Source organism: Muscardinus avellanarius, assembly GCF_963383645.1.
Source record: "Muscardinus avellanarius genome assembly, chromosome: 8".
NCBI lineage: Eukaryota > Metazoa > Chordata > Mammalia > Rodentia > Gliridae > Muscardinus > Muscardinus avellanarius.
The window spans coordinates 11,323,158-11,395,246 of record NC_137794.1 but is presented as its reverse complement, the minus strand read 5'-3'; the positions used below and the strand labels follow the sequence as shown (position 1 = coordinate 11,395,246).

Here is a 72,089-nt window from a genome sequence, read left to right as displayed (position 1 = left end):
TGTTAAGAGCCGGGTATGGTGGCACAGGCCAAGAGGTCCAAGAAGACTACATGTTCATAGCCAGTCTCAGAAAATAAGAAATTAGCCAGGTGTGGTGGTGCAGGCTCATAATCCTAGTATTTTGGAGGCTGAAACAGGAGGATTGCAGGTTCATGGCCACCCTCAGCTACTTAGTGAGGCCTCTGCAATATAGTGAGACCCTGTTTCAAGATAAAGGACAAAAAAATAAGGCTGGGAGCATTGCTCAGAGGTAGGATGCCCCTGGGTTCAATCTTCAATACTACTATATAAATTAATTAATTAATTAGGCTGGGTGTATAAGCTGAAAGGCAGAATGCCCCTGGATTCAATCCCCAGCCCTGAAAAAAAAAAAGTTAATACTGGCTAAGTTACAAAAAAATTATCTGAAAAAGACGTGAAAATACAGATCCCAGTGTGTGTGTGTGTGTGTGTGTGTGTGTGTGTGTGTGTGTTGTGCTGGGGATTGAACCCAGGGGCATTCTATCTCCGAGCTACACTCCCAGCCCAATTTTTTTATTATTTAGGGCCCAAGTAGCTGAGGTTGGCCAAGAATATGTGATCCTTGTATCCTTGTGTCTCAGCCTCCCAAGTACTAGATTACAAGTGTGTGCCACTAACACTCGGCTGACAGACCAGGGAGGATCGCAGGTGTGTGTGTGTGTGTGTGTGTGTGTGTGTGTGTGTGTGTGTGTGGTGTTGAGGAGTGAACCCAGGAGCATTTTACCTCCAAACTACACCCCAGAGCATTTTGTTTTTAAAATACATCTCCCTAAGATGCTGAGAGTCTGGCCTTGAACTGCCGTCCTTCTGTCTCAGCCTCCCAAGTACTGGAATTATAGGCAGGCACCACCACGTTGGGTTAACCCTATTTTTTTTTTATTAAAAAAAAATACAGACGAAGAAGAGAGAAAGCTGAAAATTAAAAGTATATTTATGTTAACCTAGAGTAACATCAGCACAGTGGGGGAGAGGAGTGTACGAGTAGGAATCCAGTCAAAAGGCAGAGACACATGGTTGTTGTTAACAGAGAATTTAACATAATTAAGGAATTGTTAACTAGGTTCTAAAGATCTAAAAAATAAAAAAATAAAAACATACTGTGCCTCAGTACGCCCTTCAGCAGCCAGGGCAGCTCCTCAGAGGTCTCAGCCCCAGCTCTGCAGGGCAGTGCCTCCACATATACAGACTAGTCATTTCAATCTCCTCAAATTTTTTGTAGAAATATTAGAAAAAGTGACCACTACACATTTAAGAAATAATTAAGGAATTTTAACTAACTTTTAAGTGAGATAACAGCACTGAAATTATATTTCTGCAAAAAGTCCTTGTGTTATAAAGATTTATATTGAAATATTTACAACAAAGTATAATATGATGTTTGTAATTTGCTTTAAAATAACATGAGGGCCAGGCGTGGTGGCACACACTTGTAATCCCAGCATTTAGGAGGCTGAGACAGGAGGATCGCGGTTTGCAGACAGCCTCAGCTACTTAGTGAGGCCCTTCGCAACTCAGTGAGACCCTGTTTCAAAAATAAAGAATAAAAAATTGGGCAGGGGGTGTAGCTCGGAGGTCGAATGCCTCTGGGTTCCATCCCCAGACCCGCAAAAATAAAATAAAATAAAATAAAATAAAATAAAATAAAATAAAATAAAATAACATGAGGGACCAGGCATGGTGATGCACGTTTGTAATCCCCATGCTTGGCAGGCTGAGACAGGAAGATCGCACAGGTTCGAAGCCAGCCTCAACCGGTTTAAGAGACCCTGTTTCCAAATAAAATATAAATAGGTCTAGGCGTGTAGCCCAGAGATAGAAGTCCCCTGGGTTCCATCCCCAGTACCACCCAAAAAAAAAAAAAAAAAAAAAGAAAAAGAAAGAAAGAAAAGAAAGGGAAAAAAAAGAAAAATAATTTATACTCAAAATGCAAAGGGGAAAAATTGTTAGAAATGTTTTATTTGGTCATTGTTAAAGGTTGTCAAAATTTCATCAATTTCTTTCTTCATGAAAAACTGTTTTGTAATCTGTGTGTGTGTGGTTTACTGGGGGTTGAACCCAGGAGCACTCTACCTCTGAGTTATACCTTTATTCCTTATATATCTATTTATTTACTTCTATTTTTTATTTTTTGGATGTACTAGGGATTGAAACCAGGGGCATCCTACCTCCAAGCTACACTCCCAGCTCTATTTTTTATTCCTTATTTTGAAACAGGATCTCACTAAGTTGCAGAGGGCCAAAGTAGCTGAAGCTGGCCACGAACCTATGATCCTCCTGTCTAAGTCTTCAAAGTATTGAGATTACAAGCATCCGCCATTACACCTGGCTTATTTTTTGTTTTGAAACAATGTCTTAGTAGGTTGCTGAGAGTCCTACTACATTTTTGAGGCTGTCCTTGAACCTGCAATCTTCTGGATCACAGGTTTGGGCCACCACCCCAGTTTGTAGATTATTTAATAATATTTGGCTAAGCTGGGTATGGCGGCACATACTTGTAATCCCAGCATTTGGGAGGCTGAGACAAGAGGACTGCGGATCATAGATAGCCTCAGCTACTTAGTAAAGCTGTTTGCAACTCAGTGAGACCCTGTTTCAAAATAAAGAAAAAAAAAAAAAAGGTCTAAGGGTGTAGCTCAGAGGTAAAATGCACCTGGGTTCAATCCTCAGTACTGCAAAATATATATATGTATATAATATTTGGCTGGACATAAACGATTATTTGGTTGCATCAGTAAGTTTTAGAGATGAGATGCAGCTGCAATTTACTTTTTTTTTTTTTTTGGTGGTGGTACTGGGGGTGGAACCCAGAGGCTTTCTACCTCCGGGCTATACTCCCAGACCTTTTTTTCATATATTTTATTTGGAAACAGGGTCTCACTAAGTTGCTGTAAGCCTCACTAAGTCGCTGAGGCTGGCTTCGAACCCGTGTGATCCTCCTGTTTCAGCCTCCCAAGGGCGGGGATTACAAGCCTGCACCACCACGCCCGGCTTCCTACAGTTTTTAAAAGTAAATTGCAATCCCCGCGCTTGGGAGGCTGAGACAGGAGGATCGCACGGGTTCGAAGCCAGCCTCAGCTACTTAGTGAGGTTTCAGCAACTTAGTGAGACCCTGTTTTCAAATAAAATATATGAAAAAAAGGTCTGGGAGTATAGCCCGGAGGTAGAAAGCCTCTGGGTTCCACCCCCAGTACCACCAAAAAAATAAATAAATAAAAATAAAAAAAATACAAACTGTAGGAAGCTGAGAATGGTGGCACATGCTTATAAACCCAGCATTTTGGAGGCTGAGACAGAAGGATCACAGTTCGCAGCCAGCCTCAGCTACTCAGCGAGATCCTGTTTCAAAAGAAAGAATAAAAAATAGGTCTGGGGGTGTAGCTCAGAAGTAGAATGCCCCTGGACTAGTAACAAGCATTTTCTATTTTTAAGTATAATTTCCGTCAAAAGTTAATTCATAGTTGTGTTATTCTAGAATCAATGTACAAGTATTTGAATATTCAAACATAACATTGTGAACATGTTATTACTTTAAACATCGTTTTCTCAGAGATCTTTCCTGAAGCAACACTTTCCCCCATTGAAATCAGATTTCCTCCCCCTATTCTTGGTTACAGCACTCTTCTACTCTCCTAAGAATGTCATAATTTAAAGCTGCGCATTAATTCATGTGGCTCTGTACTTACGCTGGTCTCTTGCCACCCATCAAGACTGGAAATTGTGACGACTATCCTGCATTTCTTTCATTCACTATTTTGTCCCAGCACCTGACACTTGTGAGCACTTAATAAATATTCATTACTTCGATTCCTATTTCCCAGTCCCTTTGTTATATCTTTTCCCTTAATTGCACCCTCCTGCTGACTCTGCAGAGGCGCCCTGTGCTCCCTGCCCCCGTTCCGGCTTGGTTGGGGCAGAGGAATGTCTCGAGAGCTGGATGTGGAGTAGGAGCAGAGCAAGGAACACTGGACTGGAATTCAGATCCCACCACTTATTAGATGGGTAAGCCTTTGAATATATGCTTAAGTCTTCAAATGTTACTTTTTCAACTGCAAAATGAAGAAGTTATTGCACATTTCACAATTCATGTGAGAATGCACTGAACCCAGGGAGGGGCACACTGGGTCTTAGTGAATGGAACAGTGACCATACTTACTTGATTCAGGTCTATAAACATTCAAAAGAGGCTTTGCATAAATAAGCATTGAACTGGATGAATTAGCCTCCTTGATCTTTTCCTGTTTGGTAGAATGAATCATCTACCCAACTTTTTCCCAGTGAGATATTATGTCTTAAGTATGCAAAGCAGTACTTTTTGTTATTTTACCATAGGCATTCATCAAAGAGACATTGTTCTGTTGCTCCTATACCTTCATGCACTCAATTTGGGCGGTGAGATAGTCTAACACGCTTTCTCAGAAGATTAGAATGTTGCTCATCTTCTTTCTTGCTGCTAGGCCTGAGCTGCAGATGGGGGCTGCTTGAAATACCTCAAATAGGCCTTCAGAAATAAGATAGGAAGTGGATCTGTGCCTTTGATAGTTATCTGTAGAGATCTTTCTTCTGTAGAGAATTTTGCCAAAGCATGTCCCTATATGTTAAGTTGTTTAAGCCTCACAGTAATTGAGACAAAGCTGGAATGGTTATTCTTTCTGGTTTAATTTCTTCTGACTATTTTAAAGATATTTTTCTCCAGAAATTGGGCTAAGAGGTTAACTTGTTTGCCCAAAGACCCATCACTAGCATGCTAGTATTTTGAAACAATGAATGAGCTAAGAAAGGAATCCACACCAATGACCCAAGCTGGCTTCCCTTCTCTTCGCTCTCTCCTTCCCTTTCTCTTCCACTCTCTCTTATCTTTTTTCTTTTCTGGTAAATTTTCATAATCTCTACACCAGTTTTTGTTATTCCTTTGAAGCTCTGGAATGTAGTACTAAGGCGATTACTAAAACTATAAGCCTCTGAGAAAACAAAGCACAATGGCCATTGTTTCTGTATTATTTCAACATTATTCCTCCTAAGAACAGTTAAAGAAACCCAGCTTTCATTAATCATGCAACAACATGTTATGTTACCTGAATTGAACTGTTAACACACTTTAAATGTTGAGGTAAATATTTGCAGACTTACGTTCGGCATTTCTTCTTACCTTTTAAGTAAATGACCTTATAATCATCTCAGTATAAAACAGCCCTGAACTACAGAAACTGGCCGTAACTTGAAAACAAAAATTTGGAAACCTTTGAACATATTACTATACTTAAAATGTAATAACCCTGAATCTCCCTTTTCCAAATGGAAAATATAAGGATAGAGAGGAAACCTTTAATTAAGGATTCCATTATTTTTTAGCAGAATGTATATATATATGTGTGTGTGTGTGTGTGTGTGTATGTATATATATATATATATATATATATATATATATATAATTTTTTTTTTTTGGTGGTACCAGGGATGGAACCCATCTACCTCCGGGCTACACTCCCAAGACCCCAAGATCTATTTTATATTTTATTTGGTGTTGGGTCTCTTAAGCTAGTGCGGCTGGTTTCAAACCTGTGCAATCCTTGTGTTTCCACCTCCCAAGCGCAGGGATTACAAGTGTGTGCCACCACGCCGGGCAAGCAGAATTTATATTATTTTTATGAGAAAAAAACCATGATTTATAAGCAACTTGGAACATAATATAATTAATATAGATTAAATTTATCTTTTTGGTACTAGGGATTGAACCCAGGGGCATTCTGCCTCTGAGCTACACCCCCAGCCCTTCTTTTTTTTTTTTTTGTTTTAAACTGGCTTTGATACTTCCATCCTCCTTTTTCAGCCTCATAAGTACCAGGGTTACAGGTATGTGCCACCATACATGACTTAAATTACTTATTCTAATAGATTTGGTATAATCAAATGTTCCAAATTTCTGAAAAACAGGAGTATTTTTTTTCTCTTGTTTTACATTCTATATGTCTTCCACCATCCTGTGCTAGGAATTATTATTATGGTCTTCTTGCAAAATATTATGGTGTAATATTATCAAAGCCATGCTATTAACTACTGTTTTTATCCCAAGTAAATTTTGAAAAAAAAAGTAAAAACCATGTAACAAGTCAATTTAAAATATCCATCAAGCAGGGTATGGTGGCACAACTTGTGATCCCAGCATTTGGGAGGCTGAGACAGGAGGATCACAGTTCGCAGCCAGCCTCAGCTACTTAGTGAGGCCCTTTGCAACTCAGTAGGACCTGTTTCAAAATAAAAAATAAAAGCCGGGCGTGGTGGCGCACACTTGTCATCCCAGCATTCGGGAGGCTGAGATCTGGAGGATCGCGGTTCATGGGCAGCCTCAGAATACTTAGTGAGGCCCTCTGCAACTCAGTGAGACTCAGTTTCAAAACAAAGTATAAAAAATAGGGCAGGGGGTGTAGCTCAAAGGTCAAATGCCCCTGGGTTCCATCCCCAAACCCGCAAAATAAATAAATAAATAAATAAATAATAAAAAATAGGGCTGGGGGTATAGCTCAGAGGTAGAATGCCCCTGGGTTACATCCCCAGTACCACAATAAATAAATAAATAAATAAATAAATAAATAAATAAATAATAAGTCAAGTATTCTTTGATATATCGACACTATTTTGGCTTACTGAATAAATCCCATTATAAATCCCTCACAGCCAGGCATGGTGCCGCACTCTTCTAATCCCAGTACTTGGAAGACTGAGACAGGAGGATCACAGGTTCAAAGCCAGCCTTGGCAACTTAGCAAGGCTTTCAGCCACTTAGTGAGACCCTGTTTCCAAATAAGAAATAAAATCAGGCTGGGGATGTAGCTTGAGGGTAGAATGCCTCTGGGTTACATCTCCAGTACTCCCGCCCAATATATATACATACCTCACAACCCATTCACATTTTAGAAATTAGTTAAATATTATGTTCTGAAGACTCTGTAGACTCATAACAGAAACTAGGAACTATCAAAGAGGCCTAGGGCAGCGAGCGGTCTTTCAATGACAGTTCACACTTGGTTGATCTCACTCCGCATTCAAAAAGGAAGTTATATGCCTTAAAGAAATGGTGGCGGGTGGTGGTGGTTTCTATTTCAGCTGTCCTACTCCATCTGCAGCTAAAGCAAGGGGAAATTCTCTATGAGCTGGCAGCTCTGTTTGGCCTGCAAAATCACAATCCCGGTACTTAAAGAACCAGGAGACTGTCTGCCGCGGGCTAACAATAGCTGCTCTCGAGGACTTGCTTCAACATGGCATCTGGAACGATCAGGGTTTGTTTGTTTGTTTGTTGTTGTCTTCTAGAAGGAAAGCTCCATGAAAGCAGAAGTGTTGCCTTTTCACTCACCTACTATGCTGAACACCGAGAACAGGACCCACAGAGTGGTACCTAGAAAGTACCTGCCAAATAAGCACGCACAAGAAGGATCTGATTGGCAGAAAATCACCCCAGTTATACTGATGCTATATTTTTTTTAGTACTGGAGGTTAAACCCAGGGGCATTCTACCTCTGAGCTACACCCCCAGCCCTATTTTTATTCTTTATTTTGAAACAGGGTCTCACTAAGTTGCAGAGGGCCTAAGTAGTGAGGCTGGCCGCCAACCTGCCATCCTTCTGTCTCGCCCTCCCAAGTACTGGGATTACAAGTGGGTACCACCACGCCCAGTTATGCTGTTTTAAATACTGCCAAACATCCAAACTGAGGTCTCTATTGCCCAGATCAACATTGGTACTAATTCCACAGCTAATTTATGAACATATTTAGTCCAAGTTATTAAATATTTTAAAACATCTTTAAAATTTCCTTTTATTTTTCTCTTTTTTCCACTGCTGGAGATTGGACCCAGGGCCTTGAGCATGCTCAGTAAATACCAATGAGCTATATTCCCAGCCCTATAAGAGATTTACTTGGCCAGGCGTAGTGGCGCGCTCTTGTCATCCCAGCGCTTGGGAGGCTGAGACAGGAGGATCGCACAGGTTCAAAGCCAGCCTCAGCTACTGAGTGAGGTTCTCAGCAACTTAATGAGACCCTGTTTCCAGATAAAGTATAAAATACATCTGGGAGTATAGCCCGGAGGTAGAACGTCCCTGGGTTTATCCCCAGTACTACAAAAACAACAATAGCAGCAGCAGCAGCAGCAACAACAACAACAACACACACACACACACACACACAAAGATTTAATTGTTTTGCACAATCAAAACAGAAAGATAGTGCCAAGTATGGCCTCAATCATAATCTATTTTTGAAAACAAATTCTCACATTCAAGGTTTTAGCAATTGCTGTCACCATTGCAATCAAATTATGACTCAGAAAAACCAAATTTCCCCATCACACATGACTGCAACTACAGGTTTGTACCTCTGACCTTACTAAGGACAATGTAAACAAAGATTAGTTTCCTGTATGTGGAAATAGTTCATCATTTCTCACAAAAGTTAGTTTTTTTTCCTGGATAGAAAAAAAATTGCTGTAGTGTGTGCTTAAAAGATTATCTCTGGACAGAGTTTTCAAATTTTTTACAGGGTGATATGGTACTAAAAAGAAATGGCCTTTATTACTTTGATGGATTTACTGTAAGGATCATACTTAAAGAAAATATTCTTTAAAAAACAATAACTTGTGGGTCTTCTAGCTATACTGGCTCCTACATTACTTTCATCTCCCAAGCCTGCTACTTCAATTACCGGTGATTCAACTTCTGATCTACCTTTAGGTCCTTCTCCATACCGCTATCCATCAGCAGATGTAATATTATTCTCAAATCCAAAAATTATGGGCTAAGAAATCAAGTTGTGTATATAGAGAAATTAAAAGATAAAAAATAAAAATATCAAGTTTAAAAGTTTTCTTTTGCAGAGGGTTGACCCTAGTAAACCCGACAATCTTTTTTTTTAAGTTTTTTTATTTTTTATTTTTATTGGTGCACTGTATTCATACATCATAGTGGGATACAAACTTTTATAGACATACATGCACACATTGCCCAGTCAGCCCCACCCGATCCCCACCTCATTCTCTCCCCATCCCTCCCTCCCATGCTTGGCTTAGTGGTTGACATCTAGTATTATAGCAATTTATCCAAAATTAAAAATGATAATCTCACATAACAGTTTCATTTGTCTGATACCAAGCTTTTGATGACTTAAAGATAACATTTCAATATTTCTTTTTACTTTCTTTCTTACCAGAGAATATTTTTTTTAGGTGAAACTATCATATATTTATATATTTATTTTTCAGGAAAAAAAATCTATCCTAATATGGAATATGGACTCTAGATACCCACATCGATCTTGAAAAAGAACAAAGCTAGAAGATATATATTTTCTGATTTCAAACCATATAAAGCTACAATAATTGAAACAGTGTAGTACTATTCTAAAGGCAGATATATAAACCATTGGAGTCAAATAAAAGCCTAGAGCTAAATTCTTCCCTATATTGTCAAGTTATTTTTGACAAGGTTTCCACGAACATTTGGTGGAGGAAATAATAATCTTTTAACTAAATATTGTTGAAAAATAATAATTACATGGAAAAGAATAAAATTGGACCCTTACCTAATCCCAAATACAAATATTAACTAAAAATAGATAAAAGACCTAAATATAAATCTTAAGACTATAAACTTTTAGGAGAAAATCTGGGTCATAAAACCTCACAACATTGAAATTGGCAGTGATTTCTTGGATATGATTTCAATGGCACAGGCAACAGAAGAGTATACAAACTCCCTAAAAAATAAAAAAAAAATTGTATATCCAAAAACAATGTAAACAGAGTTAAAAGTTACTAATAGAATGGGATAAAATATTTCCAATTGCTATATCTGAAGGTATATTAATATTCCAACTAGAAATCCTAAAAATTAACAACAGTAAAGGCAAACAATACCATTTAGAGATAGGTAAAAGACTAACATAAATAATGAATCTCCACAGATAACCAATCTTAGTTGTCTGTTGGATGGAAACTCTTGTTTCTCTGGTTCTGGTGTGTGTTACCTATTTCTCTTTGTAGTTAATCTCTTTGAGTATTTTCTCTAGTGCTGGTTTTGAAGACATAAATTCCTTCAGTTTCTGTTTGTCGTGGAAGCTTCTTATTTCTCCATCTAATTTGATAGAAAGTTTTGCTGGGTAGGAAATTTTTGGCTGGAAGTTGTTTTCTTTCAGAATTGGGAATATGTTACTCCAAGCCCTTCTGGCTCTCATGACTTGGTTTGGGAAGTCTGGAGTGATTCTAATCGGTTTGCCTCTGAATGTCACTTGGCCCTTTGTTTTTGTTGCCTTTAAGATTCTCTGCTTGGCTTCCACATTGGTCATTTTGACAATTATGTGGCGTGGGGATCCTCTTCTCCGATCCTGTCTAAAGGGAGTTCTATAAGTTTCCTGGACCTGTGTATCAACCTCTTGCTCTATGTTTGGAAAATTTTCTGCTATTACTTCCTTGAAGAGATTGTTGATCCCTTTGGTTTCACTTTCTTTTCCCTCCTCTATTTCAATTATTCTTAGGTTAGCTCTCTTAAAATGGACCCATATTTCTTCAATGTCAGATTCCTGTTGTCGGATATTTTTTTCTAGATTAGAAACTATGCGTTCATTTTTGGAATGATCATCTTCTAAGAGCGAGATTCTGTTCTCCATGTGGTCTAATCGGTTGTTTGTGCTTTGAATTGAGGCCTTTACTTCATTAATTGCATCCTTTATCTCTTTTTGGCTCTCTCTGAGTTCTTTTCGAAGCACCTCTATTATTTCTACAGTTATTTTCCTGATTTGATCTTCTAGAAATCTCTGATTTTCTGTTTTATCGGGTTCTGATATTGTGGGGTTGTGGGCATTCATTGCTCCATTGTTATTCCTCTTTCCCATGATTTCGGGAGTTTGTGCCTTCTCTGGGTTCTTCCCTTGGGTCACTATGACTTCACTTAAGGTGCTCTGGATCTTGAGTCAGTAGTATCTCAGACCCCACTACTCCTTTACTGGGTTGTATCATAGAGTCTCCGACCCAGAGAGTCGATAAAGGCTGCTTTAGACTATGGGGGGTGCCAGGTTGCACGTTCTCCTATGGTGTGATATCTCTGCCACCGCCACTCCCCCACTGGGTCAAGTCCCAGGGAGTACAGTACTGGAATTTCTCCTCTGTGGCCCGCAATTTGACTCACTGTTCTTGAGTACGCAGATGTAGCTGTACTGGTCTCGGTGAATTCGCTGCTGCTGCCGCTCGTGGCAATATGGCGCCGCTGCTACGCCCTCGGCCATGAGGCTGGCGTATTTCTTCTTGGTTTTGATTTCCACTCTGAATCCTTGCAGCGTGTGCTGAGCTCAGCCACTGGGAGCTTTAGATGCTCTCTGCGCCAAGAAATCCTGCCTGGCTGTTCCGCAGCGGCTCATGTCGGCTTGCTGTAGCTGTCCGGTGACCTTGCCGATGCCGCCGGCAGTATGGCGCTGCTGCCGCGTCCTTGGGCGTGAGGCCGGTGTATCTCCTCGTGGCTCTGAGCTCTGTTCTCAGTCCGCTTTCTCTCTAGAGCCTGGTGATTTTTTTTGTTTCTCTGGTGATGGTGTTTTCTGGCTATGAAAGGCACTGATTTTGTGGTAATGGAGATTTGTTGTTAGCGGGGCTCTTAAGCCCTGCTTTTCTCGGTCGCCATCTTCCCGGAAGTACCCCGACAATCTTATTTTGAGAATCTGTATTGTATTAATTCTACCATCACTCAATCAAAAGACCTGGGATTAAGTGGGGTTTTAGCATCAATATTTCTCTAAGAACTGAGTTCTTTAAGTTTTCTAAGAACAGATTTAGATCTTAGAAGTATGGGGGGTATACCAAGAAAATTATGAAAGAGAAAATAAAATTCATTTTATAAACCAAGGCTGTCTAAGTCTGCATTAGAAGATTAAATATAGCTGGGCACAGTGGCACACACCTGTAATCCCAGTAGTTGGGAGACTGAGGCAGGATGATTGCAGGTTTCAGGCCAGTTTCAGGAGAAGCCCGTTGTAAAATAAAAAAAATAAAAAGGGCTGGAGGTGTACCCATGTACCCCAGAGGTAGAATGCCCACAGGTTCAATCTCCAGTACCATAAAAAACAGGTAAGATTCACGCACATGTGTGTGTGTGTGTGTGTGTGTGTGTGTATGTGTAGGGGAGTACTTTGATTGAACCCAGAGGCATTCTGCCTTGCAGCTATACTCCTAACCCTATTATGTTTTTATTTTGAAACAAAGTCTCCCTAGGTTGGTAAGAATCTCACTAATTGCTGAGGCTGTCCTCAAACCTGCAGTCCTCCTGCCTCAGTTTCCCGTGTACTGGGATTTCAGATGTGTGCCACCACACCCAGCTAATGGTTAGATTCTCAATTTTGTAAAGCACTGGGCATATTCCCTCACCTCTCATTTCCCCCTTTACTCTGTGAAAGCATTCTACAAGACATGACACCTATTGCAATTTCAGTTTTGCTTTTACGAATGTGAAGAGAGTGGAATAAACTTGGACTTTGAAGGCAAACAGACCTGGGTCAAATCGCGGTTCTGCTGTTTACAAATGTGGCCTGTTCATGTGCTCCCTAACCTGGGAGCTTCAGCTTCCTCCTTTCTAAGATGTGGTAATACGTCAATTGTAGCCTTTCCCAACCATTTACATAACATAGTACACCTTAAAAATGAGTCTTTTCACTTCATCCAAACTAGGGCATTTTCATGCCACCCACAGTGCTTCCTGTGTCAAGATCAGGGGGCTCAGACCACCACATCAGCTCTGTGCTGTCATCCCAGCACAGGTGGAGGGTGGAGGGAACCCACATTTTGGTACCCTATAACTATTCAGGGTACATTACTATTCTGGGGCATGCTCTTTGGGAAGCTCTGCCTTATTTGGTTTGTGTGGGGAATAAATATAAACCTTCCTGATGTAATACATACAGAATAATTTCTTAATTCCTCCTCCTTGTCCAGATGAAAGATGAACAGAACAATCTGCTAACCTGGTGCCTACCTCCTTCGCTCAACAGTCTTTGTGAAGGGCAATGTATGTGTGAGAGAGGGAGGGATAAGGAGGGTGGGGGAGATGGAGAGAGAAGCAAACAAATAAAATGGTGCCAACCATTGTCTATGTTCATTGCGTCTCAATCATTTTGATGACCATGGAAACCTGCCAATATTTAATGAAGTCACCAGCAGAATACTTAAAAGTACATTTTAATACATCTAAACCAAGATTTTTTAAATTGATACTTGGTAGCATTGACATTGTGAGCTGGAAAATCCTTTGTTGTGGAGCTGTCCTGTGCACTGTAGGATAAATTGCTTTCAGATGAGTTGAATTGTTTTTCCCACCTAGGTGTGACAAAATAGCAGTGAGGGTAAAGTGTGGAAAATAACTTAGGGAAGTACCATTATGTAATTTTCTATTTCCTTTTAGGAATTGGTCTTAAGAAAGCAACATTTCTCAGTATTTAGTGCAGTTGCTTTCTACAGATGTAACTGTGATCAGTACTTTTTTACATCTCATCATCCGTGCACAATAGGTTGCTGCAAGACAAAGGTCAGTTGTTCGCTGTTAACTATCTACAGTCATGTTTCCATACATCTATGTGAATTTAGGTGGGTGAAGTGAGGGGGACGGGATGAAGACTAAGATGAGAAGTCCTTTAAGGGAGAAATACATACCTTTAAGACCTTACTTGTGACAGTTGGTTTAACAAATAATTCACCCATTGTGAAACAATTTATAGCATATGTGACAAGCATAAATTTTTTGTTGGTTTTTAAAGTTTATTTTAGAATTCAAAGTCCTATAATTTAGACTAGATAAATAAATTGGAGTAAGAAAACAACAGGCTAACTAACATCTACAGTCTCCATTTTCAGGATTGTGATAGTTGGTTTTCTGTTGCTGTGACAAAATACCTGAAAAAAAAAAAACTTAAAAAGAAGAAAACTTAAGTTTGGCTCATGGTTTCAGTGGCTTCAGTCCATGCTCACCTGGCTTCATTGCTTCTAGGTTCATCACAGCTGTGAGCATGCAGTGGAAAATGTCTTATCGAAGCAATGTTTTATTGAAGCAAAGTGGCTCACATTATGTCAGATGGGAAGTAGAGAGAGAAAGGGAGGAAGGGCCTGGGGACAAGATAATAGTCACCAAGGGCATTCCCCCAAGGACCCACTGCCTTCAAGCAGGCCCCAGCTCCTACAGTTTCCACCACCACCCATGGTCCATTCAGCAAGGACTCCATCAATGGGTCTGTCCTCTAATGAAGGTAAAACCCTCCTGAACGAGTCACTCCCCCAAAGCCTCACCTCTGAATACTGCTGCATTGGTGACCAACCTCCAGCACATGAGCTTTTGGGGGTCATTCCAGACCCAAACCATAACAAAGATGAAGGAAATTGACTTCTGCTAAAGGATTACTCTATTGCTCATTCCTTTCCATCTTCTGGGTCCCCATCTCCATTGCTGAAACCATCCTTTACAGTCGCTTTCTTCAATCCTCAAAGCTAATAACTAAGATCCTTCTTCAGTGAGATGTGCTTTAAACTAATGACAGGAGGGAAAATAACTGAAACAAGATTAGCCATTCAGTGATCCCCAAAATGGATAATGGGTACATGAGGGCTTGCTTCATTGTGTTCTTTACTTTTGAGTTATCGGAAAGACCCTGTTTCAAAACAAAAAATAGGGATGGAGATGTAGCCTAGAGGTAAATGCCCCTAGTTCAAACCCCAGTAACACACACACACACACACACACACACACACACACACACACACACAAATATTGTTAACCATATTCCAGTGGAAAGAGCAAGTCTGTTGGACTCAGCTTCCACCCTTCTCCCTTCTCATTCCAACACATCTTCTTGGCCCCGTAGTGTCTTTAGCATCTCCTAAGCAGATGATGATGCTTTTCTGGCCAGGAAGCTCACCATTGCCCATGTGATCTGGATCCTATTAAGTCCTATTTCCTGAGATATCTTTCTTCCAAAAACATCCTTTCTTGCTCACATATCTTTAAACTCTGTTAGTTTCTATCTTGGGGTGTATTTTTTTTTTTTAGTACTGGGGGTGGAACCTAGGGGCTTTCTACATCTGGGCTATACTCCCAGACCTATTTTATATTTTATTTGTAAGCAGGGTCTCACTAAGTTGCTGAGAGCCTAAGTAGCTGAGGCTGGCTTTGAATCTGTGTGATCCTCCTGTCTCAGCCTAAGTGCTGGGATTACAAGCGTGCGCCACCACGCCCTGCTGACTTCTATCTTTAATACACCCAACTTTCTCCATGTTAGAAAACGGGGGGTTTACTTGACAGCACAGGTCTTTTGTAAGTACATAAAAATGAGCATGTTTATAGTTTTTATAAATCCATATAAACTGAAAATTGTTTAACAAGTTAAAAGAGCTTCTTTGCATTTCTTACTTAAAATGACCATAGCACATCTTGGCAGTGTATGTGAGAAATACTGCCTATTGAGTTGGGTGTGGTGGCGCATGCCCGTAACCTCAGTACTTGGGAGGCTGAGAAAGGAGGATTGCAGATTCAAAGCCAACTTCAGTAACTTAATGAAGTTCTCAGCAACTTAGTGGGTGTAGGTCAGAGGTAGAATGCCTCTGGGTTCAATGCCCAGCATACACGCACGCACGCGTATGGGCGCGCACACACACACACACCCCACAAGAAAATTTGTTAACATCCTCAACTCTTAGTAGTATTGACATCAGTGAATATTCAGGCTGAAAGGGAAAACTCTTTTTCTCCAGAATCTCATTTGAACAGGTGAAGAGGGAGGGATGGCCTGATGATATGCACAGCTTTGCTTAGATTAACACAACAAGTTATTCTATGAGTTGAAGGAAAAAAACACATCTTTCAGGGACTACTCTTCTATCAGAAGGCACGGGGAGACCTTGGTTATGATCGAATTCCAAGTATAAATTTAACTGTAGAGAGACAATTCCTTGAATATCATCTGCATTTTACTACCTTATACACTGACCTTAGGAAATAACTTTCTCTAGGTGAGATGGCACACACCTATAATCCTAGTACTTGGGATGCTGAGACAAGAGGATCTTCCCTGTCAGCCTCACCAATTTAGGGACACCCTCAGCAACTTAAGGCCCTGTTTCAAAATAAACATCAACAACAAAAAATAGGGCTAGGGTGTAGCTTGGAGGTGGAATGCTCCTGGGTTCAATCCCTAGCACTACAAACAAAAACTGTGTTTCTATCAACTAAGAAAAGTGTGCAGCATTTGGCAGGCTGAAGTCACAGACTTTGAGGGAAAAGGCATGTCAAAGGAGGAAGGATTTGGGGGAAAAGGCCCGTCAAAGGAGGAGGGATTTTAAGACCTGGAAGAATTCCACGGCCTGCGGCCATCAGCTTCACCCAAAGAAAGCCCAAGGGCTTTGAAACCACAGGAGGAATTCAGTCCCTGGGTAGCCACTGGCTGTGCTTGGTATTTACTGAGTCTCAGTGGCCTCTACTAGAAAATGCAGCAACAAGGTGGGCGTGGTGGCGCGCACGTGTAATCCCAGCATTAGGGAGGCTGGAGACCTTAAGGATGGCGGTTCGCGGCCAGCCTCAGCTACTTAGCGAGGCCCTCCGCAACTTAGTGAGACCCGGTTTCAAAATAAAGAATAAAAAATAGGGCAGGGGTTGTAGCTTGGAGGTCGAATGCTCCTGGGTTCCATCCCCAAACCCGCGAAAGAAAGAAAGAAAGAAAGAAAGAAAGAAAGAAAGAAAGAAAATGGAGCAACAACCACGACTGTTCCCAGGGTTTCCGGAGAAAGAGCTGGCCAAGCAGGTGCGCCATAGACTCCATCCTGAAGGTCGACTGGGGGGCCTCCGCGGAGGCCCTAGGTATTGCCTTCCTCCTTTGGTCTCCGTGAAGACGCGAAGACACGACCGATGGCGGAGGAAGGACCCTTTCCGCCTGGCCGGGAGGCTGGGCTTGCAGTGACAACCTAGACTTCGCCCGGATGGACCAGCCTCCCGGACTGACCTCCGCGCCGAGCGCGCACAAAGTGCTGAGTCACGGTGAGGCGGCACCGCGGCCGCGCGGTCACGTGGCGGGGGCGGAACCACAACAACGGCGCGGCGTGCGGCCCCGCCCCCGCGGCAGGCTCCGCGCGTGCGCAGTGCGGCCGCCCGCGGCTCCGCGCCCGGGTTTTCCCGGCGGCCCCGGGGGCGGGGCTTGCCTCGCTTGGGCGCTGGGAGCTGGGGCGCGATGCTGCGAACCCCGCCGGGCAGGAAGGGTCCCGGTGCGCCGAGTCCTGTTTATTTATTTATTTTTTCTTTTTCATGGAAGAAATGAGCAGGAATCCGCCTGTGATCGTGGCCCAGAGTAGGTTGATTCTGTAAGAGCTGAACTGCTGCTTCTCCCAGGAGTGATGGTTAAAGCCCCAGGGGGCTGTCAGCTGCACTCTGGCCTCCAAACCCAGCCCCGGGTGCAAGCTACAGAATGAAATCCAGGAGAAGTACAAATGCAAAGCGTGCCAGAGAGGAAGAACTTGAACATAATCACACCCACCGTTGATCATGGTGGGTGTTTTTTTTGTTTTTTTTCTTTTTTCCTCTTAGGAAATAGCTAAAGGCACCCCGGAGATCATGACTTAAATTTGGCCTAGCTGAGAGTGGGGCGTGGTGGTGCAGGCATGCAATCCCAGCATTTGGGAAGCTGAGACAGGAGGATTGCGGTTCGAGGACAGCCTCAGCTACTAGTGAGGCCGTTTGCAACTCAGTGAGACCCTGTTTCAAAGTAAAGAATAATAACTAGGGCTGGGGGTGTAGCTTGGAGGTAGAATGCCCCTGGGATCCATCCCCAGTACCGCAAAAACAACAAAAACAACAACAAATTTGGCCTGTCTGTGCTGCCACAAAGCCTGTATCTAGTTTGGTGGGTCTTTTGTGGTACTGGGGGTGGAACCCAGGGGCTTCTCTACCTCCGGAATATATTTCCAGACCTATTTTATACTTTATTTGGAAACAGAGTCTCACTAGCTGAGGCTGGCTTCTAACCTGTGCGATCCTCCTGTCTCAGCCTTCTAAGCGCGGGGATTACAAACGTGTGCCACCATGCCCGGCTTTAGTTTGGGGTTTTGCAAGGGCTCTGAGACCCTAGCTTAGGGTGCAAGTTTGGAATTCAGGGATAGGGTGGGTGAGGCTCCTTCCTGTGAATGTGAACCAGAATCTGGGGTGGAGTAATTAAAAATTATGTTAACTCTTAGGATTGTGCTGGACTTTGGCTATACTCCCAAAAAATAGTGTTTTATTGAACCACAAAAGTGACTGCTTCCTCATTAATGCTAAGTCTCCCAAGAGATCAGCAGCTTCTTGGTATCACAGGGAGGAAACAGCAGGTATATGGGAAACTTTGCAAAGTGTAAATAAAGGTCTACATCACCGCTGTTTCCACAGCATGGAACCACATATGTAACCTTGGATTTTTTTGGTGGCCAACTTTAAGATTTAAAAAGAAACCAGTAAATTAGTTTAAATAATATGCTATATCTTAATGAAATTCAACATGTGATCAAGTAACCAATATAACATTAGTGTAATACTTTTTTTTGCACTGTCTTCAAATCTGTGGATTACCCTCAGCACATCAGAAACACTAAATTTTCATTGGAAATACTTGATTTGCATCTTAGGTACAGTTGAAAATCCAGTGTATTCAGAACATTCCCAACTTGTTACAGAATTACTTACATGTGTTCCAATGACCAAGTGGGCTATTCGTTTTCAAATTTATATTTTGATCACTTAAAGGTAAAATGTTATTTTTAAGTCATGGTAACCACATTTCAAATGCTCAGTAGCCGCTTGTGGCTCGTGGATATCATGTTGAACGATGTAGATCTAGGAAAATGTGAGGTAAAATTATAAGAATAATCAGATGCTCTTTTGGAGGCCTTAATCAACACATGAACCACTGTTTCCCTCCCTCTACCACAACCATAGGGTAGCTAACATGTATTAAGCACTTGCTCTAGACCAAGTACTTTTTTAGAATTAAAAGCATGAAAAGCATAAGTTATCTTTATCCCTAAAAAAGTCACTATCTAGAGGTGTGTATGTGTGTGTGTGTGTGTGTGTGTGTGTGTGTGTGTGTTTGCGACTGGGGTCTGAACCCAGGGAACTCTACCACTGAGCTATATCCCCAGCCCTCTTATATTTTTTATTTTGAGACAGTCTCACTAAGTTGCCCAGGCTAGCCTCGAACTTGTTGATCCTCCTGCCTCAGCCTCCTGAATGGCTGGGATTACACGTATGCTCCACCATTCCTTGCTTAGTGCACAGATATTTTTTTTAAATGATTCTATCATGCCGGGCACGGTGGTGAATGCTTGTAATCCCAGTACTTGGGAGTTTGGGACAGGAGCATAGCAGGTTTGTGAACAGCCTTAGCAAGTACTGAGACTCTTAGCAAGCTACTGAGACCCTGTTTCAAAAATAAAATAGGGCTGGAGGTGTAGCTCAGAAGTGGAATGCTCCTGGGTTCAATCCCCGGCACCACACACACACACACACACACACACACACACACACACACCCCACACACATAAAATAAAATAAAAAGTAAAAAAAGAGTCTGTCATAATGTAAAAATAGAGTCACATACAAATTCACCCAAAATACAGAGAGGGCTAATGGACTCAAAGGATGAGCAGAAATGCGCTGATTGGAAGATTCCAAGCAGAGAGAGAGAGAGAGAGAGAGAGAGACAGACAGACAGACAGACAGAGAGAGAGACAGAGAGTGACAGAGAGAGAGAGAGACAGAGACAGAGACAGAGACAGACAGAGAGAGAGAGAGACAGAGAGTGACAGAGAGAGAGAGAGAGAGAGAGAGAGAGAGAGAGACAGAGACAGAGACAGAGAGGGAGGGAGGGAGGGAGGGAGGGAGGGAGGGAGGGAGAGGCACCACTATACAGGCCTAAGCAGGTCTGGTGGGGAGGTCACAAGGATGGGTGAGTGCAGTAGCTGAAGTTGTTGAGTAGGCTGGGGAAAAATTAGAATGAGGCATAGTTTTTTATCCCACTTGAGCACTAGGGATTGAAACATCATCTCCTGAGCTTCAAACATCACCTCCCATACATCCATGCTCACCCATGCTTATACACACATCTGAATCAGGAATCACAGCCAGGCCTTCAGTATCCACGTCCCCAGGCTCTGTGATGGCATATCCAATGTGAAGGCCGTGGGAGAGAGCCCCTATTATCAAATACTCCTTCAACAATTAATAAGCGTTTACTCAGTGTAAACTGTCCAGTCAAGAGAATGAAGTCATATTAAATACATACTTTGTAGCCTAGTACATGTATTATCAGGTTGTTTTTACTTTCCCCAACCTGTCATGCTACTGCTCTGTCAACACATATTAATTATTGAACAATCACTTAGGGACAAGTAGCTCTTTCCTTCCCTTTCCTATCAGGATAGGGCAATTCCGGTTGTTTGTAGGAGCTCCAACACCCATGGTAAGCTCACCCGAACATCACTGTGATTGCTTGTTAGATGAGTTTTGGGTTGGAATGGCAGATACACTTTTGGCAATGGTTCCTTCACATAGTCTAGCTGGAGATTTTCACAAAACTCTTTTGCTACGGTGATGGTGTCTGTGCCCTCCAGAGTTCAGAGAGCATGTCATCAAATAGTTATTTTATTATTATTTTTTTTAGCAGTACTGGGAATGGAACCCATGGGCATTCTATCTCTGAGCGACATCCCCAGCCCTATTTTTTAATTCTTTTTTTTGGTGGTACTGGGGGTGGAACCCAGAGGCTTTTTACCTCTGGGCTATACTCCCAGACCTATTTTATATTTTATTTGGAAACAGGGTCTCACTAAGTTGCTGAAAGCCTCACTAAGTAGCTGAAAGCCTCACTAAGTAGCTGAGGCTGGCTTCGAATCCATGAGATCCTCCTGTCTCAGCCTCCCAAGCGCAGGGATTACAAGCATGCGCCACCACGCCCGGCTTTATTCTTTATTTTGAAACAGGGTCTCACTGAGTTGCAAAAGGCCTCACTAAGTATTAGCTGAGGCTGTCCACAAACCGCAATCCTCCCGTCTCAGCCTTCCAAATGCTGGGATTACAACATGCGTCACCATGCCTGGCTCAAATAGCTAATTTAGAGAATGCACAGATAATGCCTATATACATATACACACACACACACACACACACACACACACACACATATATATATATATATATATATATCCTTGTAGACAAATTGATTCCTTGTAATAAACCAGATCTACTTATTGACCATCAATTCTGCACATGTACACTATGCACATCCTTTCAAACACCTTTAAAGGTAGGCTTGAGCTAATTACATACAGGATAAAGGTCTCACGGTCCGCACGGGGTGGGGCCTGGAGTTGAACACCTGTTTCATCTCACTTCCCAAGTTAATATTTTTCAAACAACTTTCTTATCCAACCGGAATTTTTATCTCCGGGTCAGAAAAAACGTATTTCTCCATATCTTCTCTGCTTAATAGGAGGCCTGAGTCCACTCACCACTCCCGCCGCGTCCCGCCTCCCGAGTGCACCGCCCTTTGGCTCCGCCTCTGGCCACGCCCCTCGCGGCCCGGCCCCTCAGCTCTCGGCCCGCCCCCGCCCTGTAGCCACGCCCCACCATTTAGCCACGCCCCCCCGCAGTCTATAAAATCCGGAGCGCCGGATCACACCCGGGAGCGGCGAGCCGGCGGACGCGACACTGGGCATGCTCGGCGGCGGCGCAGGTTTTGGTCACAAGTAGGAAGAAGCCCGTGCACGACACCGGTGCGGAGCAGCGGGAGCCGCGGCGGAGCAGGGGCCGGCGGGCGCCGGAGCGGGCGCGGCCGCTGGGCCGGGAGCCGCCGAGAGAGACCGCCCTGCCGCCCGCCGCCTGCGTCCGCGCGGCGCTCCGGCCCCGCGGCTGTCACCTGGGCGGCGGGACCGCGCCGGACCGGACCGGACCGGACTCCCGCTCCGCCGCCTGCGGCCCGAGGGCGCCTCCGGGTGGAGCAGCGGCCGCCGGCTGCGGGCGGCTGAAGGTCCGGCTCGGGGGCGTGGGCTCGAGGCGGAGGAGGGGGCGGCCATGGGGCTGCTGTCTCAGGGGTCGCCGCTGAGCTGGGAGGAGACCAGGCGCCACGCTGACCACGTGCGGCGGCACGGGATCCTCCAGTTCCTGCACATCTACCACGCCGTCAAGGACCGGCACAAGGACGTGCTCAAGTGGGGCGACGAGGTGAGCGCCCGGCCGGCCGCCCTGCCAGCCACCGCGCGCCTTTGTTCGGCCAGGCCGGACCCGCGCCCCCGGCCGCGGCCCATCGCGGGGGGCGCCTTGCCCTGCGCTCGGGGTCCGGGACGCTGCCCCTGGCCTCCCCGGAAGGGCCGTCGGGACGTGGAGGTCCTGCTTGATCCCCCCGGCCAGGTTCCCATCCCAGCCTTTCTCTCTGCCCCGCGTTCATTCATTCGTTTGGGGTTTCCCCTTCATTCAACAAATGATTGGATGCCGGGAGGGTGTGTGCACGAAAAAGTGTGTGTGCTAAAGTCCAGTGTATCTGCAACTTACGGCTCCCGCCGTCCACCATCCCATCTCAAAATTCTCCTTTGCTACTAACTGTAAGCAGGACTAAGTTGTCCTAGTAGGCCTCTCGCTGTCAGAAATCAGATCTTCAGACGTTCGCTGAGACCCTCCCTCATCCAGGTGTTTTTCTTAAAAACTTATCACTCGCCTCTCCTCTTCTGTAAATTGAAACAGAAATAAATTACAGCTTGGTTTTCCTAAAGAACACTTCCCTGCTCTTGCTTAAGTGTAAGTAGAAACGCTTACAGCGTCAAAGTCAGGATTCCTTGGTGCTTTTCCAGCCTGGATCCCTGCACCTAAAGCTTTATCAGTCGGTGCTTAGGCTTCTGTTCTACCTAGAAATGTAATCTGTGAAGTCTCACAGTGTTAAAACTGTTAGTCTTTTCGACCAAAACTTTTTGTGCCTTCATTTCTTTAAAAAAAAACACACATTAATATACAGTGCATGTAATTAAATGACTTCTTGAGAAGTCTGTCTGTTTTTCATGTTTGGGGCATTTGTATTAGATGGGTGGCCACTCCTGTAGTTTATCTTCTGGGCAGTGTTATCACTCGCTGCCTAACTTTCAAAGTGCCGCTCTATCAGGGCAGAATACCTCCTTGTAAAAAGTTAAGTTTTTCTAAGGTTGGTAGATAATTCTGCCTCTTACATCCGAAGGAGCTGTGCTGTTTTAACTTGGAGAAGTAATGAGTAGTAATTCACACTCAACAAAATTGGTCTTTCACACTTGGGATTGAAAGGCAGTGAACAAAACGTGATGACAGTTCTTCAGTGTTGACATAAAGTTCATTATTTCTTTACTGCATGAGCATTTTTATATTCACTGTATTCTGTATCACAGGAAAATGTCAACCCCAGGAAGACAAGGGTACTATGCTGCTTGTTCTCTTAGGGCATAGCTTTGTGCCTGGTATGGTTGGTATCAGGTACTTGTGGCATCAGTTAAAAGCCCGTGGTAAGATTACTAATCATTCTTGTGTGTGTGGTGGGGGGGGGGTACTGGGGATGGAACCCAGGGGCATTCTACCTCCAAGCTACACCCCCAGCCCTGTTTCTTAATTTTTTTTTATTGTTATTATTTTTTTGGTATGTCTGGGGGTGGAACCCAGAGGCATTTGACTTCTGAGCTACACCCCCAGCCCTGTTTTTTAATCTTTATTTTGAAACAGGGTCTCACTGAGTTGTGAAGGGCCTCACTAAGTAGCAGAGGCTGTCCTCTAACCACAATCCACAGGTCTCAGCCTCCCAAATGCTGGGATTACAAGCGTGCACCACCACACCTGGCTTTAATCTCTATTTTGAAATAGGGTCTCACTGAGTTGCAAAGGGCATCACTAAGTAGTAGCTGAGGCTGTCCATGAACCTTGATCCTCCTGTTTCAGCCTCCCAAAATGCTGGGATTGCAAGTGTGCTCCACCACGCCCGACTACTAATCATTCTTGAGCAACTAAAAGTTCAATTTTTTTGAGTGTGCCTGTTTTGCCATTTAAGTAGGACTACCTTAAAAAGGGAGAGGCTCAGTAAACGCCTTTGATAGTCTCTGTCCCAGATAGAGCTGCATTAACAGGAGACTTAGTGCAGTTGGAGCACAGCAGGGCACTCTAGAGAACTCACCTCTCCTGTCTCCATTCATGCAGGAATTTTGAAACATATTTCTCCTGTTGGAAGGAAGAGCCTTTAGAACGACCTGTTTTAAGTGTCTTAAGTGTCATGTAGTTGTTGAGTAAACTAAAGAGAGGAGAGTAGAGCCTTCAATATGGCATTTCTATCTCCACTTGGACAGGTGTTCATGGAGAGGGCTAGTAATAGGTTTGCCTCCCTTCATCACCCCAGAGGATGAAAGGGGATGAAAAAGAATGACTATGCTATGTACTTGTATTTGCTTTTATAGAGGAGAAAATTGGGCCCAACATTTCAGGGTTAATAGCACTTCTTGAAAAGGTGATACTGGTCAGATCTGTTAAGAAGTTTGACTTCAAGTTGACTGGATAGTACTGCTCTTACGCTAAATTGTGCCAAAGATATGCTCAGAAAACTCATTATTGACTGTTGAAATTGCATCTCTAAGTTCTTTTTCCAAATATTATGCTTCATAAATGAAATACAAAGCTACAAATAAATTTCTAAAAACTAGAGATGCTATCTCCTTAACCAGCATTTAGCTATTATTTTATGACCTATCTTCTCCATCCTGTTAGATTTTTTTTTTTCTTTCCTATACCTTCCTTTGTCCTCCGACCACCTCACTAACAAATTAGCATTCTTTGGAATGGAGACAACAGAAACTTGAGGTAGAAAAATTACCTTAAATGAAATCACTGTGTTTGTGTTACTGAGGATTGAGCCCAGGGGCATACTACCTCTGAGCTACACCCCTAGCCCTATTTTTTTATTTTTTATTTTTGAAACAGGGTCTCACTAAGTTGCAGAGGGCTGCACTAAGTAACTGAAGCTGGTCGCGAACCTGTGATCCTCCAGTCTCAGCCTCCCAAGTACTGGGATTACAAGTGTGCGCCACCACGCCCAGCTTCTGCTCACTTACTGTATTCAGTTCTTCCTCAATTATGTCTCTGTTTGGAGTATAAAATTTTCAAGAATAGCATTTCTGCCTTTGAGTCCAGCTGGAAATAGGCAGCCTGACATACAAGAAGAATTAAGATTGTGAAGACTGCTCGGGAGGTTAGGGGGGAAAAGTGCCACCCTACCTTACACTCCCTAAATGGTACTTTAGTGATACCCATTGGATCCCTCTGGGCCTATGGGAAGCAGATACTGATTCTCCATTGTGCTGCTTCTACATTATTTTGGATAAGGGGGGGATATGAATGAGAGAGAATGAATGAGAGAGAATGACATTCCCTGGGGGATCTCATGCCTAAGTATTTATTGATGCCTCTGTCCCTCCATCATCATACCAAAGTAATCACCCTTTTATGTGGAAGAGCATTATTTTTCAAACTACAAGTCACAATCTGTAGTGGATTGAGAAATAAATTTAAAAAATTGCAACCAGAACTCTTTTTTGTTTTTTGCATTACTGGGGAGGGAACCCAGGGGCATCCGACCTCCAAGCTACACCCCCATCCTATTTTTTATTCTTTATTTTGAAACAGGGTCTCACTAAGTTGCAGAAGGCCTCACTAAGTAGCTGAGGCTGTCCGCAAACCATGATCCTCCTGTCTCAGCCTCCCACGTATAGGATTACAAGTGTGCGCCACCATGCCTGGCTCAGAACTCTCTCTTTTTTTAATGGTAAGAATGCCTAACGTGAGATTCACTGTCTTGACAAAATTTTAGATGTGTAGTTCAGTACTGTTAACTATGGAACAATGCTGTATAGATCTCTAGAATGTGTTTATCTTGCGTAGTCAAGACTTTATGCTTGTTGGTTAGCAACTCTTTGTTTTTCTTTATCCTAGCCCCTGACAACCACTGTTCTGCTTTTGGTTATCAATCAAACATTTTAGATATTTTGTGTAAGGGAATAATAAATTATTTGTCCTTCAAAAAAACCTTTGTGACAGGTTTATTTTATCCTCAGGGTTCATGGGTTCATCCATTGTTATCTCTTGTAGGATTTCCTTTTTTAAGGCTACTAAGGCCAAGTCATATTCTATCATTTGCACACCACATTTTCTTTATCCATTCTTCTGTGGATGAATACTTAGGTTCTTTGTAGATCTCCGCTGTTGTGAACAGTGTTACAGCAGACACTGAAGTGGGAATATCTTTCTGTCAACCAGGACATTTTTTAAAAATGAAGACTTATAGAATGTGGTGGTACACGCTTGTAATCCCAGCTACTCAGGAGGCTGTGGCAGGAAAATCACAAGCATGTCAAACTTTGGAGTTACCTGTTTGAAAATGTGTGTGAATGGAGGAGTGCTGCATGTGAATCAGTTCTTACTATGGTTCACAGTTAACAGAGTTTGAAAGCCAGAACCTCAGAATTGTGATAGAAGTCTTCTTGATGAAGTGAGCCTTGTAAGGGCCAGAGGTTGGCTTGAATCTTTGCACAGGGCAGGAACTCACTGCTGCATATGCTGAACAGAAGCCTAGTGGGTCAGATAGCGGGCAGCCTTGTCTGTCAAGCAGAAGGGCAATAACTGAGAAACAGGCTGAGCAGATAAAGTAGAGAAAGGTGTGGTGAGCGGTGTGGCCCCTGGAGATGAAGATGGCCCTGCCAGATAGGAAGTGGTGTTTTGTACGTGATATGTTGGGCTGTATGGGCACGGGGCCAGATACTGCTTTGCATGGTTCAGTGTTGTACTCAAAGGGGAATGCAAAAAGAAAGGGGAAAGCCGCTGAAAACTGGTTGTAGGCATTTTTGGAAGAGAGCCTACCACTTACTAAGACAGTATTTATATCTTTACAAGAGAAAAAACTAGATTTGGGGTTTCATGTGTGTTCTAGCCTAAGGTCCACAGACTGTGATATTGAGGCACAGTTTCCTGTTTTGGAAAATGAGAGGTTTGGAATCTAATTCCTTCCAGCATCAGCCAGGCGCAGTGGTGGGAGCCTGTAATCCCAGTACTTGGGAGGCTAAGACAGGAGGATCACATGTTCAAGGCCAGCCTCAACAATTTAGTGAGACTTTGTTTCTAAAAAATAAAGGGTCTGGGAGTGTAGCTCAGAGGTAGAATGGCCCTGGGTTCAAGTAACAACAAAAAACAGTGTTTACAGTTTAATTAAGTACATTTGTGTGTGTGTATGGTACTGAGACTTAAAACCAGGGTCATTCTACCTCCCATCCCTATTTTTTAGTTTTTTATTTGGAAACAGAGTCTTGCTAGTTTGATGAGAGTTCTACTACTTGCTGAGGCTGCCCTGGAATTTGATCCTCCTGTCTCAGCCTTCCAAGGTCTGGGATTACAGGCGTGCACCACCATGCCTGTCTAATAAATACAATTCGGGTTTTTTTTTGTTGTTGTTGTTTTCAGTACTGGGGATGGACTCAAGGGTATTGTACCTCTGGGCTACACCCCCAGCCCTATTTTTTATTCTTTATTTTGAAACAGGGTCTCACTGAGTTGTAAAGGGCCTCACTAAGTAGCTGAAGCTGTCCACAAAACGCCATCCTCCTGTCTCAGTCTCCTGAATGCTGGGATTACAAGTGTGTGCCAACATGCCCAGGTTAATAAATACAATTTGAATAAGATCTTTAATGTACATATTTCAAGCCAGAATATCTTTTTTGGATCCACTTGGAGGTTCCAACCAGTCACTGGTGATAGGGTTTGTTAATTATGAAGACCTATTGTCTTTTAGGAACTCAAAAGTATTTTCCTGTGAAAACCTTATAAATAGATAATTCCCAGATCAGCCTGAAGATGCCTGTTTCACTTTTAATATGACCAGTCCAGATCCTAGCCACTATTTATTAGGATGTTTCTGTGGGAAATTAAAGTTAACTCCTGGGTGCCAGGAAAATACCTCATTTTGCCCTGGGAAACGGAATGATGGACAGAGGTGAGGAAGATATTCCTGAGTTCTCTGATCCTGCTAGAAATGCTGAAAAGTAAGCGTAAGCTTTCTGTTTGCAGAGCCCACATGTAATTTTCATTTAAAGATTTTGTTTATAACTTGGTGTATGCACATTAAAAGGACTGATCTAGGAAATCTGGTGCAAATGTGGTGACAAATATCCCTCTTGATTTTGCCTGATTACACTGGGTTTAGCTGCTTGTCAGGCCTTTTCAGGTATACAGTGGCAGAGACCTTATCAGAACCTGAAATCTGTCTGACTCCAAGTCCATTTCTTAAACACATTATACTAGGTTTTGGATTATTTTCAATGCCTAAGATTTCATCATCTCTTTTTACAGAGTTCAAAGTGTACAGGTGTCAGGAAACAACACTTACAAAAAAGCACATTGTTGCTGGGTGTGTTGTCCCATCCCTGGAATCCTAGTACTTGAGAGGATGAGATAAGAGGATCCGCAAGTTTGAAGCCAGCCTCAGCAATTTAGCAATCCCTGGTGCACAACAAAAAATTAAAAACAGGTATGGGGGTGTAGTTTGGAGGTAGAATGCCAGTGGCTTTCTCTCCTAGTAAAAAAGACAAAACAAAATTTAAAGAGCATACATTATTTTTCTAGTTCTTTTTTTTAACCCAGTGCAGTGTGATTCTTAAAGGTGAGAATATAAATTACCCTCTAGTAGCCGGGCGTGGCGGCGCACGCTTGTAATACCCACGCTTGGGAGGCTAAGACAGGAGGATATCGCAGGTTCGAAGCCAGCCTCAGCTACTTAGTGAGGCTCTCAGCAACTTAGTGAGACCCTGTTTCCAAATAAAATATAAAATGGGTCTGGGAGCATAGCCTGGAAGTAGCCTCTGGGTTCCACCCCCAGTACCACCAAAAAAAATTAAATAAATAAATAAATTACCCTCTAGTTAGCAGAAAAGTCCATGTGAACTTGGAGAGGAAAATGCAGTGTCTTTAATACTTTTGAGTGATAAATTAAACTTGAGATGGGATTTATTAAGGGATAGTTTATCATCAGTTGAGTTTGAATTTCAAATTTGCCTGTTTTTGAATTCTTAATTAACTATAAAATGCATATAACTTTTTAATAAAGAAGGGTGTGATTCTAAAACAAAAACAATGGAGTCTTGAATTAAACCTGCAATTGAGCGGGGCGTGGTGGCGCACGCTTGTAATCCCCGCACTTGGGAGGCGGAGACAGGAGGATGGCGCAGGAAGCCAGCCGTGCTGGCATAAGAGACCCTGTTTCCAAATAAAAATATAAAATAGGTCTGGGAGTGTAGCCCGGAGTTCTTCCAGGAACCCCAGTACCACCAAAAAAAAAAAAAACCTGGAATTGACAAAAGCATAGTCATCTACACCTAATTGAAGATTTTGTGTAGTTTTGGACAGATTCCGCTTTGTCATCTGTGAACTGGGGACAGTAGTGCCCCCCTTATAAGATTATATTGAGATTAAATGAGGCTATGTTAGTGGAGTGGTAAGTGATATCTTAAAATCTACTTGGAAATTTAAATAGCTCCAGTATATCTCATTTGTGTAGCCATGGTCATTGGGAAATGAGGTATTTGTTATATGTAGGTTTTTCAGAGTAACTGAATTTGTACAGATACAGTTTTATTCCATTAGCTTAGTAATTTTTGATGGAATTTCTGAATTGCATTTCACAATCTAGATTTCATTTCAAAGTGGATTATTTGACTTCTTAGAATAAGATACTGAGCATAGACTATTTCTTAATAGCACAGTGATTCCGATTTCTTTTGTAGATCATTGTGTGTCCCGTTGTACAAAGAGCAAAGTTGTTGCATCTTTCTATCTCCTTTGGCTGTTACCGGACCTTGATTTGGCTGTTACCGGACCTTGATTGTTACCCGCATTTATTGGCCTGCATCTAATGATTGGTAAAATCGAGGAAATCAATAAAACAGAGCCACTTAGGGCAGCGTGTGTTTGTTGAGAGGCTGAGACAGGAGGACTGCACATTCAAGGCCAGCCTGAGTGAGACTCTCAACAACTCAGACCCAGTTTCTAAATTATTTTAAAAAGGGATAGGGGTGTAGCTGGGGTCGAATGCCCCTGGATTCAATCCCCAAAACTAAAGAGAAAAGAAAAGAAAGAAAAATGAGCCAAACATTGATGGGAGCCTCCTGGTGTTTTTTCCAAACTCATCTTTTCTTACCAAGAAGTTCCTCTTTTGAAGGTTAGGAAACCAGGTAACTGACTCTGTAAATCTCAGGAATTGATGTAGAGACCTCCAATATCCCCATTCTGTCTCCCTGCTGGGAACAAACCCAGGGTGAGTTTGAATATTACTCTGGTGTTAACTTCATTCTTACTTTTTTGTTTGTTTCGTGTGTGTGTGTGTGTGTGTGTGTCTGATATAGTTTTATGTGAATTTTCTTTTTAAACCAATTCTTTTTAACTATTGTTTGTATACAAAATTAGTGTGTATCTGTTTAAAATATACAGCTCAATGACTTTTTAACCAGTATATACAACTAGGTGTCTGCCACCATAGTCAAATGTAAATAATGTAAATATAAATCCAGACCATATATAGCATTTCTACAAGACTCCAAAAGTTTTCCTGTGCCCATGGCAGCTGTGTGCATGTGGGTGCAGGGGAGGGAGAGAAAGAGAGAGACAGACAGACAGACAGACAGACAGACACATTTCAGGTATTTGTGATTCTTCTCTAGGTACTACCTTTGAGAAATTGCCTTGCAGAGTATGTGGTTATTAATTCCATGAAAAGGAGGTGAGAAGGCATTCCAGGCCAAAGAAGAGGGTAACACAAGAGAAAAGATGAGATGCTGTTGGACGATGTGTGAAGATTTACGTGCAATTTGGTAGGGCTAGTGCAGTGAATAGCTATAGAGAGTTTAGTTTTGCATAAGTAGAAGTTTTGAGGATGATACAATGGAAGAAAATGTACACTTGGCTCCTCTGGTAGAAGGATCCAGATTTACAAATCAGTATCTAGAACTCCACCGTGTCCATGCAGAAGGCGGCTTTAGCAGGATTTGGGAGTGTAGCTACTGAGTAGCTGCCTGCCAGGCCTGTGCAGCACACTAAAAAGGAAAGAAGAAAAACAGGGCAAACAGAAGGAAGAAGTGTTCAGCAGTGTGTGCATTTGTTGGTACTCCTGTGTGTTGTTCCATTTTGAAGCATACAGTTTGGTAAGACCCCATAGCTTGAGAAAAGTTATCACAAAAAGAATATTGAGCTAACATCAGAAGTTGTGTTTCTGAACAGACTTCAAGCATCTGGATATATCATTAAAGTAAGGAAACTGAATGGGGGCATTATTGACATTAATAAGCTTGCTTTGTATTTGTATTCTGTATGTTCAGGATATAACCAAGTAGTTTTTAACAATTTTTTTGTGTGTGTGCTACTGGAGATGGAACCTAGGGGCTCTCTACCTCCAAGCTATACCCTCAGCCCTATTTTTTATTCTTTATTTTGAAATAGGGTCTCACTGAGTTGCAAAGAGCCTCACTAAGTAGCTGAGGCTGTCCGCCAACCACAATCCTCCTGTCTCAGCCTCCCAAATGTTGGGATCATAAGTGTGTGTCGCCACGCCTGGCTGGTTTTTAACAATTTGATTGAGATGTAATTAATAGGCAATAAACTACCTTTATTTAAATGTTTGATACATATTTTTTTTTTGGTGCTGGGAATTGAACCCAGATATTTGCACATGCTAAACCTATGATCTACCACTGAGCTACATCGCCAGCTCTTATTAAGTTTTGACATATGTATATAGCGGTAAAACCATCACCAGTCAAGATAATGAAGATATCCATCATCTGCAAAAATGTTCTGGTGCTCCTTTATAATTCCTCCTTCTCCCTGCCCTCTCCTCAGCAACTACAAGTCTTCTTTGTCATTGTAGCTTAGTCTGCATTTTCTAGATTTTTATATCTTGGGAATCTTACGTCATATATTTCCAGTTTGACTTCTTTCTGTAAAGAAGCACAGCCTCACTGTGTTGCCCAGCTGACTCCAAACTCCTCAGCTCAAGCAGTCTTCCTGCTTCAGCCTCCAAGGTGGCTAGGACTGTGTGTATGTCACCATGCCCAGCTTAGTCTGACTTTAACTCCATGTGATCACCCATATTGTTGTATCAGTAGTTTAGTCTTTAGTGGCTCAGTAATATTATATTACTTGGATATACCACAATTTATTCACCATTCATGTTACATGTTTTTTAGCTATTATAAACAAATCATCTTTGAACATTAGTGTACAAGTCTTCATATGGACTTAGATTTTGCCTTATTACCTACAAGCAGTGTATTTTAACTCTGTGTGTGTGTGTGTGTGTGTGTGTGTGTGTGTGTGTGTGTGTGTGTGTGTGTGTGTTGAATCTAGAGGCATTCTAGCTCTGAGCTATAGCTCCAGACCTACTTTATTTTTTTATTTGGAAACAGGTTCTCACTGAGTTGCTGAGGATGTCCTCAAATGTCTGCTCTCCTGTCTCAGCCTTCCAAGTACCAGGATTACAGGCATGTGCCACCATGCCCGACTTATTTTAACTTTTTAAGAAACTACCAACCTTTTCCAAAGTGCTTTTACCATTGCGTTCTTATAAGCAGAGTGTGTCACTTCTAGTCCATTGACACCTCTGCTAACATTCAGTATGGGCTGTCTCTTTAGTTTTAGCCATTCTCTTAGGTGTGTGGTGGTATTTCATTGTATTTTTCATTTGCATTTTCCTAAAGACCAATGATGTTGGTTACCTTTTCATGTATATATTTGCCATTTGTGTATCTTTTTTGTAAACTGTGTTAAAATCATTTGTTTTCAAACTACTCAGTTTTGAGTACTGTGTGTATATTCTGGCTCTAAGTCATATCAAACAAGATTTGCAAATATTTTTCCTACTGTTTTTATTCTTTTAACAGTATTTTTTGAAGAACAGGAAATAATTTTGTTGTCCATGTGTTCTTTTATGGCTTTTGGTATGTAATCTAAGAAATCTTTGCCTAATCCACGGTTACAATGTTTTCTCCTATGTTTTTTTTTCTAGACGTATTCTAATTTTCGATTTTACATTAGGCCTGTGATCCATTGTGAGTTATATTTATTTTTGTATAATATGCAAAATATGTGTTAAGGGTTTTGTTTGCTTTTTTGCATGGTGCTCTGGTACTTTCTGTTTAAAAGACTATCTCTTCTTCACTTTCAAAGTTTTACTGCCTTTATGCCTTTGTCTGGTATCAGTTGTCTATATATGATTCTGTTTTTGGACTCTGCACTATTCATGACCTATTTGTATATTTTATGCCAGTAGTACACTCTTTTGATTGCTGTAGCTTTCTAAGAAGTTAAGAGATCAAGGAGTGTTAACGTTTTAACTTTGTTCTCTTTTAAACTGGTTTGGCTCTTCTAGATACTTTTAACATTTCCACATGAATTTTAGAACCAGGTTATCAATTTCTACAAATAAAGACAGACAGGAAGGCAGGCAGGCAGGCAGGCCTCTAATGAAATTGCGTTGAATCTATAGACTAATTTGAAAAGAATTGATATCTTAACAATATTGAGTCTTCTTACTCACGAACAAGTAAATCTCTCCTTATTTGCATCTTCTTTAATTCTCTCAGCAGTATTTTGTAGCTTTCAGTGTACAGGTCCTTCATATCTTTTTTTTTAGTCAGAGCCTTGCACATGCTAGGCAAGTATTGTTAGTAATTTTTAACTGCTTCAGAATGCTCTAAACTCCATACAATTCACAAAAATCGGGAAATATATATATATATATATATATATATATATATATATATATATCCTAAAGAATTAAAGTTTTTTAGTACAAGCGTATGCCACCACACCTGGCTACCAAAAAACTTTAATTCTTTAGGCTACAATTTCCTCATCTGTAAGACTAATCAAAAAGCCCTATTATTTGATTTTGAATGTATGCTTACAGATATATTTCTTTCAACAATTTTTTAGTTCTCTTATTTATGTATTAATTTATGCACATATTTTTATGATGCTATACATTGACCTCAGAGCCTTGCACATGCTAGGCAAGTGTTGTTAATAATTTTTAACTGCTTCAGAATGCTGTAAACTCCATACAATTCACAAAAATCAGGAGATTTTATATATATATATATATATATATATATATATATATGAGAATTGGTATAATCTATTTCCTAGCTTGTCACTTATTGGGTTTCAGCATTTTCCCTGAAATGACATGCTTAAATGGGTACTGAAAAAGTAATCTAAGTATAATGCCATAGATACTGGGTTTCTAAAACAGTTTGTCTTTAACTACTTGAATTTGTTTGAGCCTTACGACTTTCCTATAATAAGCAAGGTGGCATACTTCAGAAAAGCTGATACTTTAGTTTTATTTGCATTTGTTAAAACACTAAACACTTTATTTCCATGATGGGTGACTTTTAAATTAAGAAGTATATATTAAGCATCTTCTATATATTGAGCAATTCCTATGCTAAGTCATGAAATGAAAGAACTAGGAGAAGCTCTCTGCTCTTGAAGAATTCAGTGGCTGGGTATGGGGAACAGAAGCAGTGGCGAAAGGAAGGGAGAGAGGAGGAGTTTGCTCCATTCCTGAAGATCCGCACTTCTGGTAGGATCTTGAAGAAAGGTTGAAAGGACAAGGAAAGGTCACGTGTGGTCTAAGACTGATGGTGCCCAGAGTTGAGTTGCCCTGAGTAGTGCTGCCTTGAGATGCAGTCAAGCAGGGAGTGGGAAATGGCTAGAGTTTGAGGCCAGAAAGTCAGGAATCCAGGCTGTTTAAGGTACTTTATAATAGGCTTTACTGGAAGACATGGTAATGTAAGTACAAAAATGATACAAGGATATTTCTTCTAGTTAGTTGTGGTCTTGGTGTGAAAAATGGGTTAGGAGGAGCCACTGGAGACAAGAAGCCCATGCTACAGGATGTAGTCTTTGCTAGGGGAGAAAGAAGGGGCTAGCCTAAGGCTTTAGGTAAGAATTGAGCACGTTAAAAAAAGACTTGAGGACCTACGGAGGAGTGGATGTCTCACTTGGGTTTCCAGTGTAGCTGACTCCGTAAGAATCTCTGTAGGGGTAGTTGCTGAGGAAGCTGGCCGGAATATTCTGGGGTAAAAGCCCTTTGAGTCTTCTACTCACACAGTAGAAATACCAGGTAGACAGTGAGAAGAGGGAGCTAGAGCAACATCTGAGCTGCTATGGTTTGGTGGCCCAGATAGCCCCGAGAGAGAAGTCAGCTGTGCCTCACACTCTAATAAACAGACTCTTGAGGAGTAGGACTGTGGGGTCCCGAGGAAGAACAGCGTGGAGAGCAGAGCGGAAGGCGCGAGTGCTGGAGGAGGGGGCAGCTGTGGGGAGGAATGGGAGGATGCGTGCTGACCCGGAGCCCTGGGTCTGTCGGCTGGGCAGACACCAATAGCATATCCTGAACTTAGAAAAGACTTAGGAAAGAACAAAAACTGGCTAAAATAAGTCACAAGTCCATGCATGTTTTTGTGGCTCATAGAGTCCTTGAAATCCTGATTATAATTTTTAGAAGGAAATAGATGTGCACTGTAAAAGCGTATGGTTTGGGTCATTTAGGTTTCTGTGGCTACTAAGTTGTCACTGTGATTGATACAGGGTGATGGTGGGATGGATTGAGTGTGTTAGAATGACGATCCTGAAGCTCTACTTAAAGGTTATGCTTCTTAGACGTTAAGAAGACAGGAAGCATAGAAGTAGACTCATTTTTATTGTTGTTGTTTTGTGGTGCTCAGGATTGAGCCTACGGCCTTGCAAATGCTAGGCAAGCACTCTACCACTGAACTGTATCCCAGCCCTAAGACTTTATTTCTGATACAACTTTATAGGTAACCAGAAAACTTGGCTGTCTGGATTGATGGGTCCTTAGAGAGTTCACATGGACATGGTTCTACTCGATTGAACGTCTTCACAGAACTGTTTTGTTTTCTTTGTGTGTGTCTGTTATGGTCAGGATTTGGTGGTTGAACTTTGCAATAAGTTTACTAAGAAAACCCCCAAAGCAGATGTTTCTGATTGCTCAGCTGTTCACAGAGACTGGCCATCATCTTGGTCCCCTTTCTGCCCGTGGCTGTGTTGTTGTTCTTCCTCTTCTTTGGGTTCAATTAACTCCTTTCATTTTGAACTGATGCTGATTTAGCAAATTTAGACAAAACCGTAGGTTGAGAGATTTCCTTAACCTTTTTCCTGGAAATGATTAAGAATCTGGGATGTGATTCTGCCCCATTTGGATTAAGCACAAGATATGTGAGCTAGGGTTTCTAGAATTTCACAAAGTCTTGAAGAATCTGTGAAAGCTGGCTGGCACCTCTCAGAAGTACTTAAAAAGAGTTAGGGATTGCAGCAGTTACCTTAAAACACTTGAGAGTTGACATTAAAAATAATCTCCATAAAGTATATTCTCTGAGAACTGTAAGACTCAAACAAATCAACAGAGATTATATGGATGTGTCCACTCATTTTCCTCTCTAAGGGTTCACATATGCATACAGAGCAGGTGCTTAGAAGCTGTAGTATGCCAGGCGTGGTGACGCATGCTTGTAATACTGGTTCTTGGGAGGTTGAGACAGACAGGACGATCGCAGGTTTGCAGCCAGCCTCCACTACTTAGTGAGCCCTCTACAACTTAGTGAGACCCTGTTTCAGAATAAAGAATAAAAAATAGGGCTGAGGGTGTAGTTTAGAGGTAGAACACCCCATCCTAGTACCTCAAGAAAAAAAAGAAAGAAAGCAGTGTTATTTTCCAGCACACTTTTTTTTTTTTTAAGTGTACTGCTGGGTATGGAACCCAGGGGCATTCTACCTCTGAGGTACACCCCCAGCCCTATTTTTTATTCTTTATTTTGAAGCAGGGTCTCACTGAGTGCAAAGGGCCTCCCTAATTAACTGAGGCTGTCCGAGAAACAGGATCCTCCTGTCTCAGCCTCCCAAGTACTAGGATTACAAGCATGCGCCACCACACCAGGCTTCCAACACACTTTTCAACAGCCTTGCCTGCTTGTGCTGAGCATGGGAGGGCTCTGGCCTGCTGTGGTGGTGTCAGTACTAAGGGTTATGATCTGTTGACTTTGCTGCTCGAATAGAATGAGAACTAGGAAATAAAAGTCCTCTAAGCCTGGAGTTCATGCATGTCACTCCAAGAAGCATATTTCAGGCTCTTACCCAGAGATCGCTTCCTTTATACGTAGTTCTTACAGGCTTGGCCTCCGTGTTTCTCAGCTCATGATGAACTAAAAGGGATTATTTGAGGCAAAAATAAGAGGAACCAATTCTGAAAGCCGCTGTTCCTGCAAAAAAGCAGGTCTAGATATGACCACCTCGTGTGCCTCTAAGTCTTGTTCAGTTATGTCTAAAGAAGTGAAACTGCTAATGAAGCCTGATACCCTAATAAAAAGCGAGAAGGTGCTCAGTATCTTTATTGATTTCAGAAGAGGATGTAATCAATTTTAGAAAGATTTTTGTTTTAAATAACACGGTTTGAAGAGCGCATACCTGGCTAACAAGACAGTGCACTCTTGATCTTATTGGCGCTGCAGAGAAAGCCGCATGTTTTGTTTGGTGCTAGTGTGTGAGGCGGGGAGGAGTCACAGTGTGGTGGAGTCTGGAGGTGGCCTTAGGTGGCCCTTGAGTGGCCGCTCCCTGAGGCCGAGGGAGCGGCAGTGCTGCAGGGGCGCTTCTGGAGAAATGGGCCAGTGCAGCTGCAGCCTGGTGCAGAGGGCCGGGACAAGGCAGAGGCCTGCACTGCCCTTGGAGGAGTGTCAGGTCTTGCTGACTGCAGCCCTGTCAGAGTTTCAGGGAGGGGAGTAACTTGTTCTGCTCTGGGAAGGACCCTGGGTTGCCTGACAAAATGGCTGTACCCTACTCCTTAGTAACTTTCACTTTTGACTGAGACAAGCACACCTAAAACAAGTGCTCTGCAACGGGGGTGTGTAACGGTACTTCCCTTCTTGTGAGCAACATAGCCTCATATTTCTATTCCACTCTATTAAAAAAATTCTTTCGTAATATTGATTGCAGCCCTCCGTGGAGCACTAAGGTGTTGTAACCAACCTTTGAAAAACACAAGACAGTATTCTTCCTGTCAGTTTTCACTGCCCTAGAGCTAGTGCATAATAACCAACAATATTTGTGCGGCGCTAGGTGCTTGTACTGTGTCAGGCATCTTACGTGCACTCTTCTGTGCACCGCTCCTCAGAGTAGCTATTGTCTGCATTTTACTAAAAAAATGGAAGCACCAGAACTTCCTAAGATTCACGCTGACTGCACTGCAGCATCTGCCCAGACAGGCGAGGAGGGGCAGCGCTGGGACAGTTCTCATAGGCTCCAACCAGAGATGAGACTTGGGTGGGAAGGAGAAGAAAGAATAGAGGAAGGGATTCTGCTAGTGAAGGAAGTGACCTTTTTTTTTTTTCTTTTAATGATACTGTGAGTGCATCTTGGAACCATAGATGCTGACTTCAACACTTTTCATTTCCAGATGGCCAGAGATTGTCAGTGAAATGCCAGCACTCTCAGAATGACACCATTGAATATACTTGGTAAATTTCTCGGTCCATGGAACAAATGCTAACAAGTGTAGTAATGCAACCGCAGCCTTCCCAGCTAATCTTCTGCTGGCAGGCGAGCTCTGTGAAAAGGCAGATGCAGGATGAGCCTTTATAAGAAAACCAGGCTGACCTCACTTGAGAGCTATGCAGCCTGCTCTGACCTCAGCCCAGGGCAGCAGGTAGCTGGCCCAGCCCAGAGCCCCAGGTCAGGAGCTCGGACTACCCCTGTGAGGTTTTCACCCTTTAACATGACTCCAAATACGGCAGGGAAGGAGTTTATCTAAGAGTCTAAATCTTCCTAAAGTGTTGGAAGCAGTTTAGAATTACTGTGTTAGAAGGATCTGCGGTCACATCCTGGTACAGTTCCTGAGTAGGAGCCCTGATGCTGCCTTAATGAAATGAGAGGAAGGTTTTAATTAAGTTTCTAAATTGTATAATGTTCGTGTTCTTTTGGTGATCACACAAAGCAATTTGATGTCCTACCTTTTCTGAGGCCAATTTGTGAGAAACTAACTGGTTAGGTCCAGAAATAAGGAAGGAGTGCTTTCATGAGCGTTACACATATCAGAAAATTTAAAAACGACATATGCAGAAGTATAGTCTAATGATTTTAAAAATAGCCAATGTAAATTCAGAGGCCCTGGAAAGTCTCGTGTCATCTGTAAGGCATAGAAGAGCAAGTTTCTTCAAGGATTCTCTTTGTCCATCACAAGTGCATGGGGCTAAATGCATTAGTGTCCAGGTCAAGTTAATCCCAGGGTTGTGATTTCCTTCGGGTTTTAGTCCAGTGCTGTCTGGTAAAACTTTCTGCAGTATAGAAATATTCCACTCTGCACTATTCCAGCAAGGACTAGAGAACAGAATTTTTAAATTTTTGTTTATGTTAATGAATTTAAAATAAAAATAACCACATTTTCCTAGTGGCTTCCATAACAACTTCTTGATTTACTTCTTCAGAGGTGAGCGTTTTCCCCCTTGATGAGAGTCACCAAGTTCTCTCCAGCTTCTGTTTTGTCTTTTTAAAGTCTTGAGATTTTTCACATGGGCCTCATATTACTAATCTAGGCATGTGAAGAATGTTTTCTCTGTGTGTGCCAATGTAGTGATTCAAGGAAGTTAACACCATCTAACCATATGGGAAAGTCTGATTTTTATGTAGTGTTAAATTGAGATTAACCTGTTATAAATACAAAGCCGCCTGTTCTAAGCTAAAGTCCAGTCTAACAGAAAACCAGGTCAGGGCCAGGCCATGTTTATTTTGATTTCTAAAAATTCTAAACTTTCCTGAGAAGAGCATATCATGTGTAATTTTGTGGAACGAAATGACATTTTAAAGGAGGGGGAAAAGCCTATTCTTAAAATCAGTGAATGTTTTAAGAATTTGATGTAATTTTGGACTAAACGTAAACATTGCCTTTTTGGGACATAAGGTAGTTTAACATTTCAACAGTCAATAGTTTAAACTGTTGCCCCCCCCCCGCCCCGCCCCAGCTCCACATAGAAACAAAGCACATCACAGTTTCTACTTTGTATTTACTGGTCCCTCAACCTGCTCAAATATGACCATGATATTTGTTATGCCGTTACAAATAGCTAAGTCTAACATGAGAGTCCACCTTAAGCCACATTCTGAGCCATATCAAGTTTTATTTCGTCTGTACTAAAATTTCTTACTCAGATTTCCACTGAATGTTTTGTTTTGTTTTGTTTTGTGGTACTAGGGATGGAACCCAGGAACATTCTACCTCGGAGCTACACCCCCAGCCCTATTTTTTATTCTTTTTTTTTGAAACAGGGTCTCATTGAGTTGCAAAGAGCCTCACTAAGTAGTAGCTGAGGCTGTCCGTGAACTGCTGTCTTCCTGTCTCAGTCTCTTGAATGCTGGAATTACAAGCACACACCTCCACACCCGGCTTAGTTTTCCACTGTTTTAAAGCCAGCTGTCCTTTAGATCGTGGCATGTGGGTCTTCCCTATGTGACTGTGGGTGATTTAAAAATTCAGTTAGAGCCGGGCATGGTAGCGCACGCTTTTGTTCCCAGCATTCGGAAGGCTGAGACCTGGAGGATCGTGGTTCGCAGACAGCTTCAGCTACTTACTGAGGTCCTCTGCAACTCAGTGAGACCCTGTTTCAAAATAAAGAATAAAAAATAGGGCAGGGGGTGTAGCCCGGAGGTCGAATGCCCCTGGGTTCCATCCCCAAACCCGCAAAAAAATAAAAATAAAGATTCAGTTAGCATCACTGTGGCTTGTATATTGAGGTGCTCCAAGTTCGGGTATCATGCTAAATAGTACCATCCAGCTTGATGGTTGAGAGTGCTCATACATGCTCATTAACATTTTCCTGCTAATGTTAAGGTCCTGGACCTGCACCTTAGAAGGCCTTGTACCATTGATGGGGCTCTTGTCCCAAGAGCTTCCCAGGGTGGGTCCACTCACTGCATCCCTGATGGACCTGACAGCAGCTCTACAGGGTAGTGGGTATGCTGGGTACCCTGTTGAAGATGGAATTTATGTTGAAGGATCTGTAGACCCGCATCTTTGCCTGGTTGGCCCCGTTCCAGACATCAGCATAAATTAAATGCCACTTCCTCTGGGAAGCCTTCTGATTGCCTAGACCAGGTTAGTCCCTGCTCTTACATACACACAGCTCTGTTGGTTCATTTCAAGCCCTTGTCCGGATAATCCAGCCATCTCATGTTATTGGCTGTCTCCTCAGCTACCGTGTAATTTTGAAAACAGGAGTCATATCTGTCTGGCTTTTCACAGTATTCCCAGCACCTACTCAGCACAGAGCTTTGTTGAAGGACGCAAAGACAGAATACTGGGGGGGGGGGGCAGCAAGGCATTGTGTTGGCTCTGGTTAGTCCTCCCCTTTGACTAGAACCTCAGACCCTCAGAGTGCTGTGGACTTTCGGAGTTGTAAAGAGAACGCTGGTGTCTGGGAGCAGTAGCTGATTGTAGAAGGCAAATCCAAACTCTTGTGTAGGCCAGGGAGAGAGCCGGCGGCAGGCACGGAGGAGCTGGCCTCCAACCCTAAACCTGAGTTAGGGTGCTGGGAGCCTGCCCAGCATGCCCATCTTCCCGGGCTGGCCTTTATTGGGCCCATTCTCCCCCACGCTAGAGGAGAGCTGATGGCTTTTTAAAGCAGTTCCTCTAAGTCCCTGAAGGGAGTTGCCGTCTGTGCAGTGGAGAGTAGAGCCGGTCATGGTGGGGTTTGTTTGGCTGTTTTTTCCTGCTACTTCCATGATGGTACGTTAATTACATGAAGTTAGATTAGTCACTCTGCAATCCATTTATAATGCTGCTTGGGTATATGTTTTCAGAATTGGAATTGTACATGTCTATAATGTACATAAGAGATGTTGTTGGAATTCTGGGTTTATGGCTAGTCAGGGAGTCAGTGTAGTAATCCCCCTTCTCTTGGAGGGTTATGTCCGAAGACCCCCCCAGTGGAGACTTGAAACCTTGGTAGTATTGAATCCTATATATACTGTTTTTCCTGTACACATATGTCCTTAATAAAGTTTAATTTCTTTTTGTGTGGTACTGGGGGTGGAACCCAGGGTCTTTTCTACCTCCGGCCTATACTCCCAGACCTGTTTTATATTTTATTTGGAAACGGTCTCACTAAGTTACTGAGAGCCTTACTAGTAGCCGAGGCTGGCTTTGAACCTGTGCGATCCTCCTGTCTCAGCCTCCCAAGCGCTGGGATCACAAGTGTGCACCACCATGCCCGGTCTAATAAAGTTTAATTTAAAAACAAAGTTTAATTCATAAATTAGGCATAATAAATATTTATTATGGCTAATAATAAAATTTAGAAAAATACAATGAAATAAAAGTTATTTGGCTGGTCCCTCTCAAAAGAATCTAGACAAATATTATAATTTTGAGCCTATGAGTAACCGAAACCATGGAAAGCAAACCCTCAGAAAGGAGGACCACTGAGCTGGACTCAGGGCACACACCTGTAAACCCAGTATTTGAGTGGCTGAGACAAGAAAGATTGTAGGTTCGTGGCCGGCCTCAGCAACTTAGGCCCTATTCAAACATAAAACATAAAATAGGGCTGGGGGTATATCTCGGATGTAGAACCACCTTGGGTTCAATCCTTGGTACCACACATGCAAAAAGATTAAAAAAAAAAAAAAAGGAGGACAAATGTTTGTTTTCAATCCTTGGAATTGTGGCATAGAAGAGCCTCTGTATGCCCTTTCATTATATTTTTTATTTTTGTCTGTTTTCTCTGTTGGCTGCAAAAAGGATTTATAGAATAGGGCCAAAACCCAGAAAAATAAAGTAAATCCTTGTGGCTTTAGATGTTCTGCCTTAAGAAAGCATTGTTTTCCTGAGTCACGATTTGTTATCACTCTATCTGGGTTACTGAGTCACCCTGTTTCAGCTCTAGTTTGGTTTTTAAAGATTCGGTTAATTTGAGTGCTTGTATGAACTAGAATTGGGAATAAATAGAATGTGTTAATGGCAAAGGGAGAGAAAAAACAAAAAGTAAGAAATTAAAGAACCACTTTGAAGTGCAAAGCAGAAAGATCAGGGTGACCAGAGAGGACAAGCGCTTTAGAAGGCCTTTATCTGCATATATGTTCAGGAAATTCTAAAGTTTCCAGCGGAACTTAGACCTTATCGAAAACTAAGTCTGTGTTCTTTCCTATTTGGTAAGTATGAGATGAGAGGATGATTATTTTGTATTAAGGAGAGCCTATCTTGTTAACATTTTAAATGGCATCCAATTGGCTGATATTAAAACTCAGAATAAGTGTGAGTATTTTGTCTTTTTTGTCTTTTTGCAATCTTCATGCTTTTATCATGATGATTTTGGAAAATAAGGATTTCATTTTTTTAAAAGACTAGGAAACAACAGAAGTTCTGCATGAGTCTCTCTAATGGCTATAAGAACTATTGCTTGTTCTGGAAATAGATGTAGAGATGGAATAAGCTAGGAATTGTCTCTTTATTCTTCCTCTAGGAAGCATGTTATCTGGTTAAGAAAACTGATAACACATGATGCCAGGCAAATGTGTTGCAGCCAGTGATGAAGAATGAAGTACTAAAGTCGGTTCTTTCCAGCTGGAAGAATTAGGAAGCTATGCAGATGAGCACGTGGCTCCATCCCGGGCCTTAAGGATGGGCTGATTTACCCACTTAAATCTATGGCTACAGCTTCTGTGATATAACATGAGACCCACTTTATAAAACAGACATAATCCATTTGAGAGTTTTTAAGCCAGTACTATAATTTTTCACTGCCTCGTAGCTTGAAATAATTTTAATATTCCTTACTAAGATTGGTGTCCTCTATGGTCCTTAGCAACAAAGTGTACTGGACCTTGGATCCGACAGGAATAGGTTCAGATCCCTGCCTGACATTGTGGTCTTGGGAAGCCAACTCCCCCCCACCCCCGTCTCTGTCCTCCTGTGAAATGGGTCTTCAGATCTACTTTTACATGATGGCGCTCATGATCAGGGTCCACATGTGGAAAGTCCGTGGCACACTCTTTCTCATCAGCCCATTTAAAGACGAACCCCTTTCCCATCTGGATCTTTCCACGTACTCACCCTGAGCCTTGACAAGCTTCATGTTCTGCCAGGTGTAGCGGTCCAGGAGTCAGAGCTGCAGCTCATGGGAAATGCGGGGAGCCACTGTCGATTCTGCAGCATGTTATTTTCACTCAGTTGACACTGAGTGATTGTGCTGGTGCACAGCTCGCATTTCTGATTCACTTAAGTCCGTCAAGCCTTCTGACTCATTTCTTGAACCAAAAAATTCTGATGCGAACCTGAAGTTCATCAATGAGACAAGATGACTAAGAAAGCAAATTGAATTTTTTGTTTCCTTAAACCTGCCATGCTATTTCCTGTGGTTACCAACATTTTCCCTTTTATAATTGTATTTCTTAGCTGAAGGGCAAATTAGTCTCTTAAACATCACTGTTCCTGTGATGGGATGGCTGACTCAGATGCCTTCTGAGACTGAGCAGGTACCCAAGAAAGGAATAGGTGCAGCAGGCCCGAGTGTACATCCCTGGAAGAGCAAACCTAGCATCGCGGGCCGGTTGGCCTTGGGGGCCTAGATGCCACCTCTCTTCCCCAGTCACTGCCTTTTGGTGCCTTGTACAAAGGGTACGACTTTCCAGGGTTTGCCTGAATAATTCAGTTCTATTCTTCTGTGTGTTTTATGTGCAGTCACAGATAGTGATTCCTAATCAGAGCAGCTATCATGTCTTAAAGCCTAAGATGTCATGGAGAACAAAACCAAGTTTAGTTGAACTCTGTCCAGAAAAGACTTACTTTAGTATGTAACTCAGATTTTACCAGAATTCCACCAAGTATTGTTATCGATGTGCCCTCTCCCCCCTGCATTGTATATTTTATGCCATTTCAGGGCAGAGACATGTTCTTATGTTTTTTGTGATAAACTAAATTATCAGAACCCCTAAATTAGCTTTTCCACACTGTGGGACTTGTAGTGGGACTCTGACAAAATCTGCAGTGAGTGCAATCAGCCTGCCTGGACCAGACTCCAGACGAGCTGAGCTGTCGTAAACCTGTCGAGAAGTAAATTTTAAAATGCCAGTTTAGAGTGTGTCGGCTTTGAAGCGCATTTATTGTGAAGGAGATTTTGTCAAAGTGGGCATCTTGGCCTTTCTCGGAGATCCTGAGTAGAATGGGGGAAGAGAGAATAGATGAATGAGTTCTCTATTCTCACACAGCGTCACTCTGGACCGATCGTCTTCTGCAAGTTCACATTTTATGCAAATGTGCCCTTATTAGATGTGTACTGTAGGCAAATGTGACTGGCTCTAGTTACTGTGAATCCTTTCCAACATTCACGTTTCCCTGCCTTTGTTTCTAAAGGTCGTGCTGAGCACAAGTCTGGAAAATGTTAATCTTCCTCACCTTTCTTCTCAATAGGTGGAATACATGTTGGTATCTTTTGATCATGAAAATAAGAAAGTCCAGTTGGTCCTGTCCGGAGAAGATGTTCTTGAAACTCTACAAGAGAAGGGGGAAAGGACAAACCCAAAGTAAGTTGATGCACTGAAGGCTTGATTTAGTGTTTCTGTAACTGCTAGAGCTAAGACAATCTTTTCTCAAATTTAAAAAGGACAGGATAGCATAGCAGTTAAGAACACAGGCTCTGGTTCCAGGTTGCCAGGTTCAAATATTCCTCTCCTGAATAGCTGAGCTGACCTTGGGCAAGCTACTTGCTACTTAATCTGTCTGTGCCTCAGCCTCTTCATCTGTGAAGTGGAGATAATAACAATACTTACTTCTGAGGTGCTAAGATTAAGTACGTTAATATAGCCAAACAGCACAGCCAGCTAAATGTAAGGTCTGTTTGCTATTTTTAAGCATTTTATTAAAGAAACGCATTGCTGAAACAATTGGGGTCACACACCGTGGTGCCAGATGAGGCATGCAGGTGGGTTTGTTTGGCTGTCATGATATCTTTAAAATATTTCTTTATTTAAGAGCACAGGGGGGCGAGGGCGGGCATTTTCTTGCCCATCTCCTCCCCCAGTGCAGGGAAGCCATAACAAGCTTAGGCCCAGCACTGAACGCAGGCCCTCAAGGCCTTCCTGCAGAGAGGACTAACTGTCCCAGTGAACGAGTTCCCTGTGTATGTTTTTGGCTACTTATAAATATTTTATAAATGCCTTTTAATCCTCAGGTAGTTGAAGAGTTATAGAAAATTAACATCCTTTTAAAGGACTTTTTAGCTTTGTTAAATTGAAAACTTAAAAACTTCTAAAAAAGTAGACCACAGCAAAAGAACAAGATGGAACTAAAGCTGTTTTTCCATAGCCATCCTACCCTTTGGAGACCAGAGTATGGGAGTTACATGATTGAGGGGACGCCTGGACAGCCCTATGGAGGAACCATGTCCGAGTTCAACACAGTCGAGGACAACATGAGAAAACGCCGGCAGGAGGCTACTTCCGTATTAGAGGAAAACCAGGCTCTGTGCACAATAACGTCATTTCCCAGGTTAGTTCCTATGGTGATGCGACCTAGCAGGTGCATCGGAATTGTAAGTTATTAAGAGAACAAGTCGCCACCTGAGTCCTTCCCCCTCTAATTCTCATACTTCACAGACGGCTCGTACTTAGGTGCTGCATTTGGTAGACTTCTTAGAGCCGCGCAGCAGTTGCATGGTGGCGGCCATGCTGAGCCTGTGCCCCACGTGGGAGCTCGGGAGGAGAGAGCGTAGGAACAGCACCGTGACTGGCAGCGTGAGGAAGCACGTGTCTGCCGAGCAGGTCTGAGGCCCTGTGACTGACTGTCGTGGCTGCTCTCTCATGCACTTTGAAAAACGAGCATTTGCCCGCTAGCATGTATCAAGGTGCTCTGGCTCTGGAAACCAAGTGTTCTCAGCTCTGAGGAGATGAGCATACTTTTACAGCCTGACAGTACCAGCACAGACACGTCGACTTCATGATTGGGTAGAACTCTGGGTGTGTGTGTGTGTGTGTGTGTGTGTGTGTGTGTGTACGTATGTACGTCTTGGGGATTGAACCCAGGGGTATTCTACCTCTGAGTCACACTCCCAGTCCCATTCCCCTTTCTAAAATTTGAAACAGGGTCTTGCTAAGCAGGTGACAGTCTTGCTAAGTTGCTGAGCCTGGCCTCGAACCTGCGATCCTCCTGTCTCAACCTCTCAGGTTACTGAGATTACAGACATGCTCCACCACACCCAGCTTTAGAACTGCATTTTTACAGTGTTTAATAGGTAGGATGCTTAATGCACTCCATCTAAACTGAAAGCCTATCACAGAGGTACTGGAGCACATCAGGGCCGCCTGGGCCCCACTGTACTGGGGTACCTGTCAGCTGTGAACAGGAGGAGCCGCTAGGGGATGCTGTGCTGAGAAGATGTAGGGTTTGTCATAAAATCTAGTCACCACCAGAAATACCTAAAGGTAAATATAAATAGTGAAATTATGTTCTCACCTTAGAAAAGGTACCTGAATACTCTGCCTGTTAAGCATAGCACCTCTGTGTAAGAATGCAGTTCTGTCTAATCATAAACCTCACTTATCTGTGTTAGATATCGGTCTGATTGTGAAAGTATGCTCTTCTCAAAGTTTAAAAGAGCTTGGGGGTTAGTTTCCATAGCCTAGAACACTTTGAACTGTTTTTTTTTTTTTGACCTTTTTTTTTCTTTTGATAATGTCTGTAATGAACACAGGCATTCTGAGATGTACAACTGCTCTGAGAAGGACATTTAAATGAGAATTTTGTGTTTTATTTCTTTATTTATTTCTTTTTGTCTGTCTGTCTGTTTTTGAGATGGAGTCTCGAATGCCTAGACTCCAGTGCTCTTCCAGCCTTGCTAAGACTTCAGGCACCGGCCTGCATTTTGTCCAGCAGGGAAAATTTTTTTTTTTTTCAGATCTCCATTGTTACTTTAAATACAGAAGTTGTAACTTAAGTCAGTCATCAAATACCTAAAGGATAGATGCAGAGCACACACCTGTAACCCCAGCTGATTGGGAGGTTGAGGCGGGAGGAGTGCAGGGTTTTTTTGCAGGTCTGGGGATAGAACTCAGGGGCATTTGAGTTCTACCAAGCTATACCCCCTGCCCTATTTTTTATCCTTTATTTTGAAACAGAGTCTCACTAGTTGCAAAGGGCCTCACTGAGTAGCTGAGGTTGTCTGTGAACCATGATCTACCCGTCTCAGCCTCCCAAATGCTGGGATTACAAGCGTGCACCACTACGCCCAGCTAGGAGTGCAGGTTTAAGGCTACCTTGGGCAATTTAGCAAGATCCTGTTTCAAAACAAACAAAACTGCTTAGAGAAGTATCTCTTTTTCTTTTTCTTTCTTTTCTTTTTTTTTTTTTTTTTTTTTTTTTGCAGAACTGGGGATGGAACCTGGGGCATTCTACTTCTGAGCTATACCCCTGCCCTATTTTTTATTCTTTATTTTGAAACAGAGTCTCACTGAGTTGCAGAGTGCCTCACTAAGTAGCTGAGGCTGTCTGCGAACCGTGATCCTCCTGTCTCAGCCTCCCGAGTGCTGGGATTACAAGTGTGCACCACCATGCCCAGCTGAGAAGTATCTTATCTTTTATTTTTTTTTGGTGATTCTTTCATTCCATGGCATCCTCTTTTCCACCAGAATTAAAAATGCCCAGCTGGGTGAAGGTGTTCTGGTGTGTGTTGGCATTGTCCTCCGGCCTGATGCCTTTGGTTTAGGCCCTGAGCGCCTGCTCCATGAGTATGGGCATGCCGTCACGAGTGGGAACAGGCTTTGCTCTGTGGGAATGGGGCAAGACAATGACCAGACCCCACACATGTGATGGGTGTGAGGGGAGACATAGAGCCCAAGTGTGGTGTGGCTGCCGGTGGCCTCTGGGGTGGAGGAGGGAAGGCTTCTTTAGGAGGATGGATGGAGTGATCCTCAGAGCTCTAGGAGGGGTTTCACAGTAGTGAGGAGCAGGGGAATGTCCCAGGGAGAGGGAAGGACATATACCCAGGTCCTGAGACAAGCCAGGAAAGCCCAAGCCTACTGGGAACCAGAAGAAAGCAAGGTAGCTGGTGTGGCCAGGAGCCTGCGGATGAAGTGCACGTGTGGGTGGAGGCTGGGCAGGGGGTTGGTGTGCCAGATTCAGGTAACCAAAAACTTTGGGGGGTACTGGGGATTAAACCCAGGAGCATTCTACCTCTGGGCCATATCCCCAGCCCTTTTTTTTGATTATTTGGAATCATTTTCTCCCTAAGTTGCAGAGGACCTCACTAAGTTGCTGAGGCTGCCCATGAGCCTGTGATCCTCCTATCTCAGCCTCCCAAGTACTGGGATTATAGGTGCGCACCTAACCAAGGATTTTGATTGTTATCCTGAAAGTATGAGGAGGCCTTGGGGAGGGGGGTGGGGGATCCCTCACCAGGGCTGTGACTTGGGAGTTACTGTGGAAGCAGAGTCAAGGGGCCCAGCTGGGAATAGACAGGTGGCCTGTGCGAGGGTGATGGGGAGGAATACAGTGGATTGGTCAAAGAGGCAAAATCAGCCAGTGGATGGGGGAGAAAAGATGTCAGGGCTCTTGCCATAGATCAGATTAAAAGGTGGCAAAATACAACTATTTTGTTTTACATTTGAAAATTTAAGGATATGTAACTCTTTGTTTACTCTGCGGTAGCCCAGGGTGCTCTACCACTAAACTACATCCCCAGACATTTTTGAGACTGAGTCTTGAACTTACGAGGTTTTTGCATCAGCTTTCCAAGTAGTTGGGATGATAGGTGGTGGCTATTTTTTCCAGGCCACAAAATAAAGTATTTTGTTAAACCCTATCATGTCTCTTACCTTAATTGAGAATGGCTCTATTTGGGGGGTGGGGGGCGTTTGCCCTTCTAAAAAGGATGTAGCTTTTTTTTTTTTTAATTGGGTACTGGGAATTGAACCCAGTGACATTTTACCTCCAAACTACCCCCCAGCCCTATTTTTTATTCTTTATTTTGAAACAGGGTCTCACTAAATTGTGGAGGGCCTCACTAAGTAGCTGAGGCTGTCCACAAACTCGGATCCTCCTGTCTTAGCCTCCCAACTTCTGGGATTACAAGCATGCGCCAACACACCCGGCTAGGTTTAGCTTCTTATGTCACTGCAAAGGGATAATTGAGACATAGGTTTTAGTCTACAAATCTGTAATTTTTTTAACCTAGTCATATGTATTAGAATGGGAGGATATTCTTGGACTTACAAACAAAACAAGAATAATTTTCATTGGATTAGTTCATAGAAACCTCCCCTTACATGGACAGTAAATGAAAAAGTTTTATTATATTACAGGATAAAGCAAGAAAGGAATGTTTTAAGTTTAAACAAAATGATCTCTCTGCAAAGAGGCAAAGCTCTGTACTGTGGAATTAGTCCAGCACGGCAGTCGTGTGATTGTTTAAATTAAACTTAAAATGAAATGAACATTCCAGCTGCTCGGTCACACGGGCCTCATTTCAGCCACTGTGGCTGGTGGCTGCCACACTGGTTTGGACAGCACAGATCTTAAACATTTCCTTCATTGAAGAAAGTGCTGCTGGACACAGTGACCTAGCAGAAGGCAGTGCCATCTGCTTCAGGTATCTGAACTGAGTGCCAACTCTGGCACAGGTGCATTCCCAAGCTCTTCCTCTACCCTGCCGGTTAGCAAGGAGTCCCCTAGACTGAGTCCGTCACTGTCCTAAAGAACTTCTTCTAAAGTTGCAGGCTCATAGTAAATGATGCACACAGCTGCAGGAAAGCCCAGGGTCCCTCAGAGCTGGGAAATGCTTCCCAGATAAGAGCAGCAACTCCTGCAGTTAGAGGGTACTTCACTCTATGGAAGGTGGGGTTGAGAACAAAATGTGGTCTGGTCTTGGCCCTCAAGCCATTGGTCTCAAGCCTCTCTCCTTTGGTTAGTCTTTGTCCCCTTGACCACTTAATGTTGACCTTACAATTCCCACTACTTGGAAGAATGGGTGGCCTAATGCAAATCAGGTAGAATTTGAGCTTTACCTAGGGACAAACTTGGAGCCTCAATTTTCTCTGCTGGAATTAGAGCCTTTCTTGAGGTTAAGTAAGATAAGAGGGTTGGATTTCAGACTTTGAGGTGTAACGAGTGAGATGGAGAGCCAAGCCGCCAGTGGGTTCTTGTTCTTAGCTAATTTTAGGGGGGGAAATAGCCAGAGCTATACTGCTGCAAACTTAAGCAATTTTTATTACAAAGGCAGAAAGAAGGGACAGATTTGTGTGTGTGTATGTGGTACTGAGGGTGGAACATGTGCTTTTCTACCTCCGGGCTATCCTCCCAGACCTATTTTATACTTTATTTGGAAACAGGGTCTCACTAAGTTGCTGAGAGCCTCACTAAGTAGCTGAGGCTGGCTTCGAACCTGTGCGATCCTCCTGTGTCAGCCTCCCAATTGCTGGGATTACAAGTGTGTGCCGCCACACCCGGCAGGGACAGAATTATTAAAGCACTAGATCAGAGGGACGAAGTAGTGGAGTGCCTTGAAAATAAGGCACTGAAGTTTTTTTGAACATAGAACAGTTTTTATAGATTCGTTTTCTCCCCATCTTGCTTAACCAATAGTCTTTCTCTCTGCTCCTGAACAACTAGGTGTGGCCCACCCGTTATCTCATGCAAGTCCTTGTTAGACCTCGATGTGTTAACCAAGCCTGGAGTCCCTTGGTATCTGCCCTCCATGAGGAAGGCCTGTGCCGTCCTCCATGTCCTTGGGAATTCTAGCCTATCTGCCAGAAGTTATTTATTATGTAAACTTGTGTTTAAAATCTGAAGGCTCTAGGCTACAACTCTTTTGTATACTTGCTAATAACTTTTGGTGAGGGGAACTCTGCATTATGACAAGCTGCCTCAGTGCCTGGCAGCACCCAGGCCCTTACTATTCTTTACATTTTGAAATTAATACCAAAGCAATTTTCCAATACCAGCACATTCCCCATCACAAGGGCTCTCTGGGGTAGTTGGGGACACCAGAGACACTGCCTAACCTTGAGGGATTTCTGAGGGGGCCCTGCAGAGGCAGAGACCAGGAGACCCCATGCAGGTTCACAGGAGGCCTGCCAAGAGTGTGGGGCAGTGGTGGTGGAATGCAGGCTCAAAAGGTAACTTGAGAGTATATAGCTAGTGAAGAAGTGCAGCAGAAAAGCCGAGCAGGGGAACACCTGTAACCCATGACAACACATCACCCAGGAAGTCACTCTGCCCAGTTCTCAGAGGACCCTGAGCTCATGCTGTGTAGATGGTGAGTGCATGAGGCTGATGGTAATCTCTGGGCTCGCAGAGGAAGATCCTAACGCAAAGGACAAAGCCCAGGAGGTGGCTGTAAAGAGTCCCAATACTTCCGGCTTGTACACACAAAACCTGTGCTCTGAAGGGGATGTTGGAAGTGAGATGTTTTTAACACATGGAAATCATGGCAAGATTATGGGCAGTGAGTTCCTGGAAACCAATCCCATCTGTTTAGTTCTTCCATTTGTTGCAGATTAGGCTGTCCTGGGTTCACACTGCCCGAGTACAAACCCAACCCAGTCGAAGGAGGAGCTTCCAAGTCCCTCTTCTTTCCAGATGAAGCAATAAACAAGCACCCTCGCTTCAGGTGAGCATGGCTCTGTTGAATAGCCCACTCAGCTCTCTGCCGTCTTGAGAAAGGGTCATTTGGCCCGGGAGTCCTCTTGGAGCATTGACTGAATTCTGGCTCCTTTCCTAAGTAACGGTGGAAGACGGCGCCCATACGCTCGTGCCCCGGGAGCCCGAGGCTCCCTGATGGTTGCTTCTTGCATCCAGATTTGATTTATTCATTTCCTATGTCATCTTAATGTCATTTGTTTAGCCACTGTCCTCTTTAACGAGCAGATTCTTCTCAGCCGCAGTTCTCTATAATCATCTCTTTTGGGAAGTTTCTCCTTATTTATTCCTACTATTTTCTTTCTTTCTCCTTTCTTTCTTTCTTTCTTTCTTTCTTTTGTTCTTTCTTTCGTTCTTTCTTTTTTGTGGTACTGGGGTTCCTGGAAACCCTCCTACCTCTGGGCTACACTCCCAGACCTATTTTATACTTTTTTTTTTTTTTTTTTTTGGTGGTACTGGGGTTCCTGGAAGCCCTTCTACCTCTGGGCTACACTCCCAGACCTATTTTATACTTTTTTTTTTTTTTTGGTGGTACTGGGGTTCCTGGAAGCCCTTCTACCTCTGGGCTACACTCCCAGACCCATTTTTACATTTTTATTTGGAAATAGGGTCTCCTAAGCCAGCGCGCGCGGCTGGCTTCGAACCTGCGCGATCCTCCTGTCTCTGCCTCCCAAGCGCGGGGATTACAAGCGTGCGCCACCACGCCCGGCTACTTTTTTTATTTGGAAACAGGGTCTCCTAAGTCAGCACAGCTGGCTTCAAACCTGCGCGATCCTCCTGTCTCCACCTCTCAGGCGCGGGGATGACAAGCGTGCGCCACCACGCCCGGCTATTTCCCCCCTTTCTAAGTTCCCACCGGTATCTGATCTCCTCATTCCATATAGCATGGCAGTGAGGTGAGGCGTGTACAGCACCGGTGTGTGTAAGGTGGTGGGGACGCTCTTGCTTTGTTAATAAACTTGTAGGTCTGTTAGTTAGTAATGACATCTTTCTTTCTTTGTGCAGGAGGGGGCAGGGTGCTGGGAATCCATCCCTGGTCTTCACACACACTGAGCCCACCCCAGCCCTTTGTGGTTTCATTCTTGGGTTTTAAGCTGCCTCGGGGACTGCACAGTCCTCCGGGCCTTGACTTTGCACCTTGAGTGCTATTCATATACCCTAGACCAAGCTTGGCCCCTGACCTAGAGTTAGGGGCACCGTCACTTCTCATTGTCCACCCCTTTAGCATGTCCACACCTGCTAAGTGTATATAGTCTTTTTTGGGGGGTCATGAAGATTTATAAACATAATACCCAACTTCAAGTGTTGTCATGTGTTTAACGAGAAATAAAATTGGTCATCTGCAAGAAAAGATAGCCTGTGACAGGTGTCAAAAGATGGTAGCACCAGAGACCCCCTTGGAGAAAGGCAAGGACCTCTGACTGAGGGCACCACCACAGGCTGCAGAGAGGGGCTTTACGCTGACTCGACCACAGCACTGTCCAGAAGAAGTGCAGCGCAGGCCACAAGTGTAATCGTGAATTTTCTAGTAGCCACAGTAAAATTAAAAATTGAGCATAATTTTACAATATGTTTTACTTAACCTACTATATCCAAAATATTATTTCAATGTGTAGTAATATTTCTAAATTATTGATAAAATTCTTACTTTCCCTTTTGTTCTACGTTTTAAAAAAACTAGTGTTTTACTCTCATAGCATTTTTAAATTAGGGCCAGCCCCATTTCAAACCCTTGGTTGGCGGCCATGGAGAGCCAGGTGCTGCTGTGTTCCACAGCACGGGTCTGGAGGAGAAGTGTTAACTGCTGTGGAATGGGGAAGGGAGGAGTGAAATGTGGGGCTCAGAGATGCCGGGGGACAGAGAGCCTCAGAAGCACAGGGGCCAGCAGGGAGAGAGCGGCCCTGCCAAGCAAGCGCCGAGGGATCAGCAGGCAAGCCTTCTTTCAGAAAGCCCCGCAGACTGTCTTGACACGTACGCGTTTTCTGTAGCGTTGTCTTAGAGGTTAGTTTGAGGTAGTATTTCATTCTGATTGTCTGTATATGGTCTTCTTTTACGTGGTGGACCTTAGGTAACCAATTTATGACATCTGGTTGTCTGTTTTAGCACCCTAACAAGAAATATCCGGCATAGGAGAGGAGAAAAGGTTGTCATCAATGTACCAAGTAAGTCTACAGAGAGGAGGGTGGAGAGATGTGTTGAGTTGTTTTTTCCTTGACTTTTCTCACCATTTCTTTTCTTTTTTCCTCCTAATTAAAACACAGTATTTAAGGACAAGAACACGCCATCGCCATTTATAGAAACCTTTCCTGAGGATGACGAGGCAGCTAAGGCCTCTAAAGCAGATCACATTTACATGGATGCCATGGGGTTTGGGATGGGAAACTGCTGTCTTCAGGTATTGTTCACACAGCCAGAGGGAGGGCAGCCTCCTGGCCCACTTATTCTCTTCATATGTGTGTTTCTTGTTTTTAAAATCACATCTTAATCCAGTTGAAATGGCAACTGTGTGCCTTTCTGAAAAGCAGAGACATTATTTTAGAGAATTTATTTGAAACTGTCTCCAGACAAAGAATTCCAGAGTCTATAGTTCACCTCAAAGGTATATAGTTGTTAATTAACTGCAAACGTAGAGAATCCATAGTCTCCATTCTCCTTACATGCCTATTTTTACTGCCATCTAGTGGCAGGCTAGTGAGGTGGTTAAACGTGCTCAGATTTCTTATTTCTGAAAATGAGCCGTGAGGGAAATACTCTAGTAAATTTGTGATCCTGGGGAAAGGTTGTTTGGACATAAAATTTTTATATTTGTACAAAGTCATCTAGCAGTATAAAAAGAGTAAATATTTAGCAGCCTGTGTTTGCATTGGCCCTGGCTAAGTTACACGGGAGGTAAAATTGCCCTTCTCTGTTTTCTGGTTTAAAATGTTTTCTGGGTTTGATTGAATTACTGATGCCCCTGGCAGTGATTGTGCTCGGGCTCACCCTTCACGTCGCGGGGGAGTGGAGCCCACTGCACCAGGGCCTGCAGGCGGCGTGGGCACTGCCTCCGCCTCGGCGCCGCGTCCTGCAGGCCCTTCGCTTCTTTAGACTGTTTCCAGTTGAAAGGAGGGCGTATGTTAACGCCCCTTCTAGATCTTACACTAAGCTGATGTTTATTTCCTTGCATATATGAACAGAAATAATTTGTTTTAAGCCTTAATTTGAGTAAAATCACGGTGTAACAGGAGTACAAGTTGTACAAAACATGAACTTTCAAGTTGAGAATTTCAAATTAAGGGAAGAGGTGAGGATGTACCCTGCTGTCCACGCAGATCTTCTCCAGTTGTAATGGCTTCAGCTGAGTAGTCCCTGGGGATCGGGAGCAAAGCCTGGCCCCGCGCAGGGCCCGTCTTCAGCGCGGTACAGACGCGCGTCTTCTCACATATGCACCTCCAGCCTGTTTATCCTTAAAACCATGTGTAATCCAAATGGAATGTCCGAGTCAGATTTTCCCATGCTGATTTTGTTTAAATAACATGTCCAAGCATGGAGTTTTTTCCTTTATTTTCCTGCCATTTGTAGATAGTATAAGATATATGGCTTTCAAACAAAAAGGCCAGCAAGTTTCCTTATAAATGGTCACACTTAATTTAAAAATAGAGATCCTTTGAGTTTTAACTGCATATCTGCTTTTCTATCTTAATTATAAACATTTCTAGAGTGAACCATTAAGCTCCAGCACTTACAGTGCTGGCTTTAAAATTGTGTAAGTGCTTCCAGGGTACCAAGTGATTTTTTTTTTTTTTTTTGGTTTAATATTAAACCAGAGTGTTCAACCAAGGACAGTGCAAGTGCTCTACTATAGTTCCAAGGGGTATTCTTCTGAAACACTGTATTTGTATGAGTAAATGAGTCCTAATGGTAGGCGATATTGTTTATGATGATATATAATCTCTCCAATTTAAGCTTTGTCAAGAGGTTAATATTTTTTCTTTCTTTCTTTCTTTCTTTTTTTTTTTTTGTGGGTCTGGGGATGGAACCCAGGGGCATTTGATCTCCGAGACACCCCCTGCCCTATTTTTTTTTTTTTTTTTTGGTGGTACTAGGGTTCCTGGAAACCCTTCTACCTCTGGGCTACACTTCCAGACCTATTTTATACTTTTTATTTGGAAACAGAATCTCCTGCGCCAGCACAGCTGGCTTCAGACCTGCATGATTCTCCTGTCTCTGCCTCCCAAGCGTGGGGATTACAAGCATGCGCCACCACGCCCAGCCCCTGCCGTATTTTTTATTCTTTTATTTTGAAACAGGGTCTCACTGAGTTGCGGAGGGCCTCACTAAGTAGCTGAGGCTGTCTGTGAACTGCGATCCTCTGGTCTCAGCCTCCCAAATGCTGGGATTACAAGCGTGTGCCACCATGCCTGGCTAATATTTGTTTCTTAATGATATGTCTAGTTTCAGTAATGTACTTAACGAACAAAGATAATGTAAAGTATGTGGCAAATGAGATGAATCCTACAAAGAGCTACAGAAACCCCTGCTTTGTAACTCTTACATGAAATAGTAGAAGCTTTATTATAGTAAAGCAAAAAAAAAAAAAAATAGATTCACAGGTAATTTGTGTGTGGTGGCAAGTTCAGGAATTGCATCCAGGGACATTGTATCTCCAAGCTGTAGCTCTTTTTATTTTTTTATTTCTAAACAGGCTCAGGTTGAGTTGCTGAGGCTGACCTCAACCTGGGCTCCTCCTTTCTTAACCTTCCAAGTACTGAGTTACAGGTGTGAACCACCATGCCTGGCTTTAAAATTAATTTTTAAAATTATTTTTTTAATTTTGGGGGGATAGCACTGGTTGAACCTAGGGACATTCTACCTCCAAGCTATACCCCCAGCACTATATTTTTTAAATTACTTTGAAACAGGGTCTCACTAAGTTGCAGAGGGCCTCACTAAGTAGTTGAGTCTGGCTACAAACCTGCGATCCTTCTGTTTCAGCCTCTCAAGCACTGGGATTGCAAGAGTGTGCCACCATGACCGGCTCCAAAAGTAATTTTTTAAAATTAATAGAAGCCTCAGTGTACAAAACAAAAAAAGCATTTTAGATATATTCAAATTCTTTCCTCTTTGGGGGCCTCTAGGAATCATTGAATAAGCAGTAAGTTCACAACATGGTAGTCTTTTCCCACATAATAAAATCTTTTTTTTTTTTTTTTTTTTTTGGTGGTGGTACTGGAGGTGGAACCCAGAGGCTTTCTACCTCCAGGCTATACTCCCAGACCTTTTTTATATTTTATTTGGAAACAGGGTCTCACTAAGTTGCTGAGAGCCTCACTAAGTAGCTGAGGCTGGCTTCAAACCTGTGCGATCCTCCTGCCTCAGCCTCCCAAGCGTGGGGATTACAAGCATGCGCCACCACGCCCAGTAAAATCATATGGTTTTAAAACTGAGTACTAGACAAATTTTAAATATCTTGTCAAAGCTCTTCCTTTAATGTTTATCCTAGTATCTATGAAATATTTTAAATGTTTATCATAGTGTCTTTAAAATAAAAAAAGTATCTTCTCTTCCCTTCAGTATACTCTATTAATCTAATACTTGTTGAGCACAAAGTAGGTGAATGCAAAACAGATCCACCTGGAACTTACATTTCAGCAGTGGGGTTACAACAGATAAATACATAATTACTCTGCTTGCCGTTCTCATCTTCTTACTTTATGTTTTTAATCCATACTACACACCAATTGATTTCCAAGTTTTCATTCCTTTGTTCTAGTGATTATCAGTGACCTAATTGTCAGTTTTAACCTTTTAAACTGTTTCCTTGATATCTATAGTACAGCTCTTCTCCATATTGAATTAAGCTGTAAGGGATAGTTAATCTTTGAATTGAAATATAGTGCCAACTTAAGCATTGACATAAAAATTTAAAAACTTTCTGGGAAGGTAATGACACTAAATTGGTGTTTTTCTGTAGTCGTGACATTGACATGAAGTGTAGCTATAATTCAGGAGATATTCTTGTGAGTGTCACACAACGTGGTCTGCTGTTTTGAAGCCAAGTGGAGACGCAGTTAAAACCACTAGAGCAGGTTTAGAAGGTTAAGAGTAAACACACTCATTTAGCTGCTATTATTCCAAGTCTTATGTAAATTATTTCCGTCACCAACACTAAACTTAAGTTGTTATTATTGAATATTAGTAATGGAGAACATTAAACCGTACTCAGTTTGCAGTGCTATCCCATGTGCTAATATGAACAAGTGGAATTCCTGCCCGCTACCACTCTCCTTCCCCACGGAAGAAGGCAGAGCTATTTTTGGTTTCTGTTCAGTAATTATTTTAGAGGATTTGTGCCAATCAACCTAACTTTCCAGTGTCTCATTTGCCCCTCATGTGAGGTTTTCCACGTAGTCTCTCCATCTTCAGAACTTGCACTATTCCCCCCAAATTTGTCTAGTTTGGGTTTTTTTTATATTATTTGTTTATTTGGGGGGCACTATAGACCAAACCCAGGAACATTCTGCTTCCAAACTACATCCTCATTCTTTTGTATTTTTATTCTGAAACAAGGTCTTGCTAAGTTGCTGAGGCTGGCCTCGAACCTTTGATCTCCTTGCCTTAGCCTCCCAAGTACTGGGTTTACAGCGTGAGCCATATTCCGCCTGGCACTTCAGACAGAGCCACTTCCAGGGCCCCTTGTCTGTCAGCCCCTTGGATCCCTGAGCCGGTCATGCCATGGCCATGTCCTGGGACACCCAAGCCAGCGCCAAGGTCACCTGTTGTTTTTTCTCCCATCGTTTTCCTCCCCGGTGGTAACTGGGGCCTGCATTCACAAGTGCTTCTTGAGTTTTTCTCTTTCAGCTTCAGTGTTTTAACTGTGTCTTCTTCTTAGTCTTGCTCCCTTCTAAGCCATCCTCTAGTTTTCAAATCATACACCAGTATACTTTGAAAACTCTCATTAATAACTCCAAATCCCTTTAGTAGGAAAATTTCAGTAGAAGTGATGAAAGCTATAGAAGGAAAGAAGTGAAAAGAAGAAATGGTTGCTGAACTACACTATGCTATCTGCTTGCCATTCCTGACTTGTTAGTCTTATTTTACTTAGGACTGTGGTTATTTACATGCATTGTCCATGTGCAGTGAGACGTGATCAGATGCCATTTTCTAGTTAGATTTCCCCAAGGCAGCATTTAAGCAAAACTCTCTGCATTAGTCTGTTTCAGTTATCGTGGAAGTGGCCATGACCTTGCCCCTTTTCTCCAGCCACCTTCCTGCTTAGGGAAGATGCTAGCAGTTTTTTCTGTTGTTAATAATTTGTATTCTTAAACAGGTAACATTCCAGGCCTGCAGCATATCTGAGGCCAGATACCTTTATGACCAGCTGGCCACTATCTGTCCGATTGTTGTAAGTAGAAATTACATCTTATTTTAAATACAGCTTTGTATAAAATAAGACTGCATAGCCGGGCATGGTGGTACATGCTTATAATCTCTGTACTTGGGAGGCTGAGACAGGAGGATCACAGGTTTGCAGCCAGCCTCAGCTACTTAGGCCCTCTGCAACTTAGTGAGACCCCGTTTCAAAAAAAAAAAGAATAAAAAATAAGGCTAATAAAATGGGGCAAAAAAAAAAAAAAAAGAATGCATATCCAGAGTTTGCTGATGGTATGCTATTTAAATCTGGTTAAGATTTCTTTCCTAGCCGGACATGGTGGTGCACGCTTGTAATCCCAGCATTGGGAGGCTGAGACTGGAGGGTCGTGGTTTGTGGACAGCCTCAGCTGTCCTTACTCAGTGAGGCCTAATACTTAGAGAGGCCCTCCGCAACTTAGTGAGACCCAAATTAACTAAACAGTTTGCAGGTTTAGAGTTAAGCTGTAGGCTCTCCTGTTGCTAGGAAGACACATACATGTTAAGTGTCAGGCTGTGGAGTGTAAACCATCCCACCATGTAAACCATGTGGATGGTTTACATGAATTGAATCGATGGATTTGGGTTGTTACTAGTCTGTTTCACTTATAAAAAAAAGCAGTCAGCTGGGCGTGGTGGCGCACACTTGGAGTCCCTGTATGTGGGAGGCTGAGACAGGAGCATCACAGTTCTTGGACAGCCTCAGCTACTTAGTGAGGCCCTCTGTAACTTAGTGAGACCTTGTTTCAAAATAAAGAATAATAAAAACTAGAGCTGGGACATTCTACCGGGGGTGGGAGGGGTGGGGGGGCAGTCACAGGTACATAGGGTAGAACTCAGTATGGATTACATAAACAGGTTCTTTTTAACCAGAAAAATGAGTGCATAGGGCTCTTTTCGATGTGTGACACGCTGCGCCTGCAGATGCTAACTTGTGTTTGCTTTCAGATGGCTTTGAGCGCTGCGTCTCCTTTTTACCGGGGCTACGTATCGGACATCGACTGTCGCTGGGGAGTGATCTCTGCGTCTGTGGATGACAGAACTCGGGAGGAGAGAGGACTGGAGGTGGGGTGGCTTTCCTCAGTAGCCCTTTAAAATCAAGCAGGTGAAATCGGTTTATCACAGCCACTTGCCATTTTTAAGTCTTCCTAAAATTTTTATCTTGAGTGGGTTATTCATGTATGGAAATATTATACAGGTTAAAAATCCATCTTTGTTTTGGGATAAATACATAGGGAAAGTGATTTTTCTTTCTGATAGGAGGAGACAGTTTTTTTTTTTTATCATTCATTGAAATCTGTGTTTATGTTGGCTTCTTTTAAAATAGCGGTGTAGCCGGGCGGGGTGGGCACGCTTGTCATCCCCACGCTTGGGAGGCGGAGACAGGAGGATCACGCAGGCTCGAAGCCAGCCCTGCTGGCTTAAGAGACCCTGTTTCCAAATAAAAATGTATAAAAATAGGTCTGGGAGTGTAGCCCCGAGGTAGAAGGGTTTCTGGGAACCCCAGTACCACCAAAAAAAAAATTAATTAATTAAAAAAATAAAAATAGTGGTGTCCGTTCTCCCTATTTGGGAAGTCAGTACTAATGCTGGCTTCTCGGTGCTGCAGGAGTGCTTTATAGAAGATGCCTTCTGCTGTGGATATGTCATTTGTTGTCAGAGATGGTTTTTCCATAGAAAAGGGTCAGGCTTTGCCCAGTAGGGCCGGTCAGTGCCTCCTGTCTGCACAGTGAACTCCAGCCAGCCTTCAGCAGGGTGTGTGGCACCGACCCTATGGGGATCTTTACAAATACACACCCAGGTCCCTCCTGCACCCCATGAATGAATCCAGCACTGAGCTGGGAAATGGGCTTTCCTAAAGGAGCCCCAGGGTGATTCTCATCTTCTCTGCCAGGGCTCTTTTACTGCTCTGGTCTTATTCATAAACTGTTACATGTTGTCTAAGTAAAGTGAACATTTTTATATTATGTTATATGTAAAATGGATGTTTATGTAGTTAGTTCAGGGTGTTAATTTCTAGGTCCTTTTTATGGCATTCATTCTGATTTTTTATATTTTAGCCACTGAAGAACAATAATTACAGAATTAGTAAATCCCGATATGATTCAATAGACAGCTACTTATCTAAGTGTGGTGAGAAATACAATGACATCGATTTGACCATAGATAAAGCAATCTACCAGCAGCTGTTGCAGGAAGGTGAGCATCCTGCCACATTTCCAGCTTTGGTTGCATGCCTTTTGTCTTCAAAACGCTTGGAAGCTTTTCCTGACTCCTGGTCTGGTTTCTGTTTTTAGTGTGAAGTCTCTAACTTTTCTTATGAGGCTGCTTGTTCCTAAAGTTTCAAGTTCCAAATGCTTGTGCGATCTTCTTGACTTTTAGCAAAAGGAACTTACTTTGAAGCTCTATATCTAGGTCCACACCAGTGCCCAGCAGGGCTGTGTGAGTAGCGAGTAGAGCCCTAGGACAGACCCTGGCAGGTGAGCACCGTGACGTCCAGCCACGCCCCGGCTCGTCGGCCGCTCTTCAGGCTGCGGACGCAGGAGAGGTGGCTCGTGCTTGGTAGTCATCCGTGTGACCTGTCTTTGCAGGCCTTGACCATCTCCTGGCCCAGCACGTTGCCCATCTCTTTATTAGAGACCCACTGACTCTTTTTGAAGAGAAAATACACCTGGACGATGCCAATGAGTCTGACCATTTTGAGGTATCTTCTCTGTCTTGAATGCATCCCCTTTGTGAATCAGGAGACGTGTTCCTGAGGAGTTAACGACAAAAGAAATCTCATAAGCTTTTCCTCATGGAGTAAAGAACTAAGAAAAACTAAAAATTGATTTAAAGCACTCTTATTTTATGACTCTTACTAGTTGTTTCTTTGATTCTGCCTTTTTGTGTTTAATTATTTCTTACTCACCTCGTAATGATAAATTCAAACATAGGCAGCACAAAAATTAACCTGGTCAATCATTTCAGTGCTGCGGACATATCTCCTAACTTTCACTGAGCACTTTGCTGTTTTGTTTACCTAACAGTTCACACTCAAGAAAATCATAAATTGTACCATTTTGTGTTTGTAAATCGAAAAGTATTGGACCTGGACAATGTTCTTTACTAATTACGCATCAAGTCATCTTAATATAATCCTGAATATATGGAAAGTTGATTTTATCCTCTGCTTTCTCTCTTGTAGAACATTCAGTCCACAAATTGGCAGACAATGAGATTTAAGCCGCCGCCTCCAAACTCGGATATTGGGTGGAGAGTGGAATTCCGGCCTATGGAGGTGAGACGCTACACCCACCGGGGCTGGCTGGAGAGCTCTGCCTGCTCCTCACCCCCTGGACCTCCGTCAGAAGCTCTTAAAGTCAGATGGACATGGTGGCACATGCCTTTTAAATTTATTGTAAAGCAATAGAAATCCAGAATGTGCTGGTCAAAAGCAAGTCCAAAGGCCATGGAGGGGTAGTTTCTGAGCATAGGTGTGGTTGAAGGCTCTTAGTCCCGGATGGGAGGGCGGAGATGTTGGGGAACGCTGGGGTCTGCGGAGGGGCCGGGGCTGGCGTTGGTCTCTGAAGTCTCCGTGTCCGCTCATCCAGGTGCAGCTAACAGACTTCGAGAACTCTGCCTACGTGGTATTTGTGGTGCTGCTCACCAGGGTGATCCTTTCATACAAGCTGGATTTTCTCATTCCACTGTCAAAGGTAAAGATGTGTTTAGTGAAGGGCGTGGACCGCTCTAAGTGTGTTTGTATATAGTTTAGTTCCAGCCTTCCCCTGCTCCTTCCTCCTCCTGCTCTGTGTGTATGTGTGTGTGTGTGTGTTACTGGGGATGGAACCCAAGGGCATTCTACCTCCAAGTGACACCCCCAGCCCTGTTTTTTATTCTTCATTTTTGAAACAGGGTCTCACTGAGTTGCAAAGGCCCTCACTGTGTAGCTGAGGCTGGCTTCAGACCTGCGCAATCCTCCTCAGTCTCCCAAATGCTGGGATTACAAGCGTGCACCACCATGCCTGGCTATGCTCTTTTTTTCTTAAGCCTAAACTTTATTTTTAGGGGCTTTCTGTTGGAGAAAATGGTTCAATATAGTCCCATCAATTGGTATCATCCTCCCAGTAATCCAGTTTGGATCACAGTGTTAAAATTAGGACAGGAAGGGAAGGGGTAACCCCTGCATTGCAGGGGAAGAGGATGATGGCATTAGACTACCAGACGACGAAGTGGGTTAATTAGCCTCAGCCCAACAAACACCATGGAAGGGACCTTGGGGCTTCCCAAGAGGACCTTGGATGCTCCCAGGTACCTGAGGGAGCCCAGGAGGGGACCAGCCACCTGCCCTCCAGGATCAGCCACCACAGTCACAAAGGGCTTTGAAATACAGATGTCCTCGTGAATATCTTAATCTCCCATTATGGTTTAAAAGCACAGACCTATCCCTGGTGAGTGACTCAGGCCTGTTCTTGTCCACCAGGAAGGTCAGGAGGGAAGGCCTCTCAGGGTGGAGGGCCCTGCAGCCTCTTTGCAGGAAGTTTTCACTTTTCCTGGTTCTCTTTCTCCCTTAGGTTGATGAGAACATGAAAGAAGCCCAGAAGCGAGATGCTGTCTTACAGGGAAGGTTTTATTTCAGGAAAGATATCTGCAAAGGTATTATACTCTTGGGCCGCGAGGGTGGGTTTATGCTGCAGCCAGCCGCCATAGCCCCCCTCTCCTCGGCAGGTGGCAACGCCGTGGTGGACGGCCGTGGCAAGGCCCCGCACGGCTCGGAGCTGGCCGTGGAGGAGTACACCCTCATGAGCATCGACACCATCATCAACGGGAAGGTAGGCCTGCCTGCCCAGCACCTGCCGCCGCGCTTGCTGGCGGGGAGCTCCTAACGCCCTGCTTCTTGTAGGAAGGCGTGTTTCCTGGACTCATCCCGATTCTGAACTCTTACCTTGAAAACATGGAAGTGGACGTGGACACCAGATGTAGTATTCTGAATTACCTGAAGCTAATTAAGAAGAGAGCGTCTGGTATAGTGGCTTTCTACCCCCTTTTCTGAATCTCATAATGCAGGCAGAACAGTAAACTTAACAGCATCCAGTTCTTAAAGGAGCCTTTTAAGCATGCCATGCCCATGCGTACTTTCTCACTTTTTTTTTTTCTTTTTTTTTTTTTTTTTTGGTGGTACTGGGGGTGGAACCCAGAGGCTTTCTACCTCCAGGCTATACTCACAGACCCATTTTATATTTTATTTGGAAACAGGGTTTCACTAAGTTGCTGAGAGCCTCACTAAGTAGCTGAGGCTGGCTTCAAACCTGCACGGTCCTCCTGTGTCAGCCTCCCAAGTGCGGGGATTACAAGCGTGTGCCACCACGCCCAGCCTTTCTCACATTTTAAGGAATCTGTAGTTAGATACGTTTTATAATCTGGTGGTCACACTTTAGTGGAGGTGTTTTGTTCTGTTTTTCTTACTGCTTGTAAACTATGGCACATCTTAGATGCGGCGCCTGTGTGGCCCCTGTGTGACTTGTGTCCCTCTGCGTTCACTGTAGAGCATCAGGCTTTCGCAGGCCGAGTAGCTCTGGAGGTCAAACAGCCTGCAGAGCCCCTCGGGTTCCCCAGCCCGCCTCCGCAGTGGACACCCCAGGCCCCATCTTTGTTAGCTTTGTGGAGAGGCATGTGCAGGGCCCCATGCGGTGCCTGGTACCCGAGCCGCCGGCTCTTACTGATGTTGGTGGCATCTGTGCTGCACCTCTGGAGCAACAGGACCAGCGCAGACGCTGATCACCCCCGGCTGGTGCATGGCTCGGCTTCCCTTTTCATTCGCTGTGCTTACTGGTCTTCTCTCTACCTCTGGGGTCAGAGATTGCTCTAAGGACCCTGCCTTCCCACCAGGCATCTCACAGCAGTGGCCTAAGTAGTATTAACCCTCTGGGCAAGGGGGAAGGCCCGTGGTCTGTGCACGAGTGCTGACTCTTGTCCCGTGAGCCAGCTCTGACAGGTGCCAGAGAAACTAGATGGAGATCTTCACATTGCCCACCTGCCACTTACAGTCCTTCCCCTAGCAGGAATTCTCCAGTACTGAAAGACACGTCGTTCCCAACCCCTGCTAGGTGGCTATACTGACATCATATGGATTTCATTTTTCCCTTTTCTTGGTACTTGGGATTGAAGCCAGGGCCTTCCACCTTCAAGCAACACCCCATCCCTTTTTATTTTTTTGAAAGAGAGTTTTGCTAAATTTCTGAGAGTCTTACTAAGTTGCCACAGCTGGCCTTCCGTCCTGTGATCCTCCATTCTCAGCCGCCAAAGTACAGGGATTACAGGCATGTGCCACCACACTGTGATTTGATTTCTTTATAGCCACAACTTACTTTTAAAACATGTTTATTGTATTGTCTTTTTTTCCAGGAGAATTAATGACAGTTGCCAGGTGGATGAGAGAGTTTGTTGCAAACCATCCTGGCTACAAGCAAGACAGTGTAATAACTGAGGAAATGAACTACAGCCTTATTTTGAAGTGTAACCAGATTGCAAATGAACTGTGCGAATGCCCAGAGTTACTAGGATCAGGATTTCGGAAAGCAAAGTACAGCGGAAGTAAAACTGACTCTTCCAACTAGACATTCTTCAGAAAGAAAAGTGCGTTACCTTTTACTGAAAACGCAACTGCAGGGGCCTGGGCTCTCAGCCATGTGTGCGGCCTGAAGACCAAACGATAAACTGGGCAGGAAACTGAGTTGGAGGCCCCTCCGGGAGGTAGATCTAGCCTTTATACAGCGCCCTTGTACATAGGAAAGTATTTTTATGATTAACAATGTATTTTAATAACATTGTATCTAAAGGCATTGTGACGGGGCTTGTACATTTTTTAATTCTTACTTTGGAACAACTCCTGTCTGAGTAGTTTTGTAAATTAACATACTGGTAATTGTACTGTACCTGCATTCCAGAGTTGAAAGTATTTACTGTAAATGTTTGTTCTTTTAAAGACTACCTGGGACCTGATTCACTGAAATTCATCACTTTCAAAATACTTTCTCTTGTTAATTTTCTTTCTTCTTTTTTTTTCCCCCCCGGTCTTTTCCTTTGTTGTACATATATATATATATATATATATATATAGAGTGGAACCCACTAATTTCACGGCTAATGTTGAGCTCCTTGCACCTTATTGTTCATGATGTTTCCTTTGCAGTTAGAGCAGCTAGCCCCTTGATCAGCTTGCCCCAAGCTTTCACCACTGAACAGACCCATGGAAGCCAGGCATGCTGGCACAGCCTTGTAATCCTAGTACTCGGGAGGCCAACACAGGAGGATCGCAGGCTCGGAGCCACCCTCAGCTACTTGGTGAGGCTTTTCACAGCTTAGTGAGACCCTGTTTCAAAATAAAGAATAAAAATAGGGCTGGGTGGGAGTGTAGCTTGGAGACAGAATAACCCCTGGGTTCAGTCCCTGGTACTGGAGAAACAGCAAACAGAAAATTGAAGTCTGATGGCTGTTGTTAAAGGAACTTTCTTGTTTATGTGTTTAAATTTGCTGGTTAGGGCATTTTTTACATTGGAGAGTATCGCCCAGAGTTCACATGCAGAGATACGGGGATGTTTTTTGTTTTGGTCTTAGCTAAAAAGGGGGGTGCCATTTTCTTTCTGCACACCAGCAGTGCTGTCAAACATGGCGTCAGCTCTTCTGTTTGGCTCCGTGCCTGATCGTTACTGTTCACTTACGTTTCACATCGAATGCAGTTGCTGAAGTTTGGTTTCGTTGCTTTCTCTTAGTTTCCAGTAACCTTACTGATGGTCTTTCTTCGAAAAGTCCATCGCTCCAGGACTTACTGGGGAAATATTTTGCATATTGCTTACCTTAAATAAATCATGAAATGCACTAAGTTTTGTGAATCAGACTCCTGAATGTTCAATTGTAAATAATTTTCAGTTCATTTTTGTTACAGCTTTGGGTTGCGGGGTTTTTTTTTCCCCCCAATTAGTTAAAAGTCCTTATTAACGGCTTCTGAAATAACCATGTCTGTGTATTATAGATTATGCAAACCTTTACAGGCACAAATGTTTAAACTGTAATGCTAATTTTGAGATTGTAATAAAGCTGCTTCAGCTAACACTGTGTGATGTTTAAATACAAGGGTTTCTTTATACTTCATGTATGCATTTTGGAGGTTTAAAGAATGTCCGCTTTTCCTTTGCAAATTACTTATGTAAATCAGGTTGTAAAAAGGCAGATAAAGTTATTGAAGTATGAGGAAATAAAAAGATATAATTAGCTTTTTTGTAGAACTGGGGATCAAACCCAAGGACATTCTACATCTGAGCCATACTGCCAGCCCTATTTTTTTTATTTCTTCTTTTGAAACAGGGTCTCACTTAAGTAGCTGAGGGCCTCACTTAAGTAGCTGAGGCTGGCCGCAAACTTGTGATCCTCCGGTCTCAGCCTCCCAAGTCCTATGATTAAAAGCGTCTGCCACCACGCCCGGCTTATAATTAGCATTTTTTTAAAAAACAAAACTCTTGAATATGAGTTCTGTGACTAAACAGGGAGTAGTGAAGATTTTTATTTATTGGCCCAGACTCCACAAAATTATTTTTTAGTCATTGCAACCTTCAGACGGCGTAGAAGGAACCTAGTAGTAGAGGTAATGAGAGGTCCCGTCTGCATTAGCGCCTCGCTGTCCACCCTTTGGGGGAGGAGGGCCTACAGTGGGCTGCTGCGCCACTGTGCCCCTGGAAGCGATTGTCTTTTCTTTTTATACTTTTACTGGTGCATGTAGTCTCACATAATGGATTTCACAGTGATGGTGACATATGTGTGCACAAAGTTTCCTTCCAAATGCTGGGCTTATGGCGTTATGGGGAACCTGAGTAACTGGAGTTTTGTGTGCACCCCCTGGTCTAAGCTGGAGACAGACCATTGAGCAGCAGGTTCTGCAGGGAGCTGTTTTCAGGCCATGTCTTGGGATCATGTCTTGGCGTCTGCGGCAAACCCAGCCCCTTCACGGAATAAAGCGCTTCCTCGGGGCAACACACTTCTCAGAGCTGACTTCTTCACATGAAGCAGGCGGGCGACTCCTGCAGTGTTCGGCAAACCCATCTGCTTACAGAGCTCCTGGGTCTTACCTGGCTCAGGCGGTCTAGGTGAGGCCCGTGGTGTTTTGTTTTACATTTTGGGGGTGGTAGTACTAGGGATTAAACCTAGGGGTATTTTTATTTTGAAGAGCCTCATAAAGTTGCTGAGGCTGGCCTCAACCTGAGATCCTCCTGTCTCAAATTCTCAGCAAGTGGCCAGGCGTGTTGGCGCACACTTGTAATCCCTGCGCTTGGGAGGCTGAGACAGGAGAATCGCGCAGGTTCGAAGCCAGCCTCAGCTACTTAGGCTCTCAGCAACTTAGTGAGACCCTGTTTCTAAATAAAGTATAAAATAGGTCTGGTAGTATAGCTAGGAGGTAGAAAAGCCCCTAGGTTCCACCCCAGTACCACCAAAAAAAAAAAAAAAAAAAAGGAAAAACCCCAACAAGTGAACACCACCACATCTGGCTCATATTTTTGCATTTCTAACACGTTCCCAAGTAGTGCTGGCAGCTGCTGGGCTGTACCCACATAAATAACAAGGCTATAAATCACCTGTATTTAAAATACAGACATCCATTTAATGTTTCAGATTACAGTTTGTGTGTGTGTTACTGAAAATTGAACTTGGAGGCATTCTACTTCTGAGCTATACCCCCAACCCCTTTCTTTCTTTCTCTCTTTCTTTTCTTTTCCTTTTCTTTTATTTTCTTTTTAAACAGGGTCTCACTGAGTTGCTGGGGGCCTTGCTGTGTTACTGAGGCTGCTATTGAGCCTACGATCCTCCTGTTTTCAACTTCCCAAGTCCTGGGATTAACGATTGCTTTCAACTCCAATGTGATGTGCTAGATTTTCTTATTAACTAAATTTGAAACCATGTGATGGGCCTCCTACCCCAAGAAGGCAGTTTACCATCTGAACATAGCTTGAGAACTCAGAGTTTTAGGAACTGAACTATAAACACTAAAAGGCACTTTCTTTATAGTAGAGATACCTGTGGCCAAGCCCAGACTTTCAAACCCTTACTTTGAACACATTGGTTATTTACTTGACTTGTACTTGACTTGCTTCTGAAGTCCGATTTCCTGTTAGTCACCCTCCTGCATTGTTAGAGGTTTCCTCCTTGTTGCAGATTCCTGGGTCACCTGGCTCAGCTCAGATTGCTTGGAAGCCCTTCTGTTCCGAAATGAAGGTAGCAAAGCAAAGACATCAAACCAAGAGACACCGACATCAGGAGTGTGAGCCAGGCATGGCAGCACATTCCTGTAATCCTACTACTTGGGGGACTGAGAACGGACGATCACAGGTTCCAGGCTAGCCTCAGTAACTTAGCCGGGTCCCTCAGCAACCTAGTGAGACCCTGTCTCAAAAGAATGAAATAGGGTTGGGGCTATAGATCAGAAGTAGAATGCCAGATCGCGGTTCGCAGACAGCCTCAGCTACTTACACCCTTTGCAATTCAGTGAGACCGTGTTTCAAAATAAAAGAAGCCACGCATGGTGGCACATGATTGTAATCCTCGCACTTGGGAGGCAAAGCCTGGAGGATCGCATAGGTTCGAAGCCAGCCTCACTGACTTAAGAGACCCTGTTTCCAAATAAAATATAAAATAGGTCTGGGAGTGTTGCCCGGAGGGAGAAAGGTTCCATCCCCAGTACCACCAAAAATATAAATAAATAAATAAATAAATAAATAAATAAATAAATAAAATATAGGGCTGGGGGTGTAGCTTTGAAGCAGAATGCCCCTGGGTTCCATCCCCAGGAACATACACACCACCACAAAATAAAAAGAACAAGAACGACGACCTCTGGGCTCAACCTCCAGTACACACACACACACACACACACAAAAGGTCAAGCAGTACAATAAGAAAAAGGAAGTGGAGCCAGCGCTGTGGTGTGGGTTAGGCTGTGTCTGAGGAGTTGATGGGAGGTTTCTTGGGACATAACCTTCAAACCTCTTGTGATGACGGGAGGGAAGGAAGCCCAAGGGAGGTGCAGCTAGCAATGGGGCCCTTCTCTGCACGCCATTCAGACACTGTTCACGAGCTTTCGGCTGAGTGTGCGGCCCCTGCCCTCCCCAGAGGTCAGCTGTGAGCTATTCCAGTTGCTGTCTCCTCTCCATTTTGCTTTTGTGTAAACGTTCCTTATAAACACACAGAAAAGTGTGAGTTAGAGGCGGTTGTCTCCATCCAGGCTGCTATGGGAGAACACCCTTGACTTGACTTGCACAGCGGGTATCTCCGCGCCCATTTCGGAGGCTGGAATCCAAGGTCAAGGTAGTGGCAGATGCTGTTCCTGCTGAGGGGCGTCCCCTGATGGCCTCTCGTGGCTCTCGGACAAGCCCTTGATCCATCCTAGTGGGCTGCACCCTCACGTCGCAAAGCCCCACCGCCACATACCGCCGCCTCTGAAGGTAGGCTATGACAGCGCAGCAGGACTGGACTAAAAGAGACCTTGGGGGTGACCTGAGCCGGGAAAGGACTGCTGTGCTCTCTCTGTGAGCCGAGGCTGAGACGGGCTGCGCAGTACCCAGCCCTGTGTATCCGTCAGCATTCTTGCAGTCATAGTCTATGGGTTGGGGCTCAGTCCATGTGATCTGGGGGCTGCAGATCTCAGGCTGAGAAGCACATAGGCTGTCCTCACAACGTGCAGGCTGGAAGGGAGAGCAAGGAGATGAAGAACCCTTTATATGATCCCCAAGGCCTCACCCCCAGGTCCTCCCCGCCACACCCAGATAAACCCATTACGATGGGTACATCCTTCTGGGATTACAACCCAACCCGCATAACTCAACTACATCCGCTCCAGACATTAA

The 72,089-nt window shown here is 43.4% G+C and overlaps 1 protein-coding gene across 1 annotated transcript; it reads left to right on the top strand.

The window, feature by feature from the left end:
- Nucleotides 1-22,118: 22,118 nt before the first annotated feature.
- On the top strand, nt 22,119-66,815 carry GCLC (glutamate-cysteine ligase catalytic subunit; the record flags this gene model as incomplete). Its single annotated transcript, XM_080700065.1, has 15 exons — nt 22,119-22,268; nt 45,610-45,722; nt 46,504-46,686; nt 52,685-52,798; nt 54,931-54,989; nt 55,089-55,222; nt 60,137-60,211; nt 61,165-61,281; nt 62,277-62,415; nt 62,808-62,920; nt 63,404-63,496; nt 63,810-63,914; nt 64,773-65,030; nt 65,102-65,222; nt 66,604-66,815. 15 exons carry the CDS (start codon nt 22,119-22,121, stop codon nt 66,813-66,815), a joined length of 1,986 nt encoding a protein of 661 aa, XP_080556191.1.
- Between the last annotated feature and the right edge of the window lie 5,274 nt (nt 66,816-72,089).